We start from the raw sequence: 72089 nt of genomic DNA, 5'->3' as shown, positions 1-72089 counted from the left end.
GCAGTTTCAAATGAGGGAAGAACAGACCCGAGAATCTCAGCCTTCCCCACTGCTCTGACTTGGAGGAGGGAGAAGCAGCCTGTGTTTCCAGCTCATGCTGCAGCCTGGACCAAGCTGTATTCTGCTTTGCTGCTAGTTCTTCAGGCAAAAATATTTCAAGACAGCTCTGGCACCTCATGGTTGGACCATGGCCCCAGCACCCTCACTTTGAAAGAACTCAACTCTGAGCTTCCGCAGCTTCTTGGATGCATTTGGAAGCATCAGCGGATTTCAGGTTTTGGTTTTGTCAGCTCTCCTCCTCTGAGCTACTTCACACAATGGCTTTTCTCAAAGCGTCCTATGCTGCTGAACAGCTCCCTGACTGTTTCTCTTCAGATCCTCCTTCCAAATAGGAAGCAGGACAAATACACAGGACAAATATGAATTTTGCCATAAATAGAACACATGCAAGTTCAAAAAGACTTATCTAGAGGCCCCCAGGAAGATTGTCATTGGAGATACATGGCTGAGTGTAAAGGGTTAAAACTGTGAGAGTTGAAGCTTGTTCCAGCATCAGCTGAGAGGTCTGTCATACAACTAATATCTGTGGATATATGGAAAAAAAGGCTGAGACAAATGTTCTCTGGCAGACCTCACTGGAGTAGCTTAAGATCTCACTGCCCTCACTGGCTCTAACACTTCACAGCTAACATACCTGAGTGGCTCATGCAAGTGCTCCCAATTCATTTTAGTGCAAAGTAACACAGATTCTTTTAAATCATTCCCAGCACTGAAGCAGATCAGAAATCTTGCACGGGCTTGGGAGACACCACAACTGCAAGGACAAGCATTCCTCCTGGAAGGATGAGAAAGGGAAAACAAGGAGCAAATAGTGGTACATCATCTTCAGCAAGTCCCAGCAGACCCACAGAAGCACTCTGTCTAGACCCTAAAACAACAGGCGCACATAGTTGTGCAGAGGGCTAGCTCAGAACCTATCTAGCACTTCTTTGCTCTCATTGATCCTAAAGCCCTTCTAAAACATCTGCATTTTCTTTTCTGTTTAGCAGCTGAAGAAACTGAGACACAGTCATGAGGAACTGATTGACCTCCTGGCTCTCAGATGCAGAACCCAGCATATAAATCAGTTCTCTTGAGTCCTAGCCCAGGGTTTTATTAACCAGACCAGGCTAAAAAGCAGCCAGAAACCTAATTATGTCACATTGTGATTAGGAAGTACCTGACAAAACTCATCTGAGAGAGAAAGGGAATGAATCCATAATCTACTTGGTGGGGACTGGCCACTATTGCCAATGAGTGATCTGCAACTCCCTTGCTCTGAAAGAGCCTCCATTCAGTGCCAAGTTGTGTGATGTGGGCTTGATTTGATAAGCTTGCAACGAGTCCTTGGGCATTGGTTACTTCCAACTTCACAGTTTGCCTTTTCAGGTTATAATATCAATAAACAAGTGAGTGATTCTGGCCTCCCTGCAAGACGCGAGGCTTCTTTCCTGCCTCCTCTCCTCAGCCTCTGCTCAAGAGCTCTCTTACCCTTCTGTTTCCTGCTGAATCACACTATGAGTAATAAGCGTTTTGTGATCTCTTATGTTTTTCTCCTCAACTTTCCTTTCAAAGATGCAAGAACCATAGGAAAAAAACCACTCCTTCAGAAAAGACCAATTTCACATGTTATGAACTGTAGGACAAGGTTTCAAGAGACAAAGTTCTTCACAAAGTAAAGAAATTGCTGTCCACCCTGGAAAAACAGAAGGTCACGGTCATTCTCTGTGAGACAGTCCTCACATAGACCTTCCCAGAGGGAAAAGACCAGTTTAGCCATCTCTCCATAATGCTGACAGGGAGAAGAAAAAGCTCTCTTACAGACCTGAGTAAGGATAAAAGAAAAGGTTCACATGAAATTCAGCTAGAAGCTACGGACTTTAATAACACTCCCTCCCTGCACAAGTACTTGAAGCTCAGGACATCTTAGATGCAGAAGTGTCATCATTGTTTGAACAGTTAGCTTTTCACATCTCTCATGTGGATTTTTCCAGTGGTTTGTTTTGGTTTGGGGTTTTTTTTTGAATGCTTGTAAATTTTCAGTGGTTACAACATTCTGCATCAAGAGTTTCCACGGCTGCACTATATGGTTTGTGAATAAATGCTTCCTTGGATTGCTTTAAGCCTTTGAGTGATAGTTTTTCCTCACTGAACTCTAGTACTTGAAGTCCTGGAAAAAACACTGAACAACCATTCTTTACCATGAAATAATCTCACAGTCTTCCAGCCATTGCTTTTCCAGCTTAAAAAAGTCCTAAGCTGCTTGATCACTCCCTGTGCTGAAGCTCTTCCATATTTCGGTTGTCCTTGATATGTCCTTTGGATGTTTTCCAGATTATTCAAATGTAAGGCTGCCAGAAATACAGAGTGCTCAAGAGGTGGGAGTCATGGATTTATACAGTGCTATAACAATGACTTCTACCCTGTTGTCTATTCCTTCATAATTCCTAACCTTACACTTGCTTTGAGGACTGCTACTGATCATTAAGCCAATGTTGTGGCAGAACTATCTATTTTAACCCCCACATCTTTCTCTTGAAAGGCTAACGGGTAGCTGGCCACCCATTGCTGAGTGTACAGTTAGGACTGATTTTTTTCCCAATGTGCACCACTTTGGGTTTTTTTCTACACTGAGTTTGGTTTGATATTTTATTATCCAGCCACCCAGAATAGGGAGGTAAACAACGTTGCCCCCCTGTTCACAGACAAGAAACAGAAGAATGAAGACTTATACAGGGATTTCAACAGAGCAGAGGGCAAAAGATGGGGCTGTTACATCCTCACATTTCTGCTATGTGAGAAAACATGTTCCTTCTAAAGCTGCTTTAATGTTCTTGTATACTGGCAGTGTTTGAGAGGTTCCACACAAAAGCAGCCATTTTCCTTTGCTTCCAGAAGTAGGGAGCATGTATACAGAAAAAAAATCCCACAACTGAACATGGGGATGGAAGATGAGATCTGAGAGATTTTAAGGAAGGAAGAACAGCCAAACAAGTCCTTAAAGTGCCACAAATTGGCTACAAGGAGAGAGCTTTTATATCCTTTATGCAAAGATGTTCAAAAGCATCTGTCAAAGCAGTTAGCCAAGCTAAATCTAAACAACCACCCAAAATCTTGATATCTCGTAACTAGCTAGCTGATGAGTATGGAGTAGGGAGTATGGAGTCACTCTAGCCACAGGAAGGAGAGGTAGGTGGGATGGGGAGACCAGCACAGGGCCCTGAAGATGAGGGCTTGATGTTTCTTCTGCCACTAGGAGAGCAGGTGTGTGCATTGCACAATGTTCCTGGCAAGGCTGCTGTGGGCTGGTATGAGCCACCCAGCTACAAATGGACAGGCAACCTGTTTCTGCAGCCTGCTCATGGAGAGATCTGCAGCCATGATGGCGTAGTGCTGCTGAACACCTTTGTGAAAGATCATCAGCTTTTAATATTGAAATTAATCTTGCTGGTTTTGCCCAGCTTCACATCCAAAACCCCTCTCAGCTACAGCACTACAAAAGATGTGACAGCATTTGGGGATGTAATCAAAAACACTGCAGCCAGGACACAGGTTTGGGAAGCATATGGGCAATATCCTGCAAATCATTTCCGTATATAGCTGTTATTTCAGAGCAGATCTTGTGTATGTAACTGCAGCTTTTGTTATCTCCTTTTCTCTCCTACCTTCTCAAAATTTCCCATCTGTTTGGCTCTCAAATTAACTGGGCATTTTAGCACAATGGGCGAGATCCTTCAATCTATTATCTTGAAGGGAATTTTAATAACTTAGACTTGCTAGCCTGCATATTAACTCTTAGTTTTCTGCAGTTTGCTACAGTTCTCTACAAAACAACCTGCTACAGGTCACATGCAGAGACTACTGTGAGATTTCAGGATGCGCATGTCCCTATCCAATACACATGTCAAGGAGCCTTGGGGGCTATATACCTATGGCTATATACCTATATAGGCTATATAGGCTATATACCTATATACCCCCCATACCCTATGGGGGCAGCACAGTCTTGTTAGCTCCAAATTAAGCCTATTCTTTCCAGTTAGCACCACCTCAATGTATTCAGAAGGCCTCTTGGCCAACCTTGCTTGGATCGCACGAACTCAGCTCTTTCGTAGACTGGCTCAATCTCAGTTAGCTCCACTCCATTTCCATGCGGCAGTATCAACACCACTCTGTCACAAGTGCCCATCTCGCTACAGGCAGCTTTAGTCAATACTTTGTGCCCTGGCACACCACGTTTTTAAGAATATTTCAGTAAAAAGTAGACAGAGCTTTGCAAACTAATGAACTCTCTGCAAGGCTGGGCAAGGGGCTTGCTGGGAGCACACTGTCCCTGCCCAGAAGAGCAGCCTGCAATGGGGTGAAATCTAACATTTCACTCCATGTCAGGGTATTGTAGCATACATCATCTGGAAAGTGATTTCCTCAAATGACACCCACCTATGACCTATGAGCCTTGGTATTGTAGGGCAACTGCAGCCCAGAGAAAAACTGAAGCTATCATATCACTGGCTTCAAGATCACAACTGTTTTTCAGAACTGAGCTAAAGAGTCTCTCCTGCAGAGAAATTTCTTCTGGCTTATATGCATGTTTATTGAAATGTCTGCTGGACAAAACCATGGATGTTGAATATGTTTCTGACCAATATAACCAAGAACCCACAAGGAACAAAAGGTCTGTATTATCCATATGGGAAATTGCTATCAAGGACACAATCTAGCCCAGCACCAAACGGAGATTAGGAGCAGACTCTCGTGCCTGGAGGCAGACAAACGGTTGGAGAAGAGCCCAAGGGCTTGATTAAACTGACTGAAAGCAATCAAAAGAGTCTTGGGAGCCTTTGTGAGCCTGGGCGAGACTCCATTGCAAGCTTCCTGCTCTGATTTTCATCATGGTGCAAAATCTAGGCTGCTCTCAGACTCGCCATCCTAGGCAAATAAATGACTTCGATAACCAGAAGTGCCTCTGCTACATCTGCCTGCACTGGTAGTACACAGCTGTCCCAAGCCTATAAAATATATCATTGCTTGTCTTTTTATCCTTGTGCTATGGGTTCCCTGACTAGGGAAAGTCTCTTCCTCAGGTGCATGGAGTCTGACAGAGTAAAACCTTGAGACACTTCCAGCAGAAGCTCAAGGAGTGCCTACGCCCTGAGACAGAGGCTACAGCACAGTCCCTTCTAGCCTGCATGGTGGTTGATTTGCTTTACTATGTAACATAGCCTAGAGGAGCCACCTATGGCCTGGAGCTCCAGACAATAATTAAGTTGTTGGTGGGTTGCCCCAGCATTACAGTAATTGATGATTAAAGCAGGCACAGGACACCACTGAGGCCTGGCATGCAATAAGGCTGCTCAGTTGCTGTCCTCCAAATTCACACCATTGAGCAATTTTGTTACACGCATCATGTTCCAGGATGCTAACAGCTTTGCTGTTTCCTAATCAGCTGGGGCAATTTACACAGTCTCTGGCTGTGTTTTACATCAAACCTCATTTGATTCTCTGCTATGTTGCAATACTACTGAAGACAACTGTCCTTCAAATATGCTTTCCATACACATCATTCCCTTTCTTTACCAGTTTTAGATGAAAAGTGCAACACACAGCTGTGTGTGCTAATTAAGAGAGTCCTTATATATTGCACTCAGCATACTTCTCTTCTGTTTCTGAAACTGTTCTCTTATCTAATCCCACAGTTGATATAGTAATGACAATGGTATCACTGAGCACAGGTTTGAGACCAAAACGACGACGTTTTGTCTTGTCTCATGCAAACAGCTCTACATTCATCCAGCAGAGAAGCAGGAATCTGAACACTAGCTTAACCTAGCACTAGCTTATCTTTTTACATACACAGAACAGAGAGAAGAAACTTGTGACATTGCTGTGCATAAGCTTGTATTGCTACTTTATGCATCACCAGCTCAGAATAGATCTGCAATAACAAAGGCCTCAGGTGAGAGGGAGAGATCTGCTTCAGTCTGAAATACTGCCTAATTGGAAGCGAAGTGCCTTACGACACATTCCAAGCAAATACATTTGTATCATCAAATGCTTACCCATAGGCAGATGGCTGGAATTGCACAGTGGGGTTCCTTCTTGCAATCTGCTGCCGCTAAGAGCCGTTTGAGCCAGATCCAAAACCTCTTCAAGTCAATGGGAGTTTTTTCAATTAACTTCAATAGATGTTGGGTAGGATCCAGAGAATTAAGTGACCCTGGAAACGTCTTCTGGGCGTCTGCTGACACTTTCCAGGGGGGAATTTCCAACCCAACTCCTTTGGGTTTGTTTTTTTGTTTTTTGTTTTTTGGGGTTTTTTTAGATAGTTCTGAAACAAGAGAGGTTTAGTTTAAATTTCCAGAACTTCACACTACAGGAAAATCCTGGCCCTGTTAAAGTGAGAGGAAATTTTGCCATTAATAGGAATTTACGCTTATGACTATCATTTGCTCTACTCCAGGAGTTTTACTGGCTCAGAAAGCTGCTCAGATTGGCAAACTGGTTCTTGCAGTACCAAACAAGCAAGGCCAAAATAAGCACCTAACCACTGCTCTTGAGATGCCCCCTACAACTCTGTAGTATTTGGAAACATTCCACCACACCATTTCTTGGGAGCTTATAGCAGCCCTACCTATGAGATCTATTAACATCAGCCTTTCCATTCCTCCCACGCTTGAACTATTTTAAAACATTCTGCAGTTAAGCTAAAGTCTCCATAAGTTTTGCATTAACCTGGTCTGCTTCTTGGATGTGAAGTGTAGATATGCCCCGGTTCAGTTTTACTTCTGCATAGAACAGAAAGACCTACTAAGTACAGCTAAGAGCTATGGCATGGCCCATTGACAGTAATGCAGTTTTGATAAATTTACATGCAAGGCCATGACAAGCAGGCTTGGTGGCTTTTTGGAAGAAAAACAAAATTAAGCATAACTTTCACTGAAACAAAGCAGCTCGGATATTCAGGACTCAGTCTTTTCAGATAGCTAGTAAAGAGGTCTGCTGGGGATACAGCAAGGAAACATTTCCTACATTTACCTCAGGTAATTATATGCCTCTAGTAAAAAAACAAAGGGCGGGGGGGGAGCTCAGTCAATGGTGGAACAGAGTTAAAATGGTTCCTCAAGGTGGCAGTCCACAAAGAAAAAACTCAAAGCCATTCTAAAGCCCTATCAAGTGGGATGTGCTGTCTCCCACTAAGTCCTGCTAGGGGCTGAGGGGATTGTATCCATTGAAACGGCATCTTGAGGAATGCAGGACACTATGGTGAAGGCAGGCTGCACGGGGCATGTTAGGGACACAATCAAGGGAAAGGGGCTGCTTCGGGAATCTCCATCCCACCACCTCCTTTGTGTCGTCAATTGTTCTCCCTCCTGAAGTCTTAAAAGCTAAAGAGGTGCAACTTGGTGACTCTTCCATATACCGCTAAAAGAAGCTGATATATGCTGATAGAGAGGCATATATACTGATTCAGTGTTCTGTTTATTTACCTCGTGTATCCCGTTTTGGTTTAAACTGAAAAATTCAAGACACTATCTTGGCATTTGAAAAATGAAGCTGCTTTATTTCTTTCCAATCCCAAATTTTCCTTTTTTATAGATAGAATACTCAGAATACTCAAAACAAGATGTTTAGATTTTTGGAAGACATAAAATGCCTTCAAAATTCTCTTTCAAAAAGTAAAAATCTGAGGGTTTTTTGTTGTTGTTGAACCTGAATGCATATACTGCCCATTTTTCATTTGTAAACTTCTGGAAAGCCTGCACAATCATCTGGCTCTGGCTGGAAGACCTAACTTGACACAGTGCTGCATTGGCTTTCCAATGGAAATCCTACAAGCCCACAAATGGAAGGGCGTGCACACTTCTTCCTCCAGTCCACCTTTGTTCTGTGCCTTCCATGCAGAGAAACTCTGCCTGGGAGAGAGCCCTGGGAGACTCTGTGGCTGCAGACCTGGTATCAAGACACCCACAGACCTCCATCAATTTGAGGTTCTCCATTGGTTCAAGTCTTTACTGTTTATTCCAGACTTTCTAAAATATTAGCAGAAGGGTACTGAAGAAGTCAATATTCTGTTTGTTGACATTATCAGTGATATCATAGTCCTGACATGCGAGTATCTCCGTGATATAACATGCTCTGCAGAATCTAAATCTTGACATTCCTAGAAGTATGCTGACAGACAAAAAGGTCTGACTTTGTAAAGAGTCAAACTACTAAAAGGAGATTCTCCTGGGAGGTAATTTGATCTTTCACTACCTTTTCAAATCAGTCTCACCCAATCTTCCAAACTGTGTCCTGAGCTACTGAATATATTTCTGTGCTGTAAACACCAGGACAAAGTCAGCGTAAAAATCTTGCCATCGGTTAACTAGCTTGAAGTCTTTCCTATATTTTGTGTTGACTGGAACGATAAATAATTTATTTTCAGAGTACCAGATCTCAGAAATAAATTTCTAAAACAAAACTCCTGCAAAACACAATTATTATTCAACTCATTTTAACAATTCGATAAATGCAGTGCAATGACTTCCGTTAGCTATTCTCCTAGCCAAGGTCTACTACATCATTAAATATTATTGAGTTGGGTCTGCCATTTTACTTGAAATTATGCGCCTGGCATTTTAGTCTATGGCTATAAATGCTGGAAATGTCAGTTATATAAGCATCCATCTTTTTCACTACTGCCTCCCATCAAACATTAATGGTAGGAGCTCTAATCCATTCTACACAGTCCCAGATATCTACATTTGCTAGGAAAGGAACTGTAGCAGAGCACACTGACAACTCACAGTAAGTAATTACTCTTAGAAATATCTCAGTAAACTCAATTTGCTCCCAGAGGTCTTTTAAATTATATCTCGTTAGAGTGCAATGCTTTTTCAAATGACAAGGTCACACAAAAAAGCAAAACTCTATTTTATCTTTATCAGAGCTTTACCCCCCCACCATAAAACTGTTATAACACATAATTCCAACCAGATAGAGATATTGTGTTTTACTGTTGGAGCCCAGGAAAGCTATAAAGCAAGCAGAGTTGTTGTTTACAGTCTCAATAAATTTGGAATATCGTATAGCATTCTAGGTGAGGCAAATGCGCCTACTAATGTCAGCTGAGTGGGAAGAAGGACTTTTTTTTTTAAACTTTGCTGGTAAAATAATTTTCTTTTGAATTTACACTAAAAAACTCCTCATGAATCAGAAAAGATGAATCTCAAACTATATTGATATAGCAGAACACACACTTTATCTCATCACCCTGATTATCTGCCTTGGTGACTTTACAGCAAGAGGTTATTGAAAAGCAACGTGGATTATGTAGTTGACCAACACTTCTAATTTTATTACCAGTCTTGATAGTTGGTATTCTTTCTTATAATCCCAGCTTCTGAAGCCATGCGATTAGGAAAGTATATGAAAAATACTCGCCATTGTTTTTCTGAAGAGCATTGAAATATGTTGTAGTGTACCCTGAGCTCAAAACCAAGAGATATATAAACTCTTTAAAGAGCATAAGAGTCTTTGAATTTACATGCCAATATCTTCCTATTCAGGAAAGGGGTTAGGAAAGGACTACGCAGTCTTTAAGTCTTCACCAAACATACCAAAATAATTTCCATGCAAGCACATGGGACAATGAGAAAGACAGTGCAAAAGTAGCAACATAATCACATTTCAGCAGCAGTCATTTTGGGTAATAAAGCTGCACCTTGTATTAATAAATAGAGATTTCTGTTTAACCACAGAGGAGGTAGAAGCAGCCAAGCAGACTCTTCTTTAAAGATGTCCTTACTTTTGTTCCCGTTTGAAAAACTGTGCCCTGAAGTGAATACGTGCTTTTATTCTTAGGTTTGAGTTATCTGGAACATTAAAAGAATGCACCAAATCAAAACCCAGCAGCACTGGTGTATCTTAGCAAGTAACTACCTCCAAGGAAATTCTCCAAGGAATTCAGAAGATCATAACAAGGTGCCATCATAGAAAACGCACAGCCCACTTTGAGAGTTACTATAGAGGGGTTGGGATACAACATTCTGCAAGCAGGGGTAAGCTCAAGTCTTTCCAGAAATGTACCTAAATGAACTCACCTACTCAAAGCAGAGGTGAGAAAAGCAGGAATAACTTTGGAAGAATAGATGTCCTCATAGTGAGGTTTTTTTTTTTTTTTTAATACTTTTCTTTCACAAGGATATTGTACAGGAGTGATTTGGGAGAGATTTGCAGGAAATTTAATGGGCATAGCACAAGGACTGTCATAATAGTCAAGAAAGTTTCTGAGCAGACCTTCCACTTCCAAGCTTTACCATCTTGCATTTGACTTATTTCCATTTTTTACTTTGACAAGCACAGCCTGAGATTTGCAAAAGGACAGCATCAACAGACAGTCATCTTACAATCATCTTTTCCAGAAAATTTACCTTCTCAGCCCTGCGAATGAAAACAGGAGACTCTTCTTCTGACAAGGAATTTTCTCATGTTGTTATATTTCCTTGCATTGCTTAATCAAGACAGTATATAAAAGGCAAATGCCTAAATTACTGCTTATAAATATAGATCACAAAGCTATAGTTTTAGCTTGGGACTGGAACGGAAGCGCTGCAAAACCTTGTTCAAACATGGGAAGAAATTAAATGAATAAATTAAATGACACTAATTTGATGGAAAGTGAGATGTGAGCTTTCTAAACACAGTACAACTCAACTGCATGGTCAGTAACATGAGCTCAGACAAAAAAAGCACCCAGCATCGGGTCTTCAGGCTCTCAGTGGCTTTCTGAATTTGGGTTTTGCTGCTCCGTTTCTGACAGCTAGCAACTGTCTGATAGGTGGTGGCAAGGACTTGAATAAAATCTTGCTGATATGCCATGACTGCCTCTTGCTGCTACAATGGCATTTGCTGTTATTTGCCATAGGTAGAAAAAAAATTATATATAACCTCATCCTATTTCCTCAGAGGCAGTAGTGACTGAAATACAAAGGCACCTACATATGCAGGGGAGGGTAGAAGGACTCACCAGAGAATTAAAGCTCCATCTTAAATGTATCTGGCATAGTCCTTCTAGAGGGGTGAAGGGAATGTAAGTGTGGCCAGTCAGGTACTACAGGATGTCTGTTGGGAAGTCTTTTAAGAAGGGCTCTTTGGACACGTCATACCAGTGAGAAGTATGAAGTCCTCTTTGAACAGGACAATGAGGGAATCAGGAGCTGGGGTGGGAAAATAATTTCTCGTCTCCCAATATTTCTTTGATCTTCATTAAGGATTAGTGGCTACAAAAAAGCTTGTGGATGCAAAGCCTCAGAACAGTTATTAATGGATATATGTCTACACTCTGAAAAATCCCCTGTGAGGCACCAGAAGGCAGCTGCTTGGGCACAAAGCAGAAACCACAGCGGAAGAAAGCATCTTCCCCCTTCTGAGCTATCTCTGTAAGTCAGGGCACGAAGTCAGACTTGTGACTTTCTGTCCTTCCATCCCACGCACATGACAGAGTCTGTGGATCACTTGGTGCAGCAGTAGAAGTTATCCGAGAGAAAAAAAAATTGGATAGAATGGAAAATAAAAAAAATTGCCAGCACAGAATGTACAGATTGCAGGTTGTTTTCTGCATCCTTATATTACTTAGACTATAATTTGCATGATCAACAAGCACTGTTCCTTTCTCTTCCCTTTTCAGCTCTTCTATGCAGAACAGCATTAACAGAGTTAACACCTCCAAAGACTGATTTCAGAAACATCTGACCAAGCCACGCTGCTCAAAGCTTCTCAGTTATTGAACTCTGTGGTGAGGACTCCTCAGCAGTGTTTCAGACTGTTCAATAAAACCTCAAAGGGGTCAAATCTGCCACTGATCTGCATCAGGTAACTTAATGAATTTAGATTTATACCGCTGCAGATCTGGTCCACTTGACTTCATGAAGAGAGCTGTGTCGTTTTATTCCAGATGTAAATTTGACTGATAGCAATAGAGTTGCTCTAGTTCATCAGCTAGGAATTTGATCCCATGAGTGCAAAAGAGCTGAGCTGATTTATGTCACTGGAGAAACTGCGACAAATGTCTATATCTGTAAAACCGTAGTCTGAGCTCCTTCTTGCTATAGTATCAAACATTTCAAAACCAACTCATAGTCTGAATTCTCTTTCCTTTTTTTGGCCCAGTTCTTTAGCAAATATCCATGAAACCCTGATATATTTCAAGAAGATGAGAACTGGCTGATAAAAAAGTTAAACAAACAAAACTGGAAGTTAGATTTATCTCTTTCTGTAGAAATATGCCTTGTGTTTGAGTTTATTCAAGTTTTTTGCTGAGCTTTGACTTTTAACGTAGAGTTTCATTTTCTCTTGCCCCAAACAAAACCAGAATGTTTCAAAGCCCAAATGAAAATGATACATTCAAGTTCTGCAGAACAACCTTTGCTTGAGGAAAACAAAGGCTTTCATCATAACCACAGTTTTCTGTAGGAAAGCACTAGGATGGAAAATTTACAGCCAGCTCTACCAAACATCTGCATCCTTTAATTCTGACATTTTACCTTGCTGGTAACGCTTCACTCCACAGTGAGTCCCATTGATCTCCCGGAGCTAAGCGACACATTTGTAGTTAGCACCTCCCAGACAGTGATGCCTGAGCCATGCCATCTTGGGAGAACAGGCAAATGATGTTGGGCTCTATGGATCCATGAGGTAGAATTTCCTCTTGGTTTCCTCTTTGCTTTCTAAAAAAGGAAGGGGAAAGGTTAGTAATTCACCACTGCCTTAATTTATCCAAGCAGAAAGAGCTTTTCTAATGCTTCTAAAACTCTTCAGACCATCAGGCACATCATTCCTACCTCTACAGGCTGTAAATTAAACTCAAAATAATGGAAAAAAAAAAAGACACACACGTGTTTCCATTTGTTTTTTCTTTAAACTGAGTTTCTAACTGGCAAAAGATTATCCGGAGGTCTTGGAGGATGTTCTCTGAGAACATCTGGAGGATGTTCTCTATCTCCTTAAATCTTAAAGATCTCTAGATCTTTTTAAACCTTTAAGTTTTTAAATCAAGACTGAGTACATACTTGAAGAACTTTGAGTCAGTTCAGCCACAGGTTGTCAGGCTTGATGCAGGACTCAGTGAGTGAAATTTAAAGCATGTACGTTAGTTTAGAAGATCATCACAGTCCCTTCTGCCTTAACAACCTATAAATCTATGCAATGAGCAATAGACTGTAATCAACCTTTGGCTACCCTTCCTTATTCCCCTAGTTGTATTTTTTATTGCGATCCTACAGAGACATAAGAATTAAAAACACAACAGCAAGCCTGAAATCAAAACAATTAGATGGAGAGCAAATGAAACAAACCAAATGACCAAAGCCGCTTCTTTTTTTTCCCTTTTTCATCACCCCTTTTCTTATTAATGTATAGATCCCACTTGCAGCTTTTCAGAACCAACAGAAAACTGAAGCGATCTATTATACACACAGGTCTGCCATGAAAATCCAGGCTCTGCTGTCACTCTTATTTCCCACTTGCAGCATCACTAAACTCTCAGACATCCCTCCACAAACAAGTCTTTTTATCAGAGCATTTTGTCCTCCTTTTACCATTCTCACCGTGAAAATATCCTCTAGGCTTTCCCGAAGCTGAAGGATGATCAGAAGTTTTGTTGTGTGCTGATAACAACCAAACACAACAAGTCTCTCAAGCTGTAGTTTGGACTGTGCCTTGTATTTCACAAGTGCATGGAGAAAGATCACAGGTAGCTGTTACCCCTTTTCACCTCTCTGCATCAGTCAGACAAGTCGCTATCTTCATGACCATGTGGTGGAGGAAATCTGCCACAGCCTGCAGCAGGGTTAGCTATTGCAAATCAAGCCAGCAGGGGGAAAAGCAGTAATGGGATTATTTTTCCCCTGATTTCCCACTAGCCTGCAGTTTGGAGTTGGAGCTGTGGCCAAGCGAGCACCCACGCAGCCACTTTCAGACAAATCACAAAATCACGTAGGCTCATTTACAAAACTCAGAGAAAATCCATTAACTCCTACAAGGTTTAATCCAGATTACACCACCACTGCGGAAACTGAAGGCCGGCCCATAAGCCGCTACAAATGAAGTTGAGCTTGTGCCACTTTGTGTTTCTGTAGCTGAGAATGGGCTATCATCATTTTAATGCCCAATATCACCCACAAAAGACCATAAACATTTAACACAATGATAAAACCAGGCTTCAGCCTTCTAAATAATCCACATCTTGACTAGCTGTCCAGTCTACTTTCTCCTTGCCAGTTATATTGAGGGGCCATAAACAAAGGGGAATGAGAATAGCCAGTAAATTAAAGTGCAGGCAACTGAAAAGGTCAAAGTAGTATGCTTTATTATTGTCTGTCACCGAGTATATGGCATGTTAAAATTCATACACTGGTCTTTCAAGAAAATAGAAACAATCTCTAAAGTGTATGAGGAATCAATCAGCATGCATCGACTCTACTAAAAAATGATTGGACTGGGTGCATCTCGAAAGGCCTGTGGATATCAAGAAACAAACCTCTGTTCCTCTCTACTGCCTTAATGGATGGGAACTCAGAGAGGGACTAAATGATGGATGCTTGCATGTATTTCAGCAATACTGCAAATGCAAAGCTAGTGAGAGAAACTGAAGCAGCAAGGATTTCATTGCAGTCCCTTTGCCCCCATGCTCAAATCCTAATAACAACAACAAGGTGTTAAATTCAACTGTTAAATTCAGCAGGCAATTTTTACCTCAATTATCAGCTGCTGAGGTGGTCAAGGATGAAAGAAAAAAAATGAGATTGCACCCTCAGCTCCAGATTGCTCACTTTTTGCGTAAATGGCCTGCAGCGTACCGACATCAAGGCATGGATCCACAGCCCTAAGTGAATCTGCCGTTGTTAATGCTCTTGGTGCATTCAGTCTCATCTACTGGAGGAAAATACTGGATCTCAAATCGGATCTCTTGGATCGCGAGTGCTTTCTGGCCTGTGCCTCTCGGGAGTACCTAGTATGGCTGGCACTGATCTTTGAAAACTGTATTAAGCCAGTTATCATAACACACCACACAGCGCAATTTGGTATCATTAACTTGGTTAAAAATGGTAGCTCACTTACTGAGTACAGCCTGCCTGCTTTTAGTCCCTCGGACTGCTACAGCAAGGACATGTCCCTTTAATTCCACAAGCAAATTAATAGAAACAGGACTGGCCAGATGAAGTCTCTTTCCAGGAACTGGCTAATTTTGAACGTGATTATTTGTGAGTATAAGCAGAGAAGAAGAATTAGAGGGAGTTGACAGTTTTGAAACATGTTATTTGTGATCAAGTCCACCAAACACTAATGAGACACAATGTCTTGCCTGCAGCACAGCCTGATATATTTTTTTGTCACATAATTATATGTTACTCTGGCAGAACGTATTTTCCACAATGATTTTCTTTCTATCTATCTATCTACTCCCATGGGGGAGTGGACCAGCAATTTGCAAAAACCTATCTTTAAACAATGATAAAAGATAAGTAGCGTCTGGTCTTACCATTTCTCTTACAACCTGACTAAATGCTCAAGCTTGCTGATTCAGAATAAATATATTTTCTTCTACTTTTTCTTAAAGAAGGATATGGGAGTTGTTTTCACAGCTGCTGGATTTATCACCACCATAATTTTATTTTCCCACAGAACCAAAAACTGTTGCACTTTCATGCTGTAACCACGGTCCTGTGATCACAAAATGGCACCTCTCCTCCAGGGGTTCAAGTGTGTGAAACAGCCAGAGAAGATGCCTGTGGCTGGTGTAGCAAATAAGTAGTGCTTACATCTCACCACTTTTCAAAGAGGATGGAGAGTTAATCCTCAGACACACCACAGTATCTCTTCCTTCACTTGGAGGAAAAAAAGGCACATGCAACTTCTATTATGTCATTAAACACACTGTCTTTTGTCATGCTTTGGTCAGCTGCAGAGATAATTTTACCAAATTCTAGTTCCCACAATGGTTTCTCCTCTCAGTTATTATTGTTACAGATAATGAAATACCATTCAACAGCACAGTTCTGCCCTGAGCCTTACTGAAACTGAACTAACAATCTTGTCTCAAGATGAAATACTTCGGAGGTTTAACTCAGGAGAAAAGCTGTCTGTGGAAACATGATCCAAACCCGAGTGAGATGCACCAGAAAGATAAAGCAGCACATAGATTCCTGGGGTTAAGAATATAAATCCTATAAAAATCCTGTAAGAAGCAGACCAGACTTTCCCATACTCCCATCTCAAAAAGCCTTGACGACAGGCTTTTCCTGCACAGGTCGTTTCAGCTCCCTCTTGGCCTTGTTACTATCCTCAAAAGTGCATCCAACAGGGAAATATATCTATGAGCTGCAGTACATTTTCTGGAGACTTTCACAAGTGCTAAGGGCTCTGCAGCTTACACTCCTCGGCCCCTGTCTCCACGTTACATGCAGTACCAGTATGATAGTGCCCAGAAAGGATGCATCGTTTTGCATATAACACTCAACGTAGAACACAGAGATGCTCACAGCCCAGCATGGGAGGGACAAGATGAATAGCAAGCACAATTTCATTTTTGGGAAAAGGTGCTAAACCCCATTTTTGTACCCTTTTTATATCTTAACAAAACTTGTTTACACATTCCATAAGGCATATATGATTCTTAATAAACTCTGAGTACTGCGTGCTGTTTCTCTAACTTATTAGCACATACATTGCAATTATATTAAAAACCCATGTATGCAACCTTTTGTGATGAGGAATAACTGCTCCTTCATAAAATTCTAGCTAAATTATGCCTTTGCAATCTCTTATCTGAACAACATCTTAATAACATTGAACAGTGACTTCCCTCCTGTTAGCCAAAAGACTGTCCAGACTGATCATTACTCCAGGCTCTGCCACTGGCTGGCCCCAGGTAGCAAAACTGCCTTTGCCATTCATCCCCCATAAAGGCCAGACCTTTGCCTCTTTGCTCAAACAGCTGCACCTTCCAAACATCCCTTCTCTGCTTCTTTGATCTGAATTTGAAATGCTTTGGAGAGCCAACAGGACTTTGCTGGGGCTGCTGGCTATCTGTCCAAGTGGAACGCTTAGGAGAATTATCATAAAATCATAGAATGGTTTGGATTGGAAGAGACCATAAAGATCATCTAGTTTCAACCCCCTTGCTATGGGCAGGGACACCTTCCACTAGATCAGATTGCTCAAAGCCCCATCCAATCTGGCCCTGAACACTTCCAGGGAGGGCGCATCTACAACTTCTCTGGACAACCTGTTCCAGTGTCTCACCACTCTCACAGTAAAGAATTTCTTCCTAGTATCTAACTTAAATCTACCCTTTTTCAGTTTAAAACAATTACTCCTTGTCCTATTACTATACTCCCTGATAAAAAGTCCCTCCTCATCTTTCCTGTAGGCCCCCTTTAAGTACTGGAAGGCTGCTATAAGCTCTCCCCAGCGCCTTCTCTTCTCCAGGCTAAACAACCACAACTCTCTCAGCTGGTCCTCACAGGAGAGGTGCTCCAGCCCTCTGATCATCTTTGTGGCCTCTAAACGTTCTCCAACAGGTTTGTGTCATTCTTATGCTGAGGGCTCCAGAGCTGAACACAGTACTCCCGGTAGGGTCTCATGAGAGCAGAATAGAGGAGGAGAATCACCTCCCTCGACCTGCTGGTCATGCTTCTTTTGATACAGCCCAGGATGCCATTGGCTTTCTGAGCTGTGAGTGCACATTGCCAGCTCATATTCAGTTTTTCATCCACCTATTACCATTATTAATAATTCATTGTATATTAATAATATTAATTATCAATATTTCATGATGCTGTTGATGAAGGACATAGTGAGTAATATAAAGCCAGCCTCTGTCATGACTGTTGCGTATGTTTTCCACTTTTAGTTTGAATTCTGCATAGCAGGGTAACAAGGTGATAGGCATAGGCAATATTCCTAAATAATTGATGAATCAACAGCTTCCATTGGGTAAACTGTGGAATAAACTGTGCTCGGCTCTTTCCTCACCTATTTATGAACTATAAAATTGGCTTTATTTCCCTATATTGAAGAGATCAGCTCACAACATCTCTTCCTTTTGATTCGGGATTTGCAGGAGATCATTGAAGGCTGTGAACCAAGATGTCACAGAAAAAAATCTGATGGGAAGTTCTCCCAGCCTTAACTGGGTGGAATATGGATTCAATTCTATTCCAGCAATTAAAGCTTTGATTTCATCCCCATGAAATCCTTCAGTTGGCATTTTTCAGAGATTTGCAGAAAGTTACCTTCCTCGGACTGAGCAGATTATCACAGAGACTGCTAAAAAGGGACCTAACTTACAGCATTGCTTCCAACAGAACTTTTAACTCTCTTCCAACTGAGTTTCTTCTCAGTCTGTGACTCATATTTATCTTCCTTTCCTGCTCATTAAAGCTACCATACTTATGACTGAAAATACTAGGAAAGGCTTTGGTCTAATCAAAGTAAATCCCCTTTTCAATCTCCTTTGCATATGCAGTTTGTTCATCAGCAGAGAGCAGAGCTAGGAGAACACGGCTGGGGAAAGAGAAGAGAGATGTTTCCAGTGGGTCCCAGGAAGATGATTTTTACCAGTATGTCATGTCGCATTGCAAAAGGCTGGATCACAGCTCACTAATATTTTGTCCATGCTGGATGTGATCTAAATACACAGTTATGCCTTAAGAAGAACCACTGCTGTATATACATTTTCCATTTATGGTGTCCTTGGGGCTTTCTACAAGCCACCAGGTAAGAAACAAACATGTTGAAAAATGCATCTGTTGCTGACCAGGGAGATGCCACTGGTCCCAGTACCAACTGAATATTGAGGATTACAAGGACACACACCAGGTAGACGTTTCCCAGAACCTGCAAGCAGATGCACCTACAGACTACGCAGATGAGTCCCTTTGTGGCCGAAATTTGGGTGAAATGGCCATAGTTCCTCAAAAGAAAATGAAAACTCCTATGCTGAGCATCTAATATGTACCATCTGTAGCAACTGAAGATTTTGAAGGGTGCAGAGTCACTACATTCAGCAAGCCCAACCCAGCAGGTTAGAAAAAAAAAGACGGATTTTAAATCAACTTAAATCCAGTCAGCCAGCAGGTAGATTTAAAGACTTTCTTTAAAAATACTTCCTTTTCCTATGGGAGCAGTTTGAACTCTGGCAGCGAATGCCATGCCAGGTGGTTTTAGCAGACAGGAGCGGGGAGTGGGATGTGTTTTAAGGGCACTTCATCTCAATACCATTAGTAGAAGTGACTGCATGGTCCAGTGGCTACTTCACTAGGCTGTAACTTATGGCACATCTAGAACCATGCCAGGGAGCAGCATGTCAAATGCAGACTCAACTCTTGGACCAAAAGCAGGAAAAGGCATGACAGCACCATGCTGGGCCATGTCGCTTAGCTCTGCTGGGAGCCCAGGCTTATTAATTGCAGTATGGTACATCATTGATGTGACCGTGCTGCTCAGGGAACCCAAAGAAACATCACTTGCTAGGCTGCAGCATGATGCCGTTGATGTCCCTTGATTGGCACTGTCACGGCTGCTCCTGCACCAGGCTCCATGGCATAGTGCAGAGTGCCCTGTCAGAAACCCAAGCATGGCAGCTGGCTTGCACACCACACATTGCACGGGACCCTGGTCAAGGCTCTCCACCTCTCCCATGCCTTCTTGGTTCTTGTTTTGGTTTTGTTTTTTTTTTTTTAAATATGCTAGCTCACACATTTTCACACGGCTTAAGAGTTTTGCTTTTATATCTTAAGATATTTTTTAAAAAAAACATTCTGGTGTTGGCAAAAAGCAAGACTTTCCCACTGTGGTCAGTGGCAGAATTACACGAGTTCTGGGGTAGCTTTCTGGGCTTCTCCAGTCCTCAGGAGGGAAGAACCAGTCTCAACAAGGATTCTGCAAAATCAGAATCAGGCCAAAATTTCTCTTCCTAGGTCAAACACCACTTCCTAATTCCAGATGGGAGATGCAAACAATCTAATACCTCTGGCAGCCTCAGAAACAAGAGTCTTTCATATCATGACTTGGCTTCTTCTGAATCATTTCAGGACAGACTAGTTTAAATCAGGGCAAAGCAGAGACTTGATCCCGTACCACTACACTACAGAAGGCACAATGAAGCACTACACATAACTATGTAATGAAAAATTATCAGTAAAAACTTGAGCAAAACCAAAACCTGTCCACAAAGCATTTCAGTTTTAATGAAAAGAGTCTGTTTAGACAAAATTCTCTATCATCAAAAAACTGTCTGGCTGAGTTGAGGCGGCAAAGCTGCTGTGTTTTTCATCACCTGAGATGTTCCCCTTCTGGAAAGCGCATCTGCTGAGATAAAGGGATAATTTTGACGTGTTGGTATTTTACAACAAAGACCTATGTGAAAATTTTCAATCAAAACCACTGAGGCAAACTGGGCTTTTGATTAAATAGGAAAAAGCACAGTTTTCCACTGAAAAAAAACCCCAAACACCACAAACAGAAAATCTCTCTAGGGTTTTTCTACTGCAGTGCTTCAAAAGAAAATTAAAGTTCCTACTTCTCCTCCCCTGAGATCCCACTCTACCCTGTTGGCCAAGCATCCTGGTTGATCTGTCCATCTCATACCATGGGCATGGGCTCTGGAGGAGAGCTGCCACCTCTCTCCAAGCGATAATCACTAGGCACTAATCACTGAAAATATACTTCAAATAAGGTTTCCAGCACAGAAAAAGATGAATGTACAACTTCATGAAGGCAAAACCAGACATGAGAGTTCACCAGCTCATGTATACTAACAGCATTCTAGATGTGTTCAGAGCTCACTGCAAAGCTCATTCCTCTCTTACCCCTTCTCTAGTTATTTGAAAGTGATAGGCGTAGAGAGTAGTGGAAAAAAGTGTTTCAACCATCAGGAAAACGGACTGATGAAGAGGCAAAGGGCTAGTGGTAGATTTTTATAGGTTCCTGCCTTGAAGTTGGATTCATTTATGTGCTCCTGCCTGACTTGCAATCAGTTTACTGCACTTTTCTTTGCTTGGCTATCTATGCAGGCTGAACCTCATGCTATTTCTCCTCCCCAATCCTCCATTCCCTCATCACCTACTTCTTGCATGAAGCAGAGTATCCACCAAGCAACACCCCCCTGTGCAAAGCAGCTTCATGCTGAGATGCTCTAGCTAAACCAGGGATTAACAGGGAATATTATTCCTCGCCAGGACCTCACAAAATCTGAAACAAAGACATGGGTTAATCTAACCCTGTATATAAGGATCCTGTCTGTGGTGCCATCACAGGTAACCCTCTCTACTGCAAAGAATAATCTCTATCAGCACTTCCAAGGGAGCAATAATCCACCTGATGATCGATCCTGCACACCAAACAGGACACAAGGCACAAACCTGGGGGAAAAGTTAATGGCCGCTCTGCTTCTGTCCCCTGTGCAGGTGACGTCTGTTCTCAACACCACTCTCTTGTACTCTGGTTGTCTTTAGCTCATCGCTTCCCCAAACCAGGAACTGCAGACGCTGCATAAAACAGCTCAGTGAATTATATTTTTTTGCCTTTTTTTTAAAATTCAAATTAGATTCATGTTTAAATCAGACTTTGGGGAGAGGTTCAAGGTTAATTCTTTTTTTTTATCCAAATGTGGCTCTCCCATCCTTCATCTCAACCTGCAAAAATACCTCTGCTCGGCATTTTCTGACAGCCCTGGCTTTATCTCCACCAGCTGCTGAGTTGCTTTGGACATACTTAGCCTGTTCTCAGCTAAGAAAGTCAGCCTTAACAAAAAAAAAAAAAAAAAAAAAAAAAAAAGATATGGGAAAACAGACAAGTGAAACACTGATGATGTCAGGCCCTTTTCTACTCCAGCCACTGGTGCAAGGTCAGCCCATTCTGAGGAAACAGCTCTCAAATGCCATATAGGTGGCAGCTCTACCATTAACTGTTTCCTGACTGGTTTATTTACCTAAAGTCCCTGCTCCTACCAGACGTGCCCTGCTGTGTTAACCAAGCCTCTCTACTGCTATCAGCGTCTTGCCCACAGCAGCCAGTCTCACAGTAGTGTGTTGGTATCCATGCATCCATATGCTAGCAGCAAGGGGAGGGAGGTAAAGTCACATGACCCAATTGTGACTTCTTTCTTGATGGAAACCCTTTAGATTTACCCTAATTTCCCTAGTAAGCCTAATGAGAGTGTTTTAGAAGAGGACAGAAACCAGACCATCTCTCCCTGAAATGAAAAGGCCAGGGATGGTGAACTGAGGATGTCCCCCCACGCCCATAGGAACCACCAACACAAGCCACATGTACAGAAACACTCTGACCACAGAGTCCCTAACTCTGTGCCCTTATAGGCATTGCTGCGGTGAAGACACCGCATGGCAGGGGAAGAGTGTGCTGTGCAGTACTGCATGCACCAAACCCCTTGTATTTGGTTCAGCAAGTGGATAGATTTGCTCTTGGCTGCATAAGTTAGGTTATCTCCTTCATCCTCAGTTTCCCTCATGTCTGAGAAAAAAACCTAATACTTTGGGAAACCAAAGAAGAATTACTGCAAATTCTTGAAAAATCCAGCTGAATAGCACTGTTGCGGCTGCAGATGATCGCTACTACAGAGACAGTCCCGGCTCAACCACAGGGAAAGGAGGCGAGCTGGTGTGCCACACGCGTTTGGTGGGTTATGGCAGTATAAATGGGGTGAGCGTGTATGAATTAAGCTGCTCTAGTAATGGGTTCCCTCTTAGGCAGGGCTGAGCTGAGTCCAGCAAAATGAAGCTGCATGTGACTTAAGTATTTAGACAGATAAATGTGAATATCTCTGCTATAATAAAGGAATAATTTGTGTGAAGGGAAATTGCATTATGCTTATTCAAAGTTGAATTTATTTCTTCTCTTTTTTATTAAGAAACTCATTTTAAAAATCCCAGCCTCAGGTCAGGGTTACACTTATAGGGTTGCTTTAGTATCTGTCAGTGCAGAATTCAAAATTCCTAGGAAATTCCTTACTGTAGTCAATCAACAGCATAGGCCCCCTACTCAGGCCAAGAATTTTCTATTTTTCTTTTAATTAAAAAATAGCTTGAGGGCATGTAAGGCTTAAATTACCTGCATAGAGAAAAATGCTTCTCTAAGAAACCTGTTAGGAGATATGGCTTGAGAGCAACAGAAGCCCTTCAGAATAAACAGAAGTTTAATTTTTTATTTTTTTATTTTTTTTTAAGGTAATGAAGAGGAGGGGAGATATTCCAGAGAGTTTTCTTCAGCTCATTTTGGACTGTCATTTTCTGCCCTGAAGCCATAGTTGAGTTACCTCCGAGGAGATCAAGAGAGCGCTGTGGGGGGAAGAGTCAGTCACTTAGCAGAATGGTGGCAGGAACTTGTCTGTGTGTGGATCTCTGCCAATGTGGGTTTATGTAAAATTTGCAAACCTTGGATCCAAGTCATACAAAAATACAACCCAATGATCGCTATGGCAGTTTAGCTTGCACATCAGCTGGCAATTTTATGACATACATATTGTTAGCTGGCATAAAGCACCCATAAGCTCTAATGCAAACGAGAGTGGCAAACAACCTCCACTGCCCTGAAAAAAATAAAAGGGGAAAAAGCAAAATCCCAGAGTCACACGCTTTTTGGTTTCCTGAAGCTGCACTGTACTGAGGACCTGGAGTCCCCCTTGCCTGCAAGCATAGCGACCACATGCTTAGGCAGCTTGTCTGCCTGCCCTAGAGGACAATGCAAAAGCCCCTTGCAGTCTGAACACAGGAGCAGAAATATTAGAGCCACAGAGGACTGTGACTTGTAATTTTTAGCTGGCAGGCGGGGAGTCAACAGCATCAGGTTTTATTGGGTCAGCCGGAGCCAACAGCATTTAAATAGGAGTCTATATTTACAGGAGACTTACAGTTTACATCCCCAGACAAGTTAACTAGTGCATACCCTTCCCTGGCTAGCGTGGTATGCATTGCCAGCAAGACAGGACCTGAACAGACAGGCTGTTCAGCAATATCTTTTAGGGAAGCATCAGGAACATGGCACATACCACTACACCTCCCCCCCCCAATTTTCTTCTGATATCTCTCATTTTCACTTAAATGATGCAGAATCCCCCTGCACCTCACTCTGTAGTAGCAACATTAAAAAAAAAAAACAAAACCAAACAAACAAACAAAAAAAAAAACAACAGCCAGAAATGGCAGATTAGGTTCAGAATTATTCCTCCTTTGAGAGGCAATGACCACGTAATAGTGTTACACTCTAGTTAGGCTTAAAAGCAAAGCCTTGAATTAGAGAGCAGATCATACCATTACAGTGACCAGGCACAAGGCTTAAATGACTGAGAATTTCATGCAAAAATATGGATGGGATCATTTAAACACTAACAAGCTGTTGTCTCGGCCTATCCACAGAATAACTGAAAAGGGATAGATGAACTTTCAAAGGGCTCTCAAACAGCAGCTGCGACTTTTGAACTATTCTTCTGCAAACGGATCACCCACAGTGAGGGGGACAGACCAACCTGATGCTGGTAAGGCTGAAAAAAAAGCAGAATATCACACAGAAGGAGGCATTTCTCTGTCATCACCAGGACAGGAATTTCTTTCTTCCCTAGCTGCTTAATGAGGACTTCCCTAGCCTTGCGGCAAGAGCCCTCACAGCTCTCTGGGCATAGGTGAAGACCAAAGAGCACTTATCAGTCTAAGTCCTGACACTTGGTTTGCTAAGGGGTATGGAGGAATTCAGCTAAGGAGAACAGAAGGTAAAACAACAGGGAATTCAAATTCTGTGTTGAAAAATGCTATACTCACTTATGCTTTACATCTTGTAACACTAATGGATTAGAGTAGGATTTCTCTGTCTTTCTGAATGTACGGATCGTCTTTTGGCTTATCCGCTTGCATGTGACCCTGAGTTGGCAGCAGCTAAGCTCCTCCAGGCCAGGAGGACAGGCTGCAGTCCCAGGCAGTGAGCATTTTCTCCCCACTCCAGTCTGCTAGAACTGAGCAGTGACCAGAGATTCAACATAGCGAGCAGCTCACAAGCTAGTGTAAGCACTTACAGGTTGTGACTTTACTTGGGTCTCACAGTCCTGCCCTGAAGACGAGGAACCAGTGCTACCAGCTCAGAGAAGATGGAGCTGTTTTGGACTGCTGCCAACACTTCATTGTTCCTTTTCGACATTCCCAGTTACAGGCAACAGCATCACGTAGCCAGCAGTGATTGCTGAAATAAAACAAACTTGACTTCACTAGGTGTAACATACCTTGGGGCAAGAAACAGCCTGCAAGAGAGAGAAGCCTTCATTGTGACCCTACCAGGACTTGCATCCTCTGGCCAACCCTGTCAGGATGCACGATTTACACTGGAGCTCAGCACAAGCAAAGTGGCCCATTAGGAGAAGATGAAAGCTACATCATTCCCTAACTGACTGTGTGTTTTGCGGCGCTTGCACATGCAGTCATCTGGGAGGTGGCAGCAGAAAGTTGCATGGTGGCAAACTCTAAAACCATCTTTCAGGTGAAACTGCCACCACAACAGCAGCAGTTTATGCTGACACATTAAACTTTGCACGAAGAGAGAACAGCTGCACCACAAGCTCTATTCGAAGGCAGCTGTAAGAAGCTGTCACCTCTCTATTGTCAGTTACCAGCTCTGATCTTACCCAGATGACCTTAACATGCACTAACATACAAAAAAAATAATACAGATCTGACCGGGCAAGTTTGGTCCCATGACTGCCAAAGCTGGATTCTCCCTCCACACCTCCTGCTGCTAACAACCTCTGAGATATAAAGAGCATTTTCAATGGCTCAAAGAAACCTTTTCAATGCAGAAAAAAGAAGAAGGATTTCACAAGCTGAATGTAGAAATCTTGCAATGTGCTGAAATTTCTTTTATTTATATGTATTTTTTTACCTGCAGGGCCTTTAGCTATCTAGCAGACCCTGTACAGACAGGGTAAATGTTACCCTTTCTAGGCAGGTATCATGCCATCTCTCAAGCTTTACGTACGGTCTCCAGATCTCGCCTCTTTTAAGGTCTTAAACCTGCCGTGCAGTGGAAATGAAACAAAGCCCATCTCCAAAAGCACAGGGCAGCCCTTGTACGAGATGAGGCAGAAAATGTGCTAGCAGCAACTACTTTGGAGACCCATGGCACAGACCTTCTCAGATAGAGAAGAAGAAACTATATTCTGCTGGGCTAATTAGGAGATTGAGTGAAGGTAACGTCACATTTTCCTGCTTGTTTAAAAGAGTGGAAGCTGGAGAGAGAATTTAATGTCGGGTTTCACTACAAGAGATAAAGAGAGACAGGGACATAATAAATATAACACCTTCTGCCTGGGTTGCCTGCGATACAGCATCTAGAAAAGATGGACAGAGTGGGTGAAGTACGAACCAGTCCCAATTCTCACAGCAATCATTGCCACCCGAATGCATTCATGTTGTGCCATTTTCCATCTTGTTATAATCTTTGTCGCAAGAATGAGGTTATTGGATGAGAAAGGCTTTTCCATATTGGCTTTAGCAGTATTGCTGCCACTTCCTTCATCTTTTCAATATTCTGTAATTGATCGGTTTGCCACCCCAATTTCCCCTTGTTTACAGCCTCTGTAACTCGTAGCTGGCCAGGCAATTCAAGTAGACAAAGGACCGCTGAAAAATCCCTGCCTTGCAGCACTCTGCTCCACCAGAGTAATCAAAGATCAGGGGTCACATCTTTCGGCTGGTGTAAACAGTTGTAGCTCCAATTATGCAGGTTGGGTTTATTCCCTGCTACAGGCCTTGAGCAAGCAAGGCCCGTTCTGCAGTCTGTTGAACAGGCCACTGCTCTACAGAAATGTGCCAAAATAAACCTAAAGTTTCCATAAAAAGATGCAGAATCACAGGGTCTCATTCTTTCTACAGCACTTCTGGGGAAATAAAAAAAATCTAAATAAATTCTGCCTACAAAAACCACAAATAATGAAGAGGAAAGACTGTAAGATTTAAATCCTTTAAAATAGTTCTTAAATTCAGCTTTGTCTGTACTGGAGGCAGGGCTCTGAATCTCTTCTTGGCAGTGCCAAATCAGCCCTTTGAAAAGGCACAAAATCCCTAAGCAATTTGTTAAAGCCTGCCACAACTAAATGCTGGCTTTCCATCTACTTCACTGGGCCTTAAAGTACTCCTTTGGTCTACAACTTGATTTTGCATCTGTAAAAGGGAAATGATGGTATTTTTTTCATTTCATTTCCTTAAATGAAGAATTTTTAGGACAGGAATTCCAAACTCTGGCATGCCTAACGCTCACAATAGGCAAGTCATTTCAAAAGGTAGTTGCCCCAGCACAGCCTACAACCACTACTCACTACCAGTGGCAGAAGTTGTTAAAATAGGTTGGCTGGCCAGAAGCATGGGTGAGAATTCCCTGCCAGGGCAAAAAGGATCTCTTTTCCTTGTTATGTAGCATCTAATGCATGGAAAACCTAGTCTCTGTCCCATTAGGGAAATAACAACCCTTTTGCATGCTGAAACATGAGCTTCTCTTTGCAAGAACCAATATTGACAGACGCCTTCTGGCAGCACATGAACCACATTGCCCCTCACACTCATTTGGGTGCCCTACATATGGAGCACCACAAGGATATCAGCATCTCATGGAGGCAGCTGTGCCCAAACACATTCACATGATGAGGGCTACTGGATGGCACACCGTTCACCAAAATTGCCATCACGAGTCCTGTGTGCCTCTTCGGCAGTGAGAACGTCATTCTTGCTCGAAGAGCAGGGGTCCAGAGGCTGCCGGGGAGCTCCAGTCTGCCAGCTGATGTTGCAATTATCAGGCAGCTCGCAAAGGCCGTATGTAAATTTATAACAAAATAATCAATTGGGGGGAACAAAGCACTCCTGCGAGTGAGACACTTACTGCATTGATTGCATTGGGTATGGACACAGCACAGTGAAGGTCAGCACAGAGCTGCTCTACAGAGGCTGCTTATTTTTTCACTCTGCAGAAGAGTGTTTTCTGTTTGCAGTCCTACAACAGAGTATTAAAAAGATTACACTGTGTATACATGCAACATACTTTCCACCACGTAGGATAAAGTATAAAATGCTCAGAAAATTACAATATCTTTGAACTTGTCAGATCAATCTGATTGAACTACATACATCATTTTAAGTTTACAATACACTTCTTGACATCAAAGAAGGGGGAAGAAAAAAAAAAGGATAGTGCATTTTTTTTTAAATCAGGCTGATTAGAAGCACTGCTGTGACATCTCTTCTATAGAGTTTCAATAATTCAGTGATTTTCTTTTAAATTGCAGTATTTTGTATATTTTAATCTCTTGTTTTATTTGGCTGCCTTTGAATTCATTTCCAGGGAGCTCTTCTGTTAGAATTCTGGTATTAATTTCTTTGTTGGTTTGGCATTTTAGGTTTTTAATGTTCATAAAAAACCTGAACTGGGAATAATTTGGTTTCATATTAGTAAAATAAATTGATTGAAGGCAATTCAACAAACAATCACCAAAAAAATCACCTTGTACTGATCTCATTTATTACAGACCTATTTCTCACCCCCTGGACTTAACTTTGAGATCATTGCCTTTACTCCTAAACAGCTCTTATCCGTTGAATAGAGACATATAGTTCAGGATCAGCACATAGACTAACCAGAAAAAAGCTGCTTCATTTTTTCCGTGTACATCGGCATAGTAAGTAGGGAGCTATTGGTTTAGAGGCACATGCCTAGCTCTTGTAGATCAGTTTAGCTGCCTTGATATCAGCTGGGTTATGCTGATTTTCATCAGTTAAGAATCAGTTCCCTGGTTTTCCTTTAATTTCCTAACAATTTCAGTAATGTGCAAGTTATGCTAGAATACTAAAGTAGCACAGCTTCTTTTCTAACCCCGTGCAGCAAGCAGAGGTCACTAGGTAAGCTTTTTCTTCTTTGCTCTCTGAATTTTAATTGTGGTTATTTCACAGCCTGGCTCTGATTTCCAACACTAATTTAATGAAATCTCTGTATTTTGCTTAGCTCCTGGCTTTATGCTTCTTGCTTGCTGGGTTGCTCTGGATATTGTTAGCTGACTCCCTGCTGAGAAACTCCACATAATTGCAAAAAAATTTTGCAGTGCCCTTCCCCAAAGGTTTTCCAGGTAGAGTTAGCTAGAATCAGATTTCTGCCCCACAACTCGGCACTGTTTGCTCTTTTTGCATCATCTCCGTTTTACACAGTAAATAAACCAAATGTACAGACCTTCAAGAGCACGTAAAACTTGCAATAATCTAGGACCTAATTATGAAAAAAGAGCTGGCCAAGCCTGTCACCAGAGCAGCTGTGCTGGAAGAGTCACTAAAGGCAACAGGATATATGACAGTGGCATCTAGAAGGACCACAAGCTATTAAATAAAGTTAACAGTCAAGCAAGTTGACTGCATGAGGTACCCAGACATTTCCTCGCGATCCTCCCACCAACAGTTCCCAGTGCTTTGGTTTATTTGCTAACACAGAGGCTGGAGCCGGACACCTTCCCCTGCTCTGTTCACCGTGGGTGCTAGGAGCAGCCAAAATACAGGCAGTGGGGCTCTTTCTGCAACTGGGCACTATTTGCTGCAAGAAGGAATGTCACGAGCTGGCTCCAAATCAAGGGCATTTTAAATGTCAGCCCTGCAGACTCCACTTAATACAGTGATTGCAAGCCCAGACATCACTGAAAGATTTCACAACAGAAGCCAGGTGGGAGCAGCAGTGACAATGCCTAACCAAGGATGAGATATCCCCTGCTCTTCACCAGCCTCTGCAGCGTGGCAGGACTGCCAGACAACTGAGAACGTACTCAGCAGAGCACACAGCCATCTCGCACATCACTCGTTCGGTCTCTATCGCTCCTTCCCAGTTTTAAGTTAAACGGATCATTGCTTGAGCCCCAGCCTACTGATGCTTACTTCCGTTAGCCAGTGGAAATATTCCCACGAGCAAGGCCTAAGCAGGCCCAGTTTGGTTTGCAAGATCTTGCCTTACGCTCTAGCCTGGCACCACCATTGTGCTGTGTTTGATTTACGGTTAATATTCCTGTCAGCGCCACAGGTCTTTGACACTCAAACCACATTACTCAATTCCACCTACTGTTGCCAATAACAAGCGCTGAAGTATCAGTTCCCAGTGGTTTGATATGTGAAGCTGAAGAATAGTTAGATTATCACCAGTTATGCAGACAGCACATTTGACAGCCTCGCAATGATGTTTTCAGCTGTCAGTTATTGCAGCTACAGTGTGGAAACCACAAAAGGGGTATACACTGAATATGCACTACGAAGACATCTACTTTGGAAGAGGCAGGCTTCTGGATAAATACATTTTATGACATAATTGTGATAACTCAAAATCATCTTCTTTATCTCTTGGCAGAGAGGCAGTTTTCCGCATGCAAATCAATTATAGTAAGCTTGACTCACATCAACGTGAACATTTTCAGCATTGATTCTGCGCTGCAGCAAACTCTCACATGACAAATGTCTGTAGTACTACAGCTTACCTCTGTAAACAATAGTTGTAACTGAACTGCAATATTTGGTCAGATTAAAAGAAATAATTCATTTCCCACTTAAAAGGTTTCCCAGTGTAAAGGGAAATCAAAGTTATAGAAGTCGATATTTCAGCTTATATGGAAACAGTTTACAGAAGGCGTGTGATCAAGTTTTCTCTAGAAATCAGGCTCATTTGCAGTTTCTCAAACCAGGCTACCCACATCACCAATCTCTTCAAAATTATGGCTTAAGTCAATTATTGCTAGGGGGAGGGACTGAAGCTGTACACAGTTTTACTCTGATTATTTTAATGAAAGGGCAATACAGAAACCTTAAAAGACACACATCATCCTGATTAATAAAATCTTTGAAAACAGTATCATAGTTTCTTTGAATCCTACCTTTAGATGACACAATCCACAGTTTGTTTGCAGATACTATAAAATAAATAACCTAGAATCCTATTGGTAATCACTGTTTTAGCATAACACATCCTGGTAAGTTCCTATTTGACTGAGCTGTCAAAGGTACCTGACTACTATTTTCATGTAATTTTTCCATCGTTCCAATAAAACTCAGAATAAACATGTGAATTGAAAGTGTCCAACAGTAGCTCAGGGGAGAGTTACAAGGACACGGCAAGCTTCCGCTGTGTGCTCGGCCCCCATTAAATTCTTTTGCAACCGTTTGAAAAGCTGGCGTCTATTTTAGTTATGTACCTACCAGGTTGTGTATGGGATGTTGTATTCCAACATAGCCAATGCTGGCATCTCTGATCTTACTGAAGACATGAGGATATATATTTATTTGCCTTCAGTCCTGAAGAAGCTTGGACCGTTTCAGCACTGACAGTAGAAGTGTCAGAGAGCTGCCAGTATCTGGCAACTATTTTTGCTTCTCTGCTACTAATCCTGCAACACAGAGGAGATATCCTGAGTCAAGCGTGATCAGACATTGGCACAAGGTTCCAGAGAGGCTGTGGGATCCTCACTCTTGGAAAAACTCAAAACTCAACCGGACAAGAGCCAAGCAACCTGCTTTTATAGGACCTACTTCAAGCAAAGGGTCAGACCAGAGACCTCCAGAGACCACTTCCAACTTATATTATGCCCAAATTTTAGGAAGGCTTTGAACTCAAGATGGCTCTCTCTGCTGCCACTTCCATAAATGCTGGAGAATCAACACTACCGCAATTCATCCCCGTCCCACAGTGAACAGTCCAAGACAGGTTGATAAACAGCCTGTGCATTACTCTTCCTGACACACGCTTTATCCTGTGAGGAAGTGCTCTGATTTGCTTCAAATACTCAGGAACAGGTTTTAAAGAAAAGGCCCACTACCAGCATTATTCCACTTGTGCCATTTGCTCACCACACAGTGGATTCTAGAGCAGGACACTCAAGAAAGGTGGAGGTGAGTTTCCCATTCCCAGTTTCATCCAAAACTAATAGAGAAAGCACAGGTATCTTTTATTTGGTAATTGTTGCATGCTAAACAGAACCAAAACATTTCTTAGCAGCTGCAATGAAGGTTTTTGCAAGCAAGGACAAACAGATAAACCGCTGTTTCAGGCAACATTTCACTTGTCCTTTCAAAAGATTTTTTTTTTTTTTTTAATGTGGTAATCAGAAAAAAGCCTACTAGATTTATCACATGAGAAAAAAGGGAACTTGGAGCACAGTGGCTGAGTGACGTAAACCAACGCTTGGGATTCTCCATGTTGTACTAATGGCTCTGCCATCCACAGCATTTTGACCAGCAGGCTCTGGGCTTGTGGCGTTACTCATGTGGCTTCATCAACAGCATGCACAGTTGGAGATTTGCACCATGGGGACTCATCTCTTAAAAAATAAAAAAAAAAACAAAACAGCAGCAGTGAGAGTGTTCCCACTGATTTTGAAAGCAGCACAACATTAAGAGCAAACATGCTAATAGCACAGGCAGACACGTGTGCAGCTATGCATGCCCACAAAGAATAAAAATAGTTCAGCCCTCTGTTGAGCGACTTGTATTCAAGATTTAGTGATTCTATCTTCCACCAAATGAGAAATAAGTGAAGCAAATCAAAGCAGAAGCTAAACGGAGCAGAACAACGTGAAACCTGTGCGGGATGAACAGCTCCGTGCCCATTGCCTGAGGCAACCTGCTGCTGAAGGATAACGTGCCAATGCTAATCAGATGATCAGTTTCCCTTCCCATTAGGCATTCTGCTAACTCAACAGATAAGCATTTGCTCTCCTGTGGTTCCTCTAGGAATGCCAGCTCCACTTGGGAGGCAGCCCTGCTTCCCTTCCAAGTCACATTTTGATATTCTTGCTATTCCTCGGTCTCAAGTGCAGTCCTGGAGATGCTGTGTCATGTCCCCCCTGGTACTGAGCAGTAGCTAGCCTGCAGCACTGAACTGCCAGCCTTCCAAACCTTGCCAAATACTTTGCCCTTTCAAGAAAAAATATGCTATCTTGCAGAGATGGGCTGTTGAAAGACTGTGTGCTGATCCCCAACCAGGTAGAAGACTAAGTTACAGCAGGGGTGGCAGAGTATGCAGTAATCAGAAAACAGCTGCAATTACTTCTCTGAGGGGCTGGGAACCTTCCCTGTGCTGAGAGCCCAGAAAGCCTGCAAACAGCTTTTGCTGGTCGCACGCTCACACACACTTTTGTTTTATCTAGTACTAATGCATTAAAAAAAAAAAAGCAAAAACCACCAAACCACAAGAGACTGTGGAAGAAGTAAAATTGTAGGCTCTATCAGCCTCAAGGCCATGAGTTTCCCACCTCATCTTATTCAAAGGTAAATGCAACACAGCTTTCTGGCAAAGAAAAGGGAGAAATGCTGCTTTGGGACACCTTATGGGACCACAGGGCAGGAAGATACACAACGGATTTTACTTATATTCAGTCTTTGCTGCTGAGTGGCTGGGCTGGCTTACAGAGCCTGATCCAAAGCACTTGGAAGTCAGTGGTTTCCATTAAGCTTTGAATGCAATCCATCGGCTGATATGTAAAATAATGATCAAGTGAGAAGAATGACGTACAGGAAAAAAACACCTTCTGCATACTAAGTAGGACTGATTCATTCTGGTGTGCGCTTGATGATCTGCTAACAAAAAATATAAATATGCGTGTGTGTATATTCTCCATTGAAGAAGATATATTCCAGACTGAGTAATGTTATTCAACTGCCAAGTCAGACATGCCATTCACCAAGTCAGATACATCACATACAAGCTCAGACACATTGCCTGCTAAATGAGACAGATTAGCTATTATGCTAAACACATCAGCCCTTAAATTGGCTATATTCACAACTGGGTCAGATATGCAGCATGCTCAAAGTTACCACCTACTGATTCACATAGATAACTTAGTAAGTTGCATCTACAAAGACTGTGTTTCCCCCCACAATCTATAATAACGTAAGCTTGATATAATGTGCCTACATGGAATCAAACTCATTGCTGTCTGACAGCCATTAATGGAAAATATATCACCTTTGAAAATTCGACTTTCCAGGGACAGGCTAAGCATGTGACTGGGTGAAGTCACTGTCAGAAAATGTTACAGTCTGCAGTAGCTGCACAGGAATAGTCATTTTTTTCCACAGCTGATTATTACTCTCCAAACACAGGAGACTCCAGCCAAACTGTTCAAGTAACTGGAACCAGGGATTCAGCACTGTCAGAACAGAAGAGTTCTCTTTAGCATAAGAGACCCACCATCAGTCTTCTGTATCAGCTTTCAGGGACGTTTCTGGAAAATTTAGCAAGCAAGCAAACAAAAAATCCCCCCAAGCCAAGCAGATCTCAGATACGAGGTCACTGCTGATGCCCATACAACAGGATAAGGTAGTTATTTATCCATATGTTTAAATACATTGCTTTCTTAAAGCTCAGTGTCAGACTTCAGATGGCACTTTATTTGTTTAAGGAACACAAACTTACCCATTGCATGAGATGACCTGGAGTTGATTTATTGCTGATATTAGCTTTTCATGAATAAGGGGGATTACAAGATATTAGTCGACATTTTGTTTTACACCCCTTTCCTACAGTGCCAATGCAAATACACTTTGGGAAGCAGGCAGAATGGAGAGACTGGGGATGAATAGGCTGCCTCAGCACTTGTGTTTCTCAGTCCTGCATGATGACAGACATTCACCTCTTTTCCATGCCCACCTAACATAGACCTGGTAATAAAACATGCTTTCTTCTCTTCCGAAGCCACTGACTCAAATTAACAGTTTCTGCCATACAAACAAGAAACAAGGGACCTTGCACTTCCTTACATATTGCTCTTATCCAGTTCAAACCACCCACCCTTCATGGCAGAACCACATAGATACACATGTCTGCCAAGCGATGGCTATCCGGTCCATGACAGCTCCTTGGCATACTCACCATCTCATGGCACCAGGAATCAAACCTCCAGGACAGGGGACAGTGCCAGATTACAGATCAGACCTATGTGAAAGAGGACAGGAGAGGAACAGATGATGCAGGAGGGTAACCACAGAGCTCATACAGACATTAGTTGTCTTTTCCAAGTTGTACATTTTACAAATATGGCCACAAAGAAGAAAGGGCCTGCCCAGTGCCATAAAAAAGCATGGAAGCGGCAAAACCTGAATGCAGGAATATCTTCACCTTCAGACAGCCCTTCTCACCATGGGATTTCCCTATTAAAATACTTCCCCTTCATTTGCAGGTTTGGTAGCAACTCACCCTGCTGGGGTTAAGTATTCCCCAGCCCCTCACACACCCTCTCGTCTTGGGGTCAGTTTGCTTCACCTGGAGGTTCAAGCAATCACTTAGAACTCCTACTAAACTGTTAGTCCACCTGCCTCTCCCACATTACAACCAGACCCAAATGCTGTGACTGCTGTTCTGTGAGGAGCAGAAGAGGGGCCTGTCCTTTCTCATCCCTCTGAGCAGGAAGGAACAAAGTTGTAACACATGGGAATTAACTCACAGTCCCCAGTACAATTAGGACATCATTTTGCTTTAGCAGCGTGGAGCTGAACTCTATCTGTATCATTAACATAATACTGATCATACTGGAAACTATCAAGGGTTTCAGTTGAAAGAAATGCTTAATGAAGAACTATAAATCATTCATTTTCAGGAAAACACTCAAATATATACCTTGCAAGGAGACTACAGCCCTTGCTAAAACTTTCAGAGTCAGCACCAGGGATAGGGTTGTTCAAGATTAAGACTGTACCAATGCTGATGGACCGATTTCCCCATCAACACTGGTTTCTGGAGGGGACCTACTCCAATCATCCCACCTCATCACAGCAAAGCTATCGCATGTCGCACACAACAACACCTATGCTAGGTCCCATCGGCTGCATCTCATCAATTAGTGATGAACTAGGATGAATAACGCGTGCAAATAAAAAGGTGCAAAAGGGCCAGATCTAGAAACTAGCTATGCCCGGTTGCTCCCACAGAAAAGCACAGGAGCAGAGAGAGGCTGAGCCCTTTGGTGCCTCTGTTTATACAGTTGCTTAATAGGAGCTGAGCTCCATGGAAAATCTAATTCATGGTCTATGGTTTAATTTTGTCAATTCATTTCCTTTCAGTAGGTAATATCTCTTTTGTTATTTTAATTTAATCTTTAGGGTTTACTCTTTTACATTAATTTTAATACTTACACCATAGAAACAAACTGATATGTCAACTGTTAAGCACGCAGGGTTCCACTAGAGAGGTTTATAGCTGAGATTTCTCTAAAACACAGGATCCTGAATAGAGACACAGTGAAAGCCACCAAGGTGAAAGAAGTGAGAGAATGCAAGAGATGATGACAACATGCTTTTGTGATGAGGCCAAACATTACTAACACAAAGAGCACTTGCAACTGCTGCAAAAAAGCAATTGCACTTGGCTTCTCTTTTGTTTGTGTTCCCCCCCACCCCCCCCCAATAGCAGCACATTTAAAAACCTACAAAAAAAGTCATGGCTTCTTTTTAAGTACCTTTTCCTTCCCAGAATGGTGGTGCAGTGCAGACCACCCCCATGCTCCTCCAGCAGCCTAACTCTGAAATGGCAGAATCTCTTCCCAGCAATGTGGCTGCACAATCTGGAATTATGGAGACTGACATCTATTAACCCATTTATTAGCCAGCCCTGAGAAGACTACCACGTAAAGTTGCCCAACAGACTATTATGAGATCTTGCTTTCAGCAGCTTATAAATTTGCCAGCATTTTATCACTTGAACTGAATTATGCTACATCAGGTATTTTTCTCAAAACAATCACTGCCAGAGATGTGCTATGCACCCAGTAGAAAAATCCACCAGAATTTCAGCAAGGTGCTAAGAGTCAACAGTTGAAATGAGATAGCAGAATTTATGAAGAAAACTAGGCAGAGACTAAGCAAGATGTTCTGATGAGATGGAAGAGCAGAGGGAGACAGGGCTGGCTGGGCAGAGGCTGTTGGCATCTAGAAATGAGGGATGGTAGAAGTGAGGGATGAAGTCAAAGTGGGACAAATCTTTGAGACAGGAAAGAACTATTTTAAATGTCATGCCTGGTGTTGCAGTTCTTCAAACTGGCTAAGAACTTGTCCCATGGCTTTCATTTTAGGGCAGCACACATACAGTATTAATGGTATGACTTAGCTTTGTAAACCTGATGACTCTGTGGAGAATAAGATGGTATCAAAAGCTCTATCTGCAGAGCTTCATGAAAAAACAATTGCAGGGAAGAGTCCACTCCTTCAGTCCAATTCCCATATGCTACACTGCAGCAGGTCCATTTTTCAGTAGAGAATAAAACACAGCTATTTTGCACTGAGATTTGTTGTGTCATGCAGTAAAATTGCTAGCTATGCAGAAAACACGACAGTAGGTTGTATTGCAGACTGAAGTCTAAAGATACTTGTTCCAGAGCACAAAGTCTTCTCTTACTGGGTTACTTCTTGTTACAGTAGATCTGTTAGTGTGTCTCACTGTGTTCACAATAAACAATACCTGTAGCTATTCATGTGGCAATCTGTGGAGACAAACTGTTTTGACAGTCAGGATTAAAAGTGGGCAATAATGGATTTTATAGTGAGCTGGTAATCAGAAAAAAAAAAAGCTTTGGAACAACTTCTACTCAAAAGTCAGCCCAGTGGAGTATTTTAATCAGTCCTCTGAAAACAAAGCGTTGGCTTTTCTTGCCTGAACATTTAAGGGCCCCTAGAATATCCCCCCAAATAAGTTGGCCAAAGCTGAATTTATGAAGTGGTCAGGACTTGCAGAAACCGTGTTCTCAGTCTAAAACCAGTTTGCATCAAATAAGGTTACCCATCTCAGCCTGTGACATGTGAGGCTCCCTGGCATAGCCTCAGCCTTACCTGGCTGCTGCATCCCATGCTGACAGATCAGGGTGGTACCACACTGCTAGAGGCAGTTTGGCTGCTTTGGCAAGACCAGATGTGCAGAGTATAACCCATTTTTGAATCACCAATAAAAGCAACATCCAGGGAGCACCACTGCAGTGTCTGGCTGACAAACAGCTGCACCATCTCCTGCTCCTGGTCACAAGCCCCATTCTCCTGCTTGCAGAATCACTCAGAACCATCTACCTTTTTTCATCCCTTTTTGTCAGAAGAGTTGGAGAAGGAATCTCCAGGTATGGAGACACTGCAAGAAGGGATAGTCCAGATGCCGTCACCTCTTTCAGCACCACTGTTTTTTCACTCCACCCACTTATCATGGGTCAACCTTCATGGCCCTAAGGACGGATATCTCCATAATCTTCCTACTGCAGAATTTGGCCATAATTGTTTACACTTTCTCAGGTGCTTAAGTCTTTCTTTGCTTCCCCTCTAGAAGGTGCAAGTGATGCTTACAGTACTGCATCTTCCTGAAGGGTTGGTGCAAACCCTACTGCCGACATGAGAAATCTGCTTCAATCCCAAATACAAAATTGCTGGCATTCCCACAGAGCCCAAGAAGAAGTCCCTATGAACATTTTGCTCAGGTTTTTCATAGCCTCACCATTTATATTAGGAATGAACTGCAGGTCAAATAGCCTAGCAATTCACTTGCTAGCTTAGCAGCTTGAGGTTCTGCCTCAGGGCCTTTCACACCAGCAGCTATTAACTACAGAGAAATGTCAGCTACGCTGGTCATTATTGTTAATTATGGAATTCCTCTATTGGCACATCTCCATACTAAAAGCTTTTCCTATCAGACTCCTTCCTCCATCACACAGGGCCAGGTTATTATAATACACCTAGAAGCACAAGGCAGTGCACAGTAGGGTTTTACAAAGAGTCAGGCTGCTACACCTTATCCTCACTGGCTCCAGTAATAGAGACCAGGCAATGGGCTAAAGCCCTGCTCATTGCTGTATTGTACTCCCTGTATTCGCAGGGTTACCTGGGATTTGGGCTGCCCACAGTCTTGAACAGTCAGAACTGTTCACCCATGCTCATCTGAGGCAGATAGGATCTGGGTAAGAAGACAAAAGATAGATGGCATTTCTCAACTCACACAAGACTTTCCCTCAAAGGGCAAGGACAACTTTGAAAAGAAAGGAAAAGTGGTGGCAAAATCTACAATGTTCAGAGCAAGCTACCTACATCTCATGGACAAAGGTTTTCTATTGTGTATATGATCTCTGAGCTGCCTGATTTGCCGTGCTGCCTTACAGCACAAGCAGGCAAGGGCTATGGTGAAAAAGGGGATGAAGAGCACTTTCCAGAAGAAGTAAATGAAAGCTGGAAACAACCACAGCGTAGCACAGAGCCTTGATGCATACAAGTACAACCACCACAAATAACGGGATACTTGTTTATATTTTACAAGGTTTATATTAAACCAGTAAGGTCCAGGACACCATCACTTGACCTTACCTAAAGAAAATTTTGATTCACAGCTTTCAGCTCATCCAGATGGAAGATCTTTAAGGCTCTTCTCACTCCTGTGCCATGTCTCTACAATACTCCTGCAGGAGAGGAACCAGCTAAGTGGCTGCTACTCAGCGGCATCTGCCTCTATCATAAAGCAAACAATAATCCTTCCACTTCCAGAAGGAATTGCTGCAAGATACAACTATCCTTGTGGATAGTTATCCCTAATTGCCCCCAGAGGGTGCACTCTCTGACTCTCAGGTATCAGTCAGCAATTCAAATCCAGAGTCCTTATTTCATCAAAACTTGATTTGTCCTGCGATCCGTAGTTTCTTTAGAAAGAAACGTTCAGGAAACAACTCTCTCCATAAATCCAGTCTGAAAGGTCCCTGGGAGGTAATATGATTGCAGACTGTAGCAAATAATTTCTAATAATTTATGTCTAGTATGACATATGGTTATAACAGCCAAGGAGTTATCCTGAAAACTATCTGAAATGTGAGCTCAGTATGCCTTTCACTTCTTGAAAATTTTATATGCTGTATTACTATGGGGTTGGACTCAACAGGCTAAATAAAGCTTCCTCTTGCTCTTCCAAACTGAAATGTAAAATAACACAGGGGAAATAAGCATTTCTCTCCTACACAGCAGCACACACAAAATCTTTTCATTGAAAAAAGAACTGCAACAGTCAAACCTCTGGGTCATTCTTCTTTCTGTGAAAAGACTGGCTAAAAGTATATGTTAATGTTCCCTGCCAATTTTTCTTCTCTTAGCCTCTTCCTTCCAGGGCTCTCATTACATTACCCCTCTATGTAGTTTTAAAAGGTTTCCTTGTCTGACAATTTTGCTGAAGGCAATTATGTTACTTGCCTTCTCCTGAGCTCAATATACAACAGCAGAAATGGCACACTGTACATATGGTTAAGATCTGTTTTAAAAACACTTAGAGATTGCTATCAAATCTCGCTGTGTGGCTTGTCATTTGCACCTAGCAAAGCCTGTGAAGCTCTAAAACGCCGCTGTGGGATAGTCCCTTATTTGAAACTCAAGAGACGAAGTTTTTATTGTTCAACAGAAGAGATTTTTCTGTATTAAATTGAAACAAAACCCTCATATTTAGAAACTAGCCAGGAAGACAAGCATCTTGGGACGAGAGTGCAGCTCCACGTGCTGTGTTAAGTGTTCAGGAGTCAAGCCTATTCACCCTTCTGATGAGAAAACAGTTCTTATTTTCAGTTTGTAATGACACAAATGGCACGTTACTGGCCATAACAGGCTCATCTCCAGGGCGCTCCCTCTGTGCATAACAGAGCTTGACATTCACCTGCCATTACCAGCCAGACTGCAGTACAAGTCCTGCTGCAGGACTCAGCACCTTCGGCTAAACACAAACCATTTTACCTGCTTTGGAGTTATCAAAGCCAATGCACAAGTAATTACACAGGCAGAAGAGTTTTTGAAGCTTGGTTTCTGAGTACTTTCATTCAGTACATCTCTCTCGCACATGGAATTCCCTAGTGTACAGGGAAGTGTACACAATTATACAGTTGAGCTCAAATTTCAGTCTTTCCCTTTAGTGGGGCACTGGTATGGGTTTGAGTCCTTTACTTGACTGTGTATTTTCAGAAAGTTTGCAGAAACTCAGCACACTCAAGACTCCTCTTCCCTAAAATTGGGTTGAAATCAGCTGAGTTAAAATATTACCAAGGCGGAAAACTGAAAGCCAAAAAAAATCAAACCAAAACAAAGGCTATGCAATGAGTGGGAAATCTGAGAAGCTGATTAATGTGAGAAAGTAAATAAAATGTACAAACACTTACACTGACCACGCAAAGGGTCTCAGTCCCCATGGGCAGCCAATGTGCTTTCCCTGCCCAAGCCCCGGTACTGCCTCACTGCCTGGGCAATGTGTACGTTCAAGTTTGCATGCTCCTACTATGTGTCTCATAGGTGTTGCTCATGGTACTCCAGGTAAGATGAGAGTTATAATATGGGAAGAATTCACAAGAACGCATTGCTGTGGCTTCAAAATGAGTCCCTTTGCTGCTGGAAGTCCTGTCACTATCCCAAGTTACTCTTCCAAGGAGGAATCTGCTTTCTCAAGCCACCATCTCAAAATACCTATTTTACTGGGGAAAAAACACTGTACCTACAATACAAGCACATTTGCACTCTTTGGGGAAAACATGGTGCAGCCAGGCCCTTGGCATCAGCCTGGTCCATAACAACCCCACAGGTGGGATTGTGACACAGGCATCTCAATCTCACTGGAGCCCAACAAAGAACTTGGGTAAATTCAAGTGAATCAAAGGAAATTTAAGAACCTTTGAATTGCTTAAATTCTGAGAGTTTGAAGTGATAACTTTAAGGTCACATTAGCTTAGATTTTATATTATTTTCTCGTTCTTTTAAACACTTATTTTCTTTGCCAAGCAGACTTTCCCTATCAAGGGAATTTAGATGATATGTGAGCCATTTAGGTACACAATATATATTGCCACAGCACAAAGGACATGTGAAAGCTGAAATTAGATGAAGTTTGCAAGAAAAAGCCAGCTTGGGGAAAGTTATTTCTAAGTATCACTGCCAAGTTTAAGTAATATAGTAATGATACGGGACTGGACACATAAAACACCATCTGGATAATTAAAATATATACAAAGGTGGTATGCAGACAAGTATCATCTGAATGTAAAAGTAAAAATGGTAAAAGATGGTAAATGGTCTCAAAGTAAAAATGGTAAAAGAAATTAACCCTTCATGGACACATTCATGTCAGAGACAGGTGTTATGCAGGAGTAGGGAAGTCTGCTTCTCTAAGACTCAAAGCACACATACCTCTCCTCTGGCCAAGGTCATCCTGCAGGTCATACCAGCATTTTAGCAGCAATTCTGTAATGCATTTAACACATAACTTAAAACATAGGCTCTGTGCTTGTAAATCCTTAAACTCACATATAATGCACCTATGTGCTTTTCCTTACTTCAAACAAGTTTGCTGCTGTCTCTCCCATCACTTGTAAAAAATCATACTGCATTTTCTTCATCTCTTTATACTACTGTATACATAGTCTCACATATAGTGAAAGTTAGCCTTGCAAAACAGATGGTGCAACATGGCTCTAACATTATAAAAGCAGGAACTGAATTATTACTGTTAATAAAAACTTTGAAAAATTCCTTATAACTCAGTTCTCCATCCCAGACTTATCAGAAGGTGGCACTATTTCAAAACATTACTGTTCGGATTTACCAGGGGGGCATTTATTTGTTAATTGACTACTTGTTAATAATGTATTTTATTATTCCTAACATTTAAAGGTCAAGAGCTGTAACTCCTAGCAGCTGAGGTGCAGTGGAAGCAGTAACCCACGTTACACTGCAGTTTTGAAGAGCGTCTGGTGAATCCATTAGTATGGGGAGATATGGAGAGCTGCATTTGCTTTGTTACTGCTTTTATTTGCTGTGAAATGTTTGTTAGGTTCTTTTACAGAAGCGACCACTTCTATAAAATATAAGATAAGAATTTCCAAGGTGTCCAAAGCTTGCTCTTGTGTCCCAATGCAGCCCCTAAATTCAACAATGTTACCAGCAAATATTTTGCCTGATTCGTACCCTGTACCTTCTACAGATTTATATAAACTATCCCCTTATGTATTTCAAACTGCCGTCCTTTGTTTTAACAACAGCTACGCACACTGTGCACTGCTTTTCCTAAAACTAAAAATATCCTACTCGTGTTTGAGCTGCCACTGCTTTGCCTTCTACCCATGTACAACAGAAAGCATATTTTAACAGCCACAGCCCTTTAGCACCTATCGTTTTACATACACAAGAACATTCACACTCTGTGGAAAGACATTCACTGAACAGCTTCATAGCAAATCTACCTGTGGCTTGAAGCTCCATATAATAGCTCTGAATCAGCTAGGAGCTAGTGTATTCAGGAAAACCACTGCAAACAAAATGTGAGTGTACAGTCTAGCATTCCCACGTGCATGACCCCAGAGTGAAGCTGTCTGATCGAATTAAAAAGAAGATGAGAGAGAATAGAAAGTCTGCCTTCATCTGGCAAGTAAATCAGCAAAGGTTCCTGTAAAAATAGAAAGAATGGCAGAAGAATCTTTGCCTCTGAGATTATTCTTCCATTATATACTTCTGTTCCCTTTTAACATGATTTTTTCCAACAACTTTAGAAAAACTGCTCCAGAGTACAAAGGAGAGAGGGTAGAAGTTACAGACTAAAATATAGTTGCTCGGACTAATCCACCTTCATCCCTCCATTTCTTTCTGCGTAGCTACAGGAATTATACAGAAAAGAGAAACGTTTTGTTGGTGATTTGTTGAGCCCGCTCGCTGTGTCAAATCACCTGTGCCAACATATTTAAGGAAATTACTAAATATCATAAAAATCACTCATGAGACCACAACACACTGAAAAGATCTAAGCCAACAAGATACTTTAGCAAGCTGAAATAAGCACTAGGAATACTGCAGTATTCCTAAATCAGCCTTAGATTGCGGTAGGCTTGGACTAACATTCCCCAGTATTTATGGAGGAGTTAATTTACAAGAACTGTTTAAAATAATGGAGTTTATTCCTATAAGTGTCTTTGGCATCATTCTAGAAAACACAGCAAGAAGTATACACGTGGTAAACACCTATATGCACTTGTCAGGGAACAAGTGGGGTTGGGTGTTCAAATTCCGCTACATTTCTGCAGAAAACAGTGCCCAGGTGGCAAGCCCACTTTTACAAAAAAATCTCTTTGGACCCCCACACAGTGTAACCTACAAAAAGCTTGAATTTCAGTAGCCCACCCCACTGTTTCTCTCTCTTCGTTACCATTCCCCATTTTTCAGTTCCTTTAACAGGACAAGAAATTCTACAATAAATCTTGTTTCTCAGTTTGAGGTTTTTATCACTTAACGGGAACAGAAAGCAAATTTCCAAGTACTACCAAGCACGATATATTCACTGACTGCAGGGTAACTTCACTTTTAAAGTAGAGTAAGCTAACACACAAAGGAAGCTTGTAGCACAGACATGGAGGTGGCAAATGGAGCTGGCAAAGGGAAGTTTGATTAAATCCTCTAGATTTATGTTCATAAAACCAAAAGGCTTTTGTCTTTGATAAGAGACAACCTGTTTGGACACTCAGTTTCCCAGAAAATGTCTGTAGATCTTCAAGCCCCAAGATAAGAATAGCATCCCTATGGTAATTGGTAGATACTGTAAATTTGCATCTTAGATCACTGAACAGCAACATCCAAGGTCAGGATTCATCCCAAGAGGTGCAGAACAGTTAAGTGGAATGTAGCCCAAGTTAGCTTCACTGCAGGGCGTGCTCAGGGAAGGTGCTCAGCCACCTCCTCATTAGGACCATCTATTCCTGCTCCCTCCTGCACGCTGGCCTAAACCTAACACATAAAAGGAAATGGAGACTATAAAAATGAAGAATTCAATTAGGAGCCTCTTTCCTGCCGTGGTCTGGGTTTAGGATAAGCATTTCTTATGCAGTGACAACATTATAAACACATATATATTTGCGACATCACCAACCCATGACAATCCTGCACGGGGAATTGCAGCGCTCTGGCAGGTATCAAGAAGAGAGGAAGGAACGGCTCTGAATATTTTAATTCAGTTAAGTCGACACATTTAACCCCCCTGAGATTTTAAATCCTGGAAGGTTTTATGATTTTTTTTTGCAACGCAATCCAGTTCATATTTAAATACTGCCCTTTTGCTGAGATCTCTTTGGATGGCAAAAATAGCATTTGATTCCACAGCCAGAAGAAAAAAAAACCAGTGTATCAAGGTAAAGAGCGGGTGGAATTGCTATGAATACGGATTCTCAGCTTCCCTTGAATAACACTGATCGAACTGACTATTCAATATTCTGTGCTGACCTCAGAAAATGACTTCAGGTCCTGGATGTTGAATACAGGTTAAATTCTACTCACATTAAATCAATTCAAAACAGAGGCATTTAGTGTATCTACTTGATGTCTACAGCAAGGCGACTAAGAGGAAGTTTCATCCACCTTTACTTTGATAAGGGAAAATGAGGCAGGGAGGCACGGAGTTAAAACACTGAATGCTTTACATCCCCAAATACCAAGAGAAGAAAAGGAATTTCTGTTTCTTTTTTTTCAGAGCAATTAAGACTGCCAGCTGCCTGGGCAAAAAACCAAGAAAACTCACTATCTCCTGCTAACGTTTTGATATAGTCACTGCCTCACAATCATTTTTGTCAAAAAGTCACATTCTGTAAACATTTGACAGTGGTCTCCGCTGCCTTGTTTTGCTCCTGTGGTGAAGCATGAAGTGAAACAGCGATGCAGGAATATTATCACAGTCACTTGCTCTGCTCTTACAATAGCCAGGCTTCTTTGGAAGGACCTCCGTGTTGGCAGGCTGCTTTTCATTACAACAAGGCGGCCAATTTGGGGTATCACATGCAGATGAAAAATTGTGAGTAAACTGCCATTACTTGCAGCGGGAACTCAAAGGGCTTTGACTTGCACAAGGGAAGATCACAGGCCAACAAGAAATTCTTTTCTATTTAGGTGGACTGGAGAGAAAATGAGGGTTCATGTCCTCAAATTGCAGCAATCCTTTGTTCTGTTATCTCCTTATAAAGTAGTGGGAGAGCCAAATACATTTCATTTGTACTCAGAGACGAGAGTTACCCCCGTGCTCAGTTGTACCGGACAAAGCTCTATTGAATTGGCTGGGACAAAAGCATGCCGTTTGTATTAAGCACAGATTCTTCTTACAATGCCATCTGGTTTCTGAGGCACAAGTTTTAGAACTACTTAAGCATCGCTTTGCTTAGTGGTGCAGTGTTTAACTGATTGAGGAGCTCAACTCTTACTTTTACAAGGAAGTTAGGCACACAAAAGTCAAAGTCCTATTTGTTTCTGACATTGCTTAGAGGTTTTCTGTACAGCCAAGGACAGACAGTGGTTCATCACCTCTCTCCATGTGCAAAGTCAGCTGGGTCTGGACCAATGAGAATTCCCAAGGCTTTATACATACATCTTTAGGAACCCAAATTCTTTAAAATCTGGCTCTAAATGACTAAAGAAAACAAATCTCATTAGGGGTGATGTGACACTAAAAGCCAGCTGTGTTCTTTTGAAAATCCTACAGACCTCGTAGTTTCACAAGCAATCTAGTTCATGCCCAGGAAGGAGTTAAAGTCCTCTCTGTACAGTAGTTAAAGCTAGAGTGAGTTTTCCTCATATTGGTTTCCAATACACTTAGTTTCTAGAGAGGGTCAGTTTTGCATTGGCATGAAGCAGACTGGAAGAAAACAGCTTTCCAATGGCTTTGCCAGATGAGGCGCTGCTGCACACAGCTTGACTACGCTGATACTAAATGCTTTGATTTTCCCTGTAAATAACAGCGCTTGAGAAAAGAGCAAGGTGAAGTCTCTCATTACACAGACAAAAGGAGGTAGGGAGCACGAGGCATCTTACTGGGTGGCTCTCCTTTTTGCCCCCCTTTCTGTTTTCCTGGATTTGAGTTTTAAAATGGGTTATATTTTGCCTGCAGCAATTTCTTTTAATAACTGCAATTATTCTCTCCCATTGTTCTGACTCTTACAAGCAAATTAGGGAAATTCAAAGGCAATTTTCATGATTGTTGTCAGGGGCTTATGAATGGCTGTTCTATTTTACTGGGACATTTCATTAAATAAATAACGAGTATGGCACAAGAGCCGTAAACAGTCAGATAAAAATCAGTTCATTTAGGGATAGATCCTGCTTGGTGCTTAGGTCGGCATGCAGGAGACCCAGCAGGACTCCCTCCAGCTACACATAATTATGGCTTCCATGTTTATGAAAGGGCAATATTGCTTTCCCCACATGCAAGTGTGCCTCTTTAAAGATCTCATTTAGCATGTTTTTCACACCTTACTGGGAAATTCGTGCAAAGAGGGGGTAGCGTTGGGAGGCTTTCACATCTCCCCCTCTCTCAGTGTTTGCATAACAGAGAGAAGTTGCAGGCCACAGCAAAGGGCATTCTGAATAAATAGCACCAGGACCTCGTGACATACCGTGTGGGAAATAACATTCACGATGTGAGTTAAGAACAACAGCAAGACTACATTTCTGGAAAAAATCAAAAGTCAAAGCCTCTAAAAGGACTCAAGTATCCATTTATCCTGCTCAAAATATCATGCAAATGTGTCACTAAGTGGCATCCATCAATGACAGAGGATCAGGAACACATGCCAAATAATTTCAGGTTCAATCTGGCTGAGGAAAGTGAAAGTACAAGGCAAACTTAAGCTAATAACTTCCAAATGCTCCCATATCTCTGAGGTTTTTAACATATAATAGGACTGATTCCCACTTTCATCAGCATGCAGATACTCTTCTGCTAGATCACTGTAAAGACACTCCAGGTATAAAGGGTGACAAGCCTAATGTTTTTAGCCTGTTTTAGCTTTTTAAACCTCTGATCAACTACAATCAAATCCAGTGAAGTGGGAGAAGTCTCAGTCTAAGTTACACAAAATTAAATTGGACTCAATACAGCCAGCGTTATGCTGATATCCTAATGGACTGTAGAGGCTTAACAACATCAGGTATCTTTATAAACGTTCCCAGTCGACGCTCATAATTAGCCACGAGGCAGGCATCTGTATGATACTGAACTTCAATTCCAGTACTTGCCGAACTACTTTACCACATACTTTATTAATGTTGATGAGGAAAGATGAGAAATGAGAAGTTTCAGCAAAATACCTGCAACCTGACTAAAAATTCACATGTGGAATCTTCCCTGCTTATCTAATATCATTTGTGCACAGATTTTGTGCAACCCACCTTTGCTACAGAGAGAAATCAAACTGTTCTCCACCTCCTGAATGATTCAGCAGGGAGAAAGTCAAAGACATCATTGTTAAAATATCTATCGAACCCTGTGCTCATAAGGTGCTCCTAAGAGGACCTACTCCACACAGCCTGACAACCTGTATCATCTAGAGCTTCTTCTCAGAGATCTACGCTTATGAGAATTTCTGAAAGCCCAGAGGCAAAAAACTAACTCTGGCAGGAGGGGATTAGCAAACTGTCCTCCATCGGCTTATCCCAAGGCAACTTGAGCCTGGTTCTGGAGACATTAATCTACTCTCAGTGCCAAAGATAATGGCAATGTGAATTGCTAAGCTCTTCTCACAGAAGGACCGTGGACCCCAACCTAAATAACCATTTTTTATAACTTCTACTCCACTTTTCAGAATCCTCCTTATTGGTGCCTTTGCAACATGCAACCATGCACAGCTTGGTCTCATAAACTTGCTCAGCCTCACATTCTCCTGAGCTCTCCAGGCCTAAGGACTGCCGTCTAAGACAAACATGCTTTTCACCCTTTGGGAATAAAGGTAGTAGTTCTGTTCAGAAAATACCTATATATGTGCTCACTCAAAATAATATATAGGCTATTGATATCCCCTATGAAAACAAAACACATTTGCACTAAAAGAAAAATTGAACATATCAATCTGGAAACTGATCTTGGGACTCATGAATTTTAGCTGTGAGAGTCTGCATCACTCCAGAGCAGCAAATTTCAGCAGTATCTCATAATGGAAAAACATCTCACAGGTCCCTTTTTTCCTCATCCCCTTTGGGTTTGAGCATGTGCTCCAGGCAGCGGCCATGCCATGCTGCCCTGTGCTCTCCTTGCTCACCGACAGCCTCTCCCAGCCAGCCATGCCCCTGGCAAGGTCTTTCTCCCCTCCATCCTGGTGGGCCCACTTCTGCCAGACAGCAGCAGCCAGGACAAGGTAGACAAGTACGTCTTTCTTGGCTGCAAAACCTGTGTAAAGCAATACCAGGAATACAGATTTTATCCGGTAGCAGGGCTCTGCTGACCAGCCTAAGCACCAAGCCATGGGCTCTGCAGTCTCATGTCTATGTTCTGAGTGAGAGCAGGAGTTATGACAGTTTGCAAGACACAACAGGACACAGGCAGCCTTGGCACAGCTTTCCCCGATGCTTCCTACGTTTGCCTCAGACATCAATACACAATACAGGTCAGGCCACAACCATTGCAGAACCTCTTTGTGCCTACCCAGTCCTCTTTAAACAGCCAGCTCCCATTCTCTGCCTTTAGCTCAGGGTGTTCCCATCCGAGGCTACCCCCACGTCCTCTCATACTCCAGAGATCACAAAGCCCCTACTGCCTGGCTGACTACGAGGGTGAAAGAGCCCTCTGCATCCTCTCTCTTCTACACAGCCATGCCAAGAGAAAGGTGACTGGTCATGAGCCACAGGGATCCTTAAACTCTTGCCACGAAATATCTAGCTCAGTCCTTCCCTCTGCTACCATTTATGCAACTATGATTTTATTCCCTTTCTCTGTGTTATGAAGAAATTAGCAACAGAAATGAAGAAACTGGACTGGTTTTGCATTTATTTGGATTTTTTTTTCTACCAAATCTAAGCCTACAGGAAGCAGGAGAGAGAACCCTAGGCAAAACAAATCAGTAAAGCTACCCAGGGTCATTTAGACCATCCCATACCTTTGCTTTGTTCTTTCTCACTCTCTGGTAAACTAAATTTATAAATTGAAGTGAAGGCAGAAGAATAATCAATGCTTTCTTGAGCCATTATTGGAAACATCTGATGATAAACAACTCTGTTAGCAAAAAACCCAAGTCTTAACACTGTAGCCTTCTGCATCGGCAGTCTTATGCTGGCTTTGTTGTCCCTGGTCAATAGAAGGTTAGTTTATGATAATTTAAGAAATGTTACAGCATTGGTTGCTGAAGAACCATAAATAGTGGTACACTGATAGAAACAATAGGGCTGGGGAGCCAAAGCGAGATAATGATTCTAAGCAGCCTGGAGGTAACCTTCTTTATTCCAAATGACACTTTTGCCCGTTAAGCATGATTTTAAATAACAAATATACAATATCTGAACTACTAAAATGATGTTTTCGATATACAGAGTTTTATTTAGGAAGGGGCCTGATCCAAAGCCACTTTATGTAAGGGAATTTTCCTGCTGATTGGAAAAAATGAAGCCATGAAACAAGGACAACTACTAAAAGTAGACAGAAGACTAAGGGGAGGTATAACAGCAGTAATCAAGTACATAAAAGGTTGCAGAAAAAAGGAAGGGAGCAATCTATTCTCCACTTCCAGGGTGGATAGGATAAAAATAACAGGCTTAAGTCACAACAAAAAACACTCGCATTTCACAAGGAAAAAAAACTTATTAGCAGTAAAGCACTGGACTATGCTACAAGAGGAAGCAGTAGTCTTTCTCTCCCGCTTCAGAACAGCTACCCAGACATCTCTCAGGAGTGGCTGAGGCACATCTGGCTCTGCTTGGGCACTGGAAGCCCCTCCCCTGCCTCACTTCTGGCAATTCTTTCATGCCCAATTTTCCAAATCACAGCAGCTGGCTGCAGGATGGGAAACCACAAATCCTCCCGTGGTCACTGGTGCCTAAGCCTCCTCTGTTTCCTAAAGAAAGTTATGGGTGATAATAACGCAGTTATTAGCATCAATCTTATCCTGGAGTGCAGGAAGAGGATGATCATCTATGGAAAGAAGGAGCTACTGGAATCTACCGCTACTGGGAATAAGTGGTAAAATCTCTGCAGACCTCCTATTTTCAACCTGAGAAGTACTCATCTTGGGTCAGAATACATGCATCCAGCCCAAGGTCTTCAATCAGCCAGCAGCCAAACACTTCAGATAAGGTGTAAGAATGGGGTATATACATAGCAAAACTCCTCTCTCCCATCAAGCTCTGCTAGCCCTCTGCAGAGGTTTCAGACTACAGCCACTTTGCTACATTTGTGAAAGGGTTACAAGCTGGGCAGAGATCAGAGATGGAGCTTCCCCATCTTTTCTTGGAAGCACATTCACCAGAAGACCCGAAGGGACTGCCAGTCTTTTGAGCTATATTGCATCAGACTGGAAAAAGGTACCTCTGCAGAGGAGCAACGAAAATCTGCTGGGTGAAGCAGATCAAAAGATGTGAGAATAAACTTTCCCTTGACAAAACCCACATGCTTTTGTCCCAGCTAATTCAACAGAACTTTGTCCGATATAACTGAGTATGGAAGTAACTCTTACCTCTGAGTAAGAATGAAATCTGGTTACAAAAACACAGCCTTAACTCCAACCCTCCTTTCAGTTGGAGCTCAGACTTTGAACAGCATGCTCCATGCCCACTCTGGAGCTTCAGGGAACTCCCTTCCACTCTTGCCTATGCCTTCATGGTCTGGCCATGCTCTCCTCCCTGAGACAAGCAGGGTCCTTGCCCCCCACCACAGCTCTCCCACTACACCCCTCGCTGCTTCCCAGCAAACCCCCACGGCTATTCCCTTCGCTGGTAGATTAGACATACACATCCTGGGAAAAGCTGTGGGCTTAAAATGAACATTCTGCCTAATGGTAAATTAAGAAGCACAGCAACATATTCAAGACTGCCCAAGAGATTTAGAGGCCTAATCCTGGCTGGAAATGAGACAAGCACTGCACAGTGCCACTTCTGAAAACAGGACTTAAATCTCAGGTGGCATAGGCACCCTCACAAATCATATTCCACATTTAAACAAAAATAAGAGCCTATATACTGCCATTCATAAGGAAATTTTATGTCTCCTTTTACAGCCATGCTTGCTATTTGGGTGCCAAACATATATATTTCATAAAGAGTTGATAAAGAGTTAATCTGCATGTTAATACATAGTTAATCAGTTGTTATGGAGTCCAGCCATTGTGCAGGTTGCTTGTAAGTTTGGCTTGCAGCTGTCTAGAACACCTTCAACTGATGAGCTAATAACCTCTGTAATACACACCATCCACTACTGGAGCCACCTATGCTTTCAATCTACCATTTATTACCTTTTCTATACTATAGATAGACCCTTAATATAAAGAATGACCATTTTATGTTTGCTTGCCTGAATATATACGAGCACTCAGACACATCATTAAAATAATTTCACTGCTAAGGCATACCTAATATTCCAAACAGATAGAGCAGAATTTAAATTAGGAGGAAAAGAGACGGTGATTCCTTACAAAAAGGTCTTGAGATGTGACAGAAAAGAAGAAAATGGATTTGTACAAAATAACAAGCCCATAAAAATGTGAACTTTACTGAAAAGTTTTCTGAGCTTTGACAAAATTTCAGTTCACTTTCAGTTTTAATTATGATTTTGCATTACCCTTGCAATTTTTGTGTTTTGCTGGCCACAGGAGCAAATATTGAAATACCACCACTGACATACTGGGCATTTTTACGTCAATGCCAAAGCTTAAACAAGGTCAGGTTTCTACTCCAGAAGAAAGGACATGCTTGCTACAATCCTAAACTGCCTCAGATCAAGGAGAACAGGAAATTAAGGCAACTGAGAGCAAAAGGTGAAGAAGAAGGTTATGTTAAAGATCCTAACCAAATATATGCGGTATCTTTTATTTTTGTAAAGGCTCGGGTCCTGGAGTCGTGCGATGGGAGATGGAAAAAACCCTTTGTTTTCTAGAAATACATTTCTCATTTTGTGATTACAAAGAGAGGCCCAAATCCATGACTCAAAGGGAAATAAAAAGAATATTAAATGTCCTCAATGCTTTAAAAATTACTGTTTTCTACAAACATGTTGCATAAATGTTTGGGTGGGCAAGCTTTGCAAACAGTCAAGAAGACATGAGAACAAGGGAGGGTACTACTGCTCAGAGAAGCAAAGATCCCTTTTCCCAGTCTTCCTTCACCTATCTCAACCTAAACAGTCCTTCACTGCAGCTAGGATGTTGCTCCTTGTCCATGGCACCCTGACAGTACCATGTTTTTCACTCAAATTTAGCTTTATGCTAAATGAACACTGCATTTGGCCCTGGCACCTACAGACAGATTTTCGACTTACCTGAATGCTGGCCCATGAAATTCCTTGTGTCAGGTGGCATAGTGGTGGTGGGCATCCCACTATCCTCCGCTGGGGAAATTGAAGCTATTTTCTTTCACCTGTAACAGTCTTGGTGGGAAACTCAGTTCTGGCTATCTAGCTTCTCCTCTTCTGTGACCCCCCCTTGCAGCTGGAGAAGTGCCGAGCCTGAAAAAAAGACAAAAGATACTATTCTGAGAAGGCGAGAGACACAAGAGCTCTGGCTGGGGAGCCCTTGGTGGGGGCTTGCACGCCAAGTATGAGATATGACAGGCCTTTCTGTAGTATCTCCACCCAGTTTACCACCTGCTCTGCTCTGCTGGCAGGATTTGATTCTTTTGCAAAACACAAAGCTGTAGAACTGCAGAAATTAAATCCATGCAATGTGATCCTCTTGCCTCCTTTTTCACAAAGCTGTCAAAATAATGATGTATTCATGGTGTTTTACTTGATGTGTGAAATTTCCAGCACACAGATATGAATCAAAGCACTCTGTGCTATTTATCCTCTCAAAAGGATTTTGAGCCTCTTTCTTCCAATAGATGGAAACTATAATTTTAGAAGGTGGGTAGTGAAACTTCTCTTTACACTTGAGTGGACAGCTCAAGGTGACAAGGGAAGCGCTTGGGAAGCACAACAAGGCAAAAATGTTTTATGCCCAGGTACAGCACAGCCATTCCATGCTTTGGCTGATTTAAGGGAAGAGAATCTGAAGTGGAAGAATGCATGAAGATATGTGCATACAACCATGTATATCCAGCAACATTCTCCTCTGGGACATGCATACCCAATTACAATTTCACAATCCAGAGGCAGGGAAGTGGCAAATCTATGCCGTTATTATATGGCTAGGTCTTAGCCGGAGGTGGTGCCACAAGCTCAGCTGTGCTGCCCAACTTTACTGAAGAGAAGCAGATACCTTGTTCAAGGAGGTGGCTTTGAGCTACCTTCAATTTACAGGCAGATACTGAGCAGGAAATACTTCAGCAAAATTGGTTCAGACTGACTTGTTTAGTAAAGAGAGAGTCCCATTTCTGTTCCTCATACACCTTTAAAACCCAGCTAAAAAGAGTTAAGAGCTACACTGGCTTTGTATGGGAATTTATTTACTATTTCTTAATTTATTTATCTATTGAGTGCAGTCAGGTTAGAGTGGTAAAACATCAGGCCATGCATTCAAAATGCATGATGAATTATGAAGTCGGGTCAAAGTTCCCAGCTGGGTAAACCAGCACAGACACTTTGACTTCTAGGACCTTAATGGATTTATAGCCAGCTCAAGACCAGAGCATATCACCACAAAGATTACACTCTGTGTGACAGAATAGCTTCTCCACTTGCATCTGCTCTGCTTCCAGGTCATCACCAGTGTCACCATATGTGGGACTGCGTACTGGTGGTGTAATGTAAATAGCATATCTTAGCACTGAGATGAAGATGGAGCGAACCAGGTTCTGGATACCACTCCACTCTGGATTTGTACTACAGAACTGAATCCCCATTAAACAAATAAAAAAAGTACTCAAACCCAATGGAAGTCAATCAAGAAACTTATTTGTTGGGCGGGGGGGTTGAACTTGCTGGGTTTTTTTTAAATGTCTTTTATAGAATTTGGACTTACTGAGCTTTAATAATGACTGAAAAGACTACAACATTAATGATTTTTAAAATACCTGTCATGTGACTTTTCTACAAACAATTACTCATAAGTGTAAATATTTTTGGAAATGTGCAATTCTTACCAACAATTTATTTGCTGTTCCAGAAAAATCTTTTAACACAGCTGTAGAAGATGCAATGCCATTTCTCCAGATGTCAAACCTCCTGAGCAACCAATTATGTTGATTGAAAATTGGTTATTTCCTTCACCAATTTCCCGCCAATCAGGATAACATCACTGCACAGGTTCCTAATCAGGATTCACTAGGGGGGATGCAAAAAATATTATGAGGTCTTCTTTTGGATTACTTCTCACTATTCTTCAGGATAAGAGGCTTGACTTTTTTGTTTTAAAAAAACAGATCATAAGAGCAAATTATATATGAGTGATATACAGAAAAAGTAATTGCACTTACGGGAACAGTTACCAGAGGATAGGATCTTCTCTTAGATGTAACCCTTTACAGAACAGCTCTGTAAAACTGAAAACAAAATAACTTCATAGGACTTCTGAGTCACATCACAGACTTTAAGAGAACTAAATTCCACCTATAGAATTTTACATGCAACAGAAACATCCCATCACAGAAACACACGCAATTGTTTACCATAATTAACTCTATTGGGTTTGTATTATTTTAAAGAGCACCTTAACAAATTTCATAAAAATCATATGTATTTCTTCCCTGTCTTCAGGGACTTGAGTTTAATAAAAAAAAATTAGAGTAACATTTAACTTCAGATACAAGGGAAGCTACTGAAATGGCTGTTCAGTTTCTACCTGAATTTATTGGTGCTCTTTCAAATGCCAATGCTGATGGCTATTTCTCTTTCAAAAAAGATGGGGCAAATATCTTGACATGCAGCTGGAACGGGTAAGCAGCTCCCAGGAATGCCTACAGCAGCAGCCCAAGTTAATTCTGTGCCTGTCATCAGACCTTGCAGAATTGGATGTCATATATTGAAGCAAGTTATGGCATCTGCAGGGCATTTTACTACTGGAGATTATGTCTTGCAGCAATGTGACATAAGACACACTGGAATTACCCCCAGCCCCGCCCTCGCATGCATTTTGGCTACCCCTTTCTACAGCTCCTAGTGTAGAATCTTGAGTATATTCGTAAGCCTAAGTGACCTTGCAATCTTTGGAGGTTCAGTTCTCCAAGTATTCCCTCTCTACCAAGACTAAGGTCTAGTCATAGAGCTTAGCCATCTCCCGGTGTTATTAACTGCAAAAGACTCAATCGTTTTTCACTCTTTCACCTCTCTCTAAGACTATCCAAAACCAGACAGCAAACTTTGCCAGGACAGCAATTACTGACTCCTCCTTGGAAGACACTGTACCTAAATGCACATGGAAAAGATTCCTTAAAATGATTTCCTCAGTAGAAAATTTATTTATTCATTAAGTCCACTGGCTATTTTAAAAAGTTCCATAGACATGCTTTAATGATGAGCCATTCTGATTACTGCAGTGCATTTTTTGCTAAGATATTCTCACAGTATTTGATACCAGTTTTGCTCTACACTTTCTGTCTCCTAGTCAGGCTGCTGCACTTTCTTTTTATTCTGTTTCTCATCCTTATTTAACTTGGCAATCTTTTTTTTTTTTTTTTTTTAATGAAATATTTCCCTTTCCTATGAAAGCCAATTAACAAAATACAACTTCTGAAGTCAAAGACATAATCTAAGCAGCAGATCACAGGTATGAAGAGCACCTAGACAAATACACACACACACTGACAGCAAGTTAAAAAAAGATTAAAGAAGGTATTTACTATCCCTTGGATGGCACGCATTGCAAGTAAAGTACCGACAGCAGTACTGGCCTCTGATTACCAGTGAGAATGCAGTTCATTCTCCTCATTTTAAAAATCTTTATCAGGCTATTCTTTAATCAATACTGGAAGGCAAGGTGGAGGTATGGATGTATGAATATATTGATGTACATCAGTGCAGGTATGCCAATGCTAAATCATTTTCAGCATGACAGAAATAATATAGCCACAGGGCCATCCCCTCCTTTGGTTGGCATGGTAAATTTTGAAAGGCTGAATTTCAGGGCTTAGTAAGAAAAGAGAAACTGTGAGATAGCAGAGGATGAAAACTGGGGGGGGGGCGGGGGGGTGGGGGTGGAATCTCCTTCTGTGTAGAAACAGCATCATAATCATGCATTTCCTAACCATGTGAATACCTCCCTAGGAGCAAGTAGTACATATGCTTTCTTTTCTTTTTTCAGCTGGAACAGTTTGAGAGTCAGATTGAGTACATGACCTTAAAATTGTCAGTCAGACTCCTTCCACCCAACACAGTCCCAAAGCTCTGCAGATTCGCAGAGGCTATCATTGCAAGATTACACCGTTGCTTAATAGGGACAATTTAGGCTGATAATCTTACTTCATTGCATTCGTAAAAACTGAGTCATGGGTGTCTCTTCATCTGCTTTTCATCTCTAGGAACCTGAGAAATTTTACCACATTCAGTGACTTAATGGATGATTTGACTTAGAACTACATTCCACAACAGCAGAGCACCCTGGAGATACACTCGCTTGTCATAATATATAAAGCTTCTTCCAAATCCATTGTGCATGGCTTTACACTGTTCACTGCAGACCTTGAAGGAAGAAAAGACTCTTTTCTTGTCTCATTGCTCCCAGGATGACGCTTGAAAGCTGGCAAATGAAATATTGGAAAGGAGTTTCAGAGTTCTGTTATATGTTTGTTTTTCTCTAAGAAACAGAGTGGAAAATGGCTTCACAGAAAGTTGCTTCAGAGCAGGATTATGAACGCTATTTACAGAATACCCTAGGCATTAATATTTGACATGTACAGGTATGCTTGCTAGAAAAAAAGATACACATCTCTTGTACAATATTAATCAATACAGTATCCCAAGATATGAAGTTGCAGAGTCAGACACCAGTGTGAAATTCTAGCCCCAGCAAAATAAAGAGAAGCTCAGCCACCAGTTGCAATCAGAAGCGTATTCCTGACAGCCTGGATGACCAGCTCTGGTGGCTTGGCGCCAGGCACTCAAGCCAGCTTTGAACCATCGGTACGCAGGTATGCCAATACTAAACATCCAAAGTCTCTTTTTAGGGAAAAGAAATTAGTGAAGATTTTTCTCCTTGGCCACTTCAGTTTTCATCCGTCTTGATTTTCTGGATGCACAATTAGAAAATTCAAAAAGAACACTTTTAAGAAGATAATTTTTTGGAAGTGAAATAAAAACAACAGCTCTTTCTCACATGTTTGCACACGTTAAGTACTCACAAAATGGGAGGTGTTGGCTTCGTCTTTTTGTGGGTTTATTACTATAAATATACAGAAATGAAAATACCCTATCCAGCAGCAGCATAAAGCTTTTGACTGCTGTTACTGGCACAAGAAACCTCCTTTCAAGGGGCCTATGAGTGAATGATATACATAGATTTAACCTTTATATATGGTAGCAGGAAAGCTGAATGGCATTTTCATTTTATACCTGTGAAAATACGACGAGACAGGCTCAAGCTAGACTATATATTTTCTAAATGTACTTAACTCGGGCATCTCAAGGATGCAAAATTCCACTCTTCTTTAGGATTTATGAGAGCATCTCCTGTGAATCCCCAGTATTAAAGCCCACTCCTTCTTCCTCTGTGAATGCAACCATTAACAGTGTATGACAGTACTGGTTAGAAACAGACAGGGGAATTAATGTTACTTAGGTGATCTTATCTCCTGAACATTGTTTTACTTTCAGTGCTCAACTTGCAATATCTGCTTTTTCATGTTTTCACTTTCATTCTTATATGGTGTATATCTGTGCATATATATATATATATATAAAAGTTCTGATATTTTAAAAATATAAACTGAACTCTCCTCCCAACCCCAAACACCATTACGCAAGACCACACTGGCATTGATATGGGTAACTGGAGGGCTGGAATGCAGACTGCCATGTGAGCCAAGAGAAGAACATGGAATGGCCAAACTTGCAGGTGATACTCAGGAATTTCAGGTGTCACGTCCCTGCTTAGTGACTGGCAGTACGGCAGTCCTCCTCATCTTCTGCTGATTAATTAAAATCCCAAGATATGGGAGGAAAGACGAAAGCAGAAAACCAACAGCACCAGTTTATCCTGTGGTACACTCAGCTCAGGTCTCACCTGGCAATGTAGTGGTGGGGTCTCCAAGAAACCTCGCTATCTTCTGGTCTGTGGGACTCTCGTGTCTCTGAAATATGCAGTATGTCCCGTGGCTCTCAGCCAAGTGGTGAGTTTTTGAAAGCAGCCTGTAGGCTTGGCATGACGGATTCTGAAATAACAGATGAACAACACTCTGCTCTCCCCAGCCACGGATTGCCACAAGGAAGAGACACTTACTTTGGTCAGACCCTGATACAATCTCACCTTCTTTCACACACTCCAAAACAGGTTGTCAGGCTTTTGCCTTTCTTACTCACTCCAGGTTGACCTAACTGCAGACCTAACGAGGTAACTCCTTGACTCTTAGGAGTGACAAGCGGCCTTGCCAGCTTGAGGTATTTCTATCCCCTTGCATGTGTTATAGACCAACATCTATCAAACTAAGTGTCACACTTACTGCATATTTGTGAAAGCTCTCTTACTTAGCTGTAGAACTTGTAACTTTAAAAAAATGTTGTTCTAAAATGGTACAACATACATAAAGAATACTCATTTAGAAAGCAAAGCTAGAAATGTAGTAATTTCTACTCTCAATATTTAATCTTCTTATTTTACTTGGATTCATTCAGAGCCTGTAAGAAAACTGAGAAGCAAAACCTTTAAAAGTTTGATAAATACCTTTCCAAAAACCATTTAATTAGGAAAAAAAATGCCTGTACAGAAAACTTCAAGCCAGTAAACAGACCAGTGGACTGTATGAAGGTATCACTATGCTCCATTTCCAGCATACTGTTACTACCTGTGCCTCAATTCCATGGGTATATTGGTTTCCACATGCAGAAACAGGCACGTATAGATGAGGTAAGCATCAATGTATACAACACACAAACTGTATAAACACACATGAACAAGTATCGACAAATACACAGATGCTCCCTCTTTCATATCTTCTTTCTCTTGTATGTATGTTTAGAGAGAGCATTGGTATACATGTACAGTATGTATGACACGGTGACATTTGATTCTAACAGCATGAGCCTTTTGTTCTCATTTTGCTTACCTGTCAATCCCTTTTATTCATGTGACTGATACAGTTATAACCTAATACAACTAGAAGGCACTGCCAAATGCTTAATAATTTGCAGACTTCTCTTCCTTCACTGCAGTCTCGGAGTGCAAGTGGCACAGAAGAAGCATGCTTGAACTCTCCTGACCTGGACAGCTGCTCGAATAATGGCTCAAAAATTAACACCAGCTAAAAAAGGTGTTGAAGACAAACTTTTGGCATGTGTTCTTCTTTGTTCCTTTGCAGATTTCAAGTATCCTCTTAAGAAAATTAATATAAATAAACAAACTAGATGGAAATGCAAAGATCAGAAACAAACCACAAAGCTATGTATAAACAAACTTCTTCCATACAATGAATTCACAGATGAAGACGACTTATTTGATGTTATAATTTGGAGGCCCTGAGTAATGTTCAAACAGGAAGAAACACAGGTCAGAGTGGTTACTGTATTGCATTTACCTCTGGAGCATCAAAACATTGCCCAGTATGATTGAGGCCAGCAATGGCAATGGCACCGGCAATGGCAAACAACAAATCCTGCTCTCCTCTCTTATTCTGGCCTTACTTCCATTTAATTCAGCCAAGAAAATTATGAGCAGCTCAGTTCCTTCTGACTAAAATACACCATAATCAAAGCTGTTCCCAAAAATATTAGTTCTAGATTGTCCAAGCCTGAAATTCCCACACAGGCACCTAATCCTACACCTGCACTGTCTCTGGAAAGCTGTGGACCCCCAGTGCCAGTGCAAGTAACTGTCCCTTGAACACCTTGCAGATGGCCTCCCTAGGTGACATACGAAACCTTATGCCACATTAAGGCCACTCTAATCCATTGGGCCTGCCTGAGGATGACATAGCACAGGGGCTCCCCACACCTGTTTCCAAGCTTTTTTCTACAGAAAATGAGGACACCAGTGACAAGTACAGAACCTGCTTCCCATAGCAGGGAAATGTCACAGAAACTCCTTTGAGGGGTATCCTGAGAGCGCCCTTATACCCCAATCCACTACTTGCACAATGAGCTTGGGCACAAAATAGGAGATGCCTCACAGAAGATATGGTCCCATGGGTAAACAAAACTAAGGACAGATGGCTAGAATTGTCAGGACAGGTACAATGGAGAACATTTCAAAGGTGTCTGTTCACCTATGGATGTTACTACACACCTCACTGGATTTAAACACAATTTCAGTCCCCAGCTCCTATTTGAAGCTGGATGCCAATTTTTCTTTTCCCAGCAAGCCAGACATCTGCAGAGCAGATAATCAGGCAAGTGGGACTGTGCACCCAGGCACCCTGCAGCAATGGAGGCTGCCATGACTCAGGTCACCCAAGCACTTGGTAAAATCCCTCTTTCTTGTGTTCAAACGTCAGCTTGAGCATCCAGTAGAAGAATATCAATGCCCTGTTAAGGCCATGTCTGAAACCCCCCTGAAACACCTCTTCAGGTCTGCTAAATGATGAAGTGCTGGGGGGGACACAGCTAACTCCAAACAAAGCAAAAGGTTAAAGCTGCCATTGTAACTGTCAGTCATGTCCATACGCAATTGCTGATACAGATCTCCACTGGAAAGCGACTGCAGAGCAGCACAGGCAACATTTCCAGCTGCAGTCAGCACCATCAGCCTTGTCTGCTTCTCATGCCCTCTGCCATGCTCGCTGCAATACTTTTAGGAAGGCAGATAGTGCAACTGCATAAAGCTAACTGCTTATGTCATTTTATAAGATTTTAGATTTGTTCTAGGTAACTAATTACACGAACAAGAGAAATAGATATATGAAAGACCTATCAGACATTCAAAAAATAAGTGGGGGCCTCCTCAATAGATAAACCATCATCAGGCAGTTTGAGAGGGATCAGACACAGCTACTGTCCTTCTGCCATGAGCCTTAGCAAAAATGGGATCAAAATACTATTTAAAACCATTCCTCCCTTCTAAAGAAAAATCTACCTCTTTCCTTTACTTCCCACTGTTGTTTTCTCCTCCTTTGCCATGCTCTATTTTATGGCCCTTTAGCTTCCAATGGAAAATATTTTGTGTGCTGAGCAGAAGGAGAAGACCCAAGTCCCACCAGACAAGACACAAAGCTCAGGCTGTACCAGCAGGACACAGCAAGGGCAGTGCCGGAGTGCCGGTGTCTGAAAGCCGTGGGCTTAGACTCAAGCCAGACATGCAATGTGGCTCATACCAGCCAGTGCTGAACCTTCATTTGGCCCCTTGTGTTTTGGACATATTTTGCTTCTTATGCTGATAGTGGTTATGGGAATCTGAGCAAAACCCAACAAGCAGCTATATAGTTTCCTTATTAATAAACCTTACTCTCATTTTTTTTTCCTTGCTATTCTGATGCCACCTGAATGCAGGCATGGTTATAAATCACAGGGCAATGTGACATTAATCAAGGAGCAAGGATGTTCTACATGAGGAATGGGCATTTGCAGGTACAGCAGCCTCTTGTTTTATGTGGAGCTGCTTCATCGTAAAGAGGGCAAGTGAAAAGAGAAACCCACTGTGGGTTCCTCTTCTAATTCCTGACCACAGATTTTCCTAGTTTTCTCTCTCTAGCACAGAAATGAAGCATGCAGTAACACTTTTTCCACCAGTGATATATGTCGTTGACCGGTAGGTGTTACATCTGATTAAGGGTACAGGAATACAGTGATTTACACTCACCTGAAAGGTCCTTATACATGGTCCTATTGACATAGGGGACTGTGGTACATTCAAAAGCAAAGCTGGAAGTTAAGCAATCTCTGAAAGACAGAATTCTCTCCCATTTTTTAAATGCTTCCTATTTGTGTGTGTGCATGCATGTGACTTTACATTTAATTGCAAGCAATTTTCTTTTAAAAAAAACAGTAGTGGTAGTTTATGTCAGAACTTTGAGATTCCCAAGGCATTTTAATGGTAAAGTCATTCTCTGCAACTTACTTTATATCATTAAGTTGTCTAAAGTACACCTTCCTATTTTGTTGTCAATTATTTCTTTCTGCTGCTTTGAAGACAAGTAATGGTTTTGGTGATTTATTCCTCAAGGCATTTATAAAACCTGCCCTGGTAATAAACCACAAAACAGTTAGTTTCTGGTGTCAGCAAATGCTGGTACTTATGAAAGGCCCATGAACTGATCAGAATATTTTCATATTTTTTATTCAGAAGTATTAAAAACTATAATATTACTATTATTTTTATTTCATGGAATTATTTCCACAATATCCAGTGTTCTGTTTAGATCCATGTCAAATAACTGAAAGTTATACAGTTATTTTTTTATTTCTTGATTGAGCAAGTATTTCATACTCAGTTCAAATATATATACATGGATGTAACATTATTTTTCATATTAATCCTTGCAACAGCTTCTGAAATACGCTTTTTGTCTCCTCTCCTGACAGAGAAGCCAGACTATGGTTACAATATAATTTTTCCTGGCATTCACTTTTAAATCTTTCTGAGCAAATTTCAATAAAGCCATTTGTTATGAGGTAGTTTACTTTGCAAGAAATTTCGTATCTAGTTGTATATCTTTCTGAGACTTGCCAAAAAATCTGAAGCCTCATATGGATCTTTTTAAATAAACTCAGTGATAAATAGTCTGTAATTCAATAAATATTTTGGCCTGTAGTCATTTTCTGCACAGAGTCTCTCTGCCATGGGAAGATTATATTCAGAAAACTGTTAAAATATGACCGATGTTTCAAAGAATCCTTAAAAATATATTCATCTATATTAACTGCATTAAGGCAAGAAATGAGCTCATGGCAACTGGCAAATTCACCATCCTCTACAACAAACAATTACAGGAGTGTGGAGTATATACCGAAAATCACATACCCTACAGCTAAGCAGGATATTAGATTTGCCTGGTTATAAGTAAGCCATCAACTGGCTTATGGCCACACTATTTATGAGTTATGCTGTCTTTCAAGATACAACTCACATTTTGCTTAATGCCACATGACACATTCAATTTAAATCAAGATATGGGAGATAAAAATGCTGTCCCTAATAAGTGACTCAAGTATTTAATATTTTTTGGGCTTCTTATTCTGAGTACAGGGAATTTAAGGGCAGTTTAGAATATCTTTTGTTTCGTACATCTAAGATTTCTTTACCTACAGTATAAGAAAATCATATCATTGTAAATCTCTCAAGATGACCTATCAGGTCTGCAAGTAGCCACGGGGAGGATTTATGTTTAAAACAGAGATGACTATTGCTGATATCTGTGCTCCTTCTATGGAAAATTATTTAGGAACGCGCTCGCTTGTAGCACTCCCATTACATCTCCATCTATGTTCCCGGTGCACTGGCATCAAGGCTTCAAGCACTGTTCTGACCACCCCATCTCAAAGAGGATACAGACTAGAAAAGAGGCGTATCAAAAATAATCAAGACTTCTTTGTTTAAGAAGAAGCTCTACAGATACAGACAGCTGACCTTGGAGGGAAGATGGCAGAGGGGTATTTTAATAGAAGTCTGTAAGATCATGAGCAAGGGAAGATGAATATGAAACTATTGTTTGCTGCTTTTCCTATCAGTGAGATGGAGGCATCCAGGGAAACGACGATGCAGCAAGTTCAAAAGAAACAAGAGGTACTTCTTCCATACAGTACAATGGGATATTCCACAAGCTGAAAAATAAGTGGATTAAAAGTGGAGTAGCAAATTCCTGGAGTCCAGGTCGCTCAGGCGCTACTAAATACAGCAGCTGGGTTGCAACCCCTGATCTAGGCAGCCCCTTAGCCAGTGACTGCCAGAAGCCCGGAACCTATCCAAGGGACAGGTCATTCAAAACATGTTATGAATAAACTCCCTCCTTGAGCATCTGCAAGGGGCCCTTGCTGTGGGGACAGCACTGGGTGAGACAGGCTTTTGGACCAATCTGACACAGTCACTCTCTATTCCTATGTGACATCCTCCACTGCCTGAAAAAACTCTGCTCTGGGGCTGGTTCTGCCACTGTCCTCCCATTCGGAGTAGCCGCCATCTTGGGCCTGTCAGAAGTCAAAAAAATGCCAGGTCTGTACTTTAGAGTAAAACTAGGGCATAAAAATCAATCTCCTGGCAGAATTAATGGGACACTTCAGCCAAATTCACATGGAGGAGGATATGCTTAGACTTTGGCGGGATCCTTTTTTTTTTTGGAATTTCACTATTTTGTGTGGTGCCAGGACATCCCACTGAGTAACAGTGATGAGGAGAGTGTCCCAGTCTCTCTGCTTGTGAGACACTCTCTCCACAGAGAGATTGCCTGGCTCTTACTGTGCACAACCTCAGAGAAAGCCTTTCCGAAAGCTGCTTGGTCATAGGAGAGGCAACACTACATAAAATATTCCACCATGGGCACCAGAGGAGGAAGCTGTTTAGTCACCAAGTGAGATGAGAGCGTGCAGAGGTTGCCGGGTGCCCCTATTTCTACAGCTGCTTCAACTTTTATGCTTTGTTGTGCTCTGAATGTTCTCCAAGTAGTCTGCTGGGGCATAAACAAAGATATGCATCTGAACTCCTTACACACGCCTTAAGTGCTTTCCATAGAAAATGTTTCTGAATTTGCTCTAGGGAAGTAACTGGCCCTACTCCTTTGCAAACCATTTTCACACTGGTGTTTCTAGTTATTAATGTCAAGAATCCACCGAAATACACTGCTTATATGAGCCCAAGTGTCAAGAGCTGTCCCAGTGGCCTACAGTTAAACTCACAGCTATGCCAAATCAACCCCAAAAGATGTTGCAAGAGATGAATCCCTGGATGAAATTCTGTGACATTCAAGTGATCTGATGAGATTACCATAACACTCCCAATTGACTTCAGCATACAGGGGGAAAAAAAAAAAGGAAAAAAAAAAAAAAAGAAAACCTTTCCAGTTCTTTGCTGTCACTGGGGCTTGTCCCAGTTACACTTTGGATTCAAATTAGACAATACCCAGAAATCTTCCATTTTGTATAAAGGCTGAATCAAAAGCCATCCAGATTTTTTTTTTTTAAATAACGCTACAAATCTCATTCAAAGTTTTAAGCACCCTGTGCCTATCAGCCATCTGCTAGTGTTGGATAGGATGAGTAGGAAAATAAATATTTTAGCATGAATTCAATTACTGGCTCTTTTTACCCAGGCAAAATAAAATCTCTTTATAATACTATGAAATACAGCCAGATGCAATTGGTAATGAGCAAGCTCTTGCACTTAAGGGACTGTGGCTCAATTCCATTATCTGCCAATCAGGATACTAATCATAGAACAAAGCTCCTGGTACTGGGAAGGAAGGAAACCCAAAACAGGAAAAACAACCAAAAAACCCCACCCCACCCCCCCAAAAAAAAAACAGAAAGAAAGAAAAAAGCAATTGCCCTTTAAATTAAAACTATGCAAAGCAAGAGTGCAAAACTAGTAACAGCCCTAGAGCTGACAGCTTGTCTTAGAAGTGAAAGGAGATTCCAAACGCTTCCTTGAAGGAATAATACACTATTACAAACACATCAAAAGCACAATCTGCCAGGAAGGAGAGAACAAAGGTAATCAAAAAATAGTCTGAGGAATGCATTTTCTAAAAGCAGCCATGAAATAAGTTCATTGGTAACCTATTCCAATATATCTAGCAGGCAGTTAGTGGAGTACATTAGTGACAGAAACACATTCACAAAAGGATATAGGTAAGAAGAGGTCAAACCTTAAATCAGTGCCAGTACATTGACTTTGGAGGAACATCACTGATATTTATCATGATGGGGTCTGACCCAGAAAAGCTCAGTAATAGTCTCCCCAGGAATTCTGACTCCATAATAATGAAAAAGATCAGGTATTGTCTGTAGAAAATGTGTGTTCAAGTACATGGGGCACACACAGAAACCACCCACCCCATCAGCCACATGCAGTGTGCATAGAAAGCACTGGCTTATGAAGATGTACTAAATACAAAACATCCACTCATGCGCACCTAATACATATAGAAAATGCAACCTACACCTTTGTATTCTGCGTGCAAAAGTGACAGTTGCGTCCATGTGCAGCAGTTTCCAGTATTCTCCAATCTGTGCACTGCCAGGCATTTTCCACAGAAGCTGCAAGTCCCTGTGCATTCACTTTGAGCCTACCCACATAACGCTTGCTTCTTTCTGTTGGTTTTTGCAGAGCTTTAGACACTTGGTACAGATCCCCAAGGAGACGGACAGCACAGGCTGAACACTGCCAATGTTTCATATAGAGAAAATGGATGTGACCAGCTATTTCCACCCCTGTACCCACAATGTTATCCTCGCAGTGTTACTGTCCACCAGAACTCACCTTTCCCCTTAAACAGCACCAAAGCAACTTGGAGGCACAGGCTTGCTAACCTGCCCACTGTTCCCTCAGCTCTTTCTGTACTTCTTCCATGCAGGTCAGAGCCTCAGCCACTAACAATTTCACGTAAGCTGGTAGTTACCATATATTTTTTGTGACAAGAAAACTAAAAAGAAGACAGGATATCCATAACTGAGAGGCGCTCTCAATTGAAAGGCACTCCTAGTTCCTGGTGAAACAGCTATCGAGCGAATCTTGTGACAAAATTTGTCTGTGTCACTTCTCTAATAAAAATACAGCAGTTGCACAGTTCATTTTACAGCACAATTGATAAATCGATTGGAACGTTTCCTGCAGAGCTAATAGCACCAGACACAACTTCTCCAAACTTTTCGAAGAGAAAGGGTAGCATCAGCAATATCTGCTCAAGGAGAGGACCAAACAAGTTTGCCAATAAAATTGAACAAGCCGAAGGAAAAATCCAGCAGCAGACGAGACGCTCAAGGAAGTTTTAGCCACGTCAATGTGCATGTTGGCCCTGGTGGGAATCTGGGTCTAGTTCCTGGCTCTGCGGTAAACTTCCTTTGTGACCTTGGCTAAGCTCCCTCAGAAACCTGTCTTCTCAGTTGGTAATGAGACACTGAAATAGGAGGCTGAATGTCAGTGTGTGACAAGAGCCTGCTTGCAAAACAGGGAAGAAGAATGAGAAAACATTTTCTGCCTGGAATATCCAACCATACCTTCTCTGCCATGAACTATTCCTTACCTAGCAACGCTCAGCACAGAGCACACGGTGAGGCTTTGATGCTGGTCATGGTCCACAGATTGTATTTTAACACAAACAATAATGAATAAAAAACATTTTCCTAAGTGTCTTTTTCTGGCCGAGTATAAAACTTACAAATGCAGAAGACAAACTCACAGTATTCTTTAAACATATCTATAAAATTACTTTGAAGTAGGAGAGAATGGTTTATTATTTCAAAGTGGTGCAGCCTTAAACACTGGGAAAGTATTCCCTGTATTTCCCCCCATTCTCTAACAACGGCAATGAATGTCATAAATCTCATTTTAAATCTAGTGGTATGTACACATAAAAAGCGTTACATTTATTCTGAGCCCACAAAAGGTTACTCAGAATGAATCTCAGGCTAAATATATTTATATGCAGTGATAAAGCCTTATTCTACATTAAAATCACTCTGACAGTTTATGAATTCAAGGCTTCACCAATGTAAATAAAAGAAAGTCTTGTTATTTTAAAAATGGAATTGGAAATAGAGCAATGATGGAATAAAACTTTGAGATAAATTAAAGACTCGATAAAAGTCTCTCATCGTGAACGAACAGTACAGTGACAGTAGTGAGATTGCAAGTCACTTAATGCGGCTACATTTTCTAAGAAAGTTTTTTTAATGAATTATCCTTTGAGAGTCACAGTCAAGCACACACACATAAGAAAAGATGATATTAAAGAGGAAGGTAACAGGGGGTTGCTTTTCAGTATTGCTGCTCTTGGTTTGGCCTCTGTGATTCCTACTAAACAAAGGAGCCATACAGTTCAGATCTCTTTCAGCTCTGAAAGGTGCTGGTGTGAGCCTGACAAGCTCAACTAACAAAGGCAGGCTGCCAAGGATGCTTGGGCAGCCACGCAGCCCACTGTGAGAAGGGCTGTGGGATCTCAGCAGGCTGCCTTTCTCCTTCTCCCTTAGCCCGTCTTGTAAGCCCTGAAGTGCACAGGATAGAACATCACTCCAAGTCACACTGAGGCAGAGCCTGAAGCGTTGCCAAGCAGCCTCTGCATGCAGCTTCGAGTTCCAGCCCTTCCCGGGCCCACTTCTTTGCTGCCCCATGTGCCACAGCAACAAATTTCCACTTCCAGTGCTCTGATCCAGCCCCTACACACTGCAGTAGCTCCATCTTCCCTGATATTGAGTCTTGCCTGCTCCGCTGCTGTGTCTCCTCAGCTGGCCACAGTAGCTCTCCCAGCTATCCAGCTACTTTCTCTGCCTTCCTCCTTCCCTCCCTCCCTCCCCTTTTTCCCACCACTCATCTTTCAGCTCCATTTCTCCATTTCTTCATTTCTCTCTACCCGGTCTCATGATCTGGGCTACTGTTCTAACCCCTTCTTCAAGTGAGACGGATGCAACATTTACTCCACTCTCAGTAGAAATCCCCTTCCTAACACTCCCATTTGCACCCACTCCCACTAGAAAAGTGTAACTCCCCTAGATTCACATAGGACAGAGCAAAGATCATAGTGTTCCCCAGAGCTTGGGCTAATCCATATGTGGTCCTTCCCAAGAAACACATGCCTACACCCAGAGGATAAGTGAAAGGAACTCTCCACTCCCAAACACGTATTTATTTCCCCTGTACTTTGGGAAGAGAAGAAAGGGTGCAACAGAAAACAGATTTCATTTGGAAAATAAAACAGTGAAAGACTACAGAGTGGCAGCTAGCCCAGTGGCTAATTCATTAATGGCACTGGGGTATCCTTGTTCCAGGTGAGTGCCTAACCTACAATTCGTTTGGCTTCAACTAGCCTTTAATTATTTATGCAAAATGAAACTCTAACAAGAAATAATGACCAGGGCATAAGTCCCCTCTGGAAATCAGAAGGCAACAGCTTGAACCAGTATTTCTTAAACCATATGTGCTGGTCCCAACGAATCAAACCAATTTTTGACTGAAAAAATAACCATTTCTACTGAAAAAGCCGATGAAACCAACATGCTTCTGGAAAAGAGACGCAGAGCTGACTGTGATACACACAGGCCAGAGCAGGCATGAGGGAGCTGGATTTTCTTTTCTGCAATCTGTGTAAGCCACTGCATCAGCTCCAGGCTGAGGGATTCAGGCAAGTGGGCTGAGCAGCAGCGATGTCTGTGAAAGGAGACTGAAGGGACACATGAAGAAGGAGGAGAAAGTAGAGAAAAGGTAGACGAGAAAAGTGGGGGGGAGAAAGAAGTCAAAAATTAAGACAAAGAACAGCAAGAACAATGCAAAAGGGGGCAGATAAAGGGAGAGAGGAGAAGAGCAAGACAGAAAATCCATCCTGCCAGAAACAAACATTTCTTATCAGTTAGAGGCAAGTGGTACCTCTGCAAAATTCAATTTCAAATGTCAGGAGAGAAATGATAGGGAAGGAATGAATCACCTACATAAAGGTAAGAGTTCCTTAATGTCTGAAAACCGACACTGGGAGGTGCAGGGAAGTCTGAAGGACATAGGGTTTCGAAAAAAAGGTGGGGCTAGTATTAGGAATGGGAAAACTTTAATCACTTGAGGTAAGGTAGGATGTCGCTTGAGCAGCTCTGAAGCTCCATCCACACCTCTCCAGGTCATCCAACTTCAGTCTGACTGTCATTGACAATCACAGATATTTTTGCACGCAAGAGACAGATTAGTGACCTCAGATTAATACTAAGTGAAGACAAGTCCTAACTTGCTGGTTTAGAAAAGCCAACATATATTTCTCCTGTTAGGTCAAGATTGACAGGTACATCTACTTGGGAGTGTGATATTCCAGGGGTTTGGGAGTCACCCTGTGACACTCGCTTAGACCTCCTAGTCCCCAGTGCTACAGGCATTGCACACTAACAGGGATGTTCCTGTAAGCTCCACCAAGGCTCTTCTCACAATGCATTAGTAGCATACTCTCCTGCTTTGAGGTCTTTGTACGTGGCCTCTGAAAGGAGAAAAAACTCATAATTAGGTTCTAAATAAGACCTTAAAAAATGGTACTTATGTGCTTCCCTAAGGCTAGGATTCCACGATGATGAAGAAGGAATCATCTCAATATTTCCTCTTACTGTTATTTCTTGTGCACTATTGTAACTATATAGAGAGTATAACTGTAACTATATAGTAGTAACTATAGTGTATAGTTACTATAGTGTATAGTATATAGTGTATACACTATAGTGTAACCTGAAAGGGCTGAGTATTAATATAATATGGAGGAGAGAAAGAGAGAGGCAGTCTAACAACAGTCACTGAAATCCTTTGTTACATTTATCCAAGGCGTGTCTTCTCTGGTGAATTCTTTACATACAAAAATAACAAATATCAGAAAATATCAGCACAGAGAATAAGTGGCATACAGTAACTGTACACAGATCCATCAAATAATGAATAGGACCTCAAGACACTACTTATCCAATAACAGAGGGTTTTCTTTTCAGGAAATAAGTAATATAAGACTGCAATTTTCTGTCTCATATTTGAATCTAGATGAGAAGAGGAAGACATGTTGAATGGAAATTGCCCCTTAGAGAATCTATCTGCCTGGACATTTTAAGACACCAGGTAACAGTTAGTTGGGACACAGCTCTACAGCTTCTCGACTAGCTGTAAGACCAAAATACAACCATGTAAGAGAGATGAAAGTTTTATACTCACTGCCTACACATCCAAACTCATAACAGCAACAGTGTTGAGTTTGCTTTCTTTTTCCTAAACTATTTTTATTTGGAAATATAGTGAAAAACCAGAAAAATCTGCATGTGGCAAAAATCCATGTCACCACAGGATAGACTGCTGAATGGCAGCAAACTGGCTGTCAGCCTTTCAGAATAAACGCACACACCATCTGCAA

The sequence above is a fragment of the Platalea leucorodia genome (assembly GCF_965183815.1).
Source record: "Platalea leucorodia genome assembly, chromosome: 6".
Lineage (NCBI taxonomy): Eukaryota > Metazoa > Chordata > Aves > Pelecaniformes > Threskiornithidae > Platalea > Platalea leucorodia.
Note: the sequence above shows the minus strand (reverse complement) of the source record.